Source organism: Martes martes (assembly GCF_963455335.1).
Source record: "Martes martes genome assembly, chromosome: 5".
Lineage (NCBI taxonomy): Eukaryota > Metazoa > Chordata > Mammalia > Carnivora > Mustelidae > Martes > Martes martes.
The window spans coordinates 68,078,861-68,150,949 of record NC_137892.1 but is presented as its reverse complement, the minus strand read 5'-3'; the positions used below and the strand labels follow the sequence as shown (position 1 = coordinate 68,150,949).

At 43.5% G+C, this 72,089-nt stretch overlaps 1 protein-coding gene across 1 annotated transcript; it reads right to left on the bottom strand.

The window, feature by feature from the left end:
- Positions 1–24,674: 24,674 nt before the first annotated feature.
- On the bottom strand, positions 24,675–42,494 carry ZNF366 (zinc finger protein 366). Its single transcript, XM_080803285.1, has 4 exons — positions 41,149–42,494; positions 37,543–37,734; positions 28,614–28,788; positions 24,675–25,561 (listed from the first exon to the last, which is right to left on the bottom strand). The coding sequence occupies exons 1-4, from the start codon at positions 42,478–42,480 to the stop codon at positions 24,999–25,001; spliced, it is 2,262 nt and encodes a 753-aa protein (XP_080659411.1). The 5' UTR covers positions 42,481–42,494; the 3' UTR covers positions 24,675–24,998.
- Positions 42,495–72,089: the final 29,595 nt, after the last annotated feature.

Genomic DNA, 72,089 nt, shown 5'->3' with positions numbered 1-72,089 from the left:
AGTGCAGATGTGACAGGTGACACCGACAGTGGTGGCCTTAGTGGAGTGTAGGGAGGGAACTCAAGAGAAAAGAGAGAGAGTGCTGCAGAAAAAATGGGCAAAGACTCACTATCAATGGAAACAGGAGATGGGACAGAAGCTGGAAGCAATATAGGGCTAAAGGAGTTTTTGTTCATGATGAGAAGTAGAAGTATTCCTTTTTCTTTCATGTAGTGTTCCTTTAATTCTTAATTACACAAGGAAGACATGTTTACTGTAGCCCCATTAGAAAATATAGAAAAGAAAACAGAAAGAATGAATGTATCCTACCATGAAGACCTGCGACTTCTGTAAACATTTTGGTATGTAACCTTCAGGACTTTTTTCCATGCTCTGCAAACTATTTAGTAACCTATTTTTTTAAACTTCATAATATAATCTGAATACCTTTTTATGTCAGTGTACATTTACATCAACTTTATTATCTGCATAACATTACATTTAATTGAATATACCTAGATTTTCTTAGCCAATCTCTTATTAAGTATCTAAATTGTTTTCTTCCTTTAACTACTGAAAATAATTTGTACCTACATCTTTATGTTCCTGTCCAATAATTTCCTGAGAACTGCTAGGTCTACAAGCATCTTTAAGAGATATTTAATATATGGTAGATAATTCTAATGTCCTAACTGTAATGTCCTATATTTTCCAACAGTATAAACAGTAGTGGGATAACATGTTCTCCAAGGCCACTGTAGAATTGAAAATTCAAAACTCCCCAAGTTTTTAAATTCAGAAACTAAAGTGAAACTAAAAGTCACAAAGTTTTAATAGTAGGAACCTTGAGGAAAGGAGAAACTTTGGTGTATTGGCATAAGGCTTTGAGAATTTTTAAAACTTTTATACAAATGAAGGTAAAAGAATATGTTCAGATCAGATATTTGAAGATTCTGAGAAAATAAAACTTTGAGCAAAGTTTTGTTAAAAATTATCAAGTAAACTCTTATTCTGTGTCTTGTCATCATAAAATTCAGTTCTGAATTTATAGGAAACTTCTCTGAGCTGCTAATGGCTGTTGCTTCTGGTTATATAACCTTATTGCTTATTTGTTTATTTTTGCAGGAAATTTTATTGACTTGTGCTTTTATTAAAAGAAATTGGTTTTTAGTTTTTTCAGCTACCTTGTAACTTTTAAGACACTGAGTATGACTTCAGATGATGGACCTTGTTTTAATAAACCCAGTCAGAATAAAACTTGTTCTGATTCTCCTAGAAATAAGAAATCCTTCCCCCTTTTGTATCACATAGAAGATTCTAATGTCTGTCATTTCTTTTGGCTTAGACCTGGACCGTGGCTTCTTATAGATGTGTCTCCAAAGGTGTGTGTGCATGGTGGGGTGGGGGAGACAAGAAAATCATCTGGTTATCATTTTCCACTGGTTACCTTCAACGTCACTGTGGCTTTTCCTGCATACCTCTCTCATGGACTGGCCCCCTGTTTGCTGGGGAGGCCACTTTAGAGGTTTCAGCAGATCTCGGCCCTCACTAGAGATCTGGACAAAAGGTCCCAGCTCTGTTATGAAAACCAACAGAGTCATTTGGCATCTGGCCTCTGCAGGCATCACATAGGTCCTATAGGTCGAACTCTGCCCCATGATAACCCACAGCCTTACTTTTCTCCTAGTATTCTGGAAACTAAGGAACTCAATAAGAAATACTCTCCCCTTTTATCTGTGTAACACAAAAGGCTTTCTCCATGCTGGATGATACTCAGGCCTTTGACAATAAGGCCTCTTTGGGGCTGACTTCCTAGTATCTAGAGATTTCCTTCTTTCTCTCTCTCTGTGTGTGTAGCATCACTGAGACATATAAGACCGGTGTTAACTCCTCTTTGAAAGTAAGAATAAAGACCTAAATGCCTAGCCTTTATTTGTGGGGAGAAGGGGATAAAAATCCCCTTTTGTTTCTTTCCTAAAGTCTAAAGTAAGGAGGAAAAAACAAAAAAAAAAAAGGCAGCAATTAATATAACAATAACTTCTCTTGTTACATATTAATTCATCCCAGATTCAAAATTAGGTCACATCTGGATTCCAAAGCTGAAATAAATATGAACCAAAAGAAAACAGTGGGGGGTGGGGGTGGGAGCATGTATGCTAATAGCAACTACATTCATGGGAGGGGGGAAGCAGGGGCATATTGCATGTCTAAATTCTCAATGGTCTAGACTCCTAGATACTAAAGAGTGGAAGGAATCATTGAGACTCTAACTTCCCTTCGAATTAAGAAATGTGTTTCAGGATATCTCTTGCAAATAATGACCTTGCCTCAGACTACATATGTATGGTAGGAAAGAGCCTGCTTCTTTTGGAGATGGCTCCTTCTATCCCTGGACAATTCTAACAGTTTTTAAACTTCTTCCTTATCTTAAATAAAAAATGTTCTAGGACATCTTGGTGGCTCAGTTGGTTAAGTGTCTGCCTTCGGCTCAGGTCATCATCCCAGAGTCCAGTGATCCAGTCCCACATCAGGCTCCCTGCTCAGTAGGGAGCCTGCTTCTCCTTTTCCCTCTGCTGCTCCCTCTGCTTGTGCTCTCTCTCTGTCAAATAAATAAATAAAATCTTTAAAAAAAAAAACAAGCACTCTATATTTCGTCGTTTAATCATAGGTCTTTTTGTTTCTTTGTGGTTTTTTTGTTTGTTTGTTTTTGTTTTTTGAGGGGTAATATTAAATATTAAATATTTAAATATTTAAATATAATTTAAAGTCAGTTATCATACTCTCCCATCTGGTTCTCTGAGTTCCCCCAGTGTCCACAGCTGGAACTTCTTGCCCCTCATTGCAGGTCAGTCAGGGTGATACACACTCATACACACACTACACAAGCATGTATTCCATTTAATACTGGGAACTACCCTATGGGGTAGGTACTATTTTTATCCCCATTTTATAGATGAGAGAATCGAGATCATGTACATAGCTAGCTACTGGCAGAGCTGGGATTTAAATCGAAGCATTCTGGCTCTGGAGTTCAGTGGTTCCCAAACTCAAGCATGCGTTAGAATCACAGAGGGTCTGTTCAACACAGATTGCTAGATGTTTCTAATTGATTCAATAAGTCTGGACTCATCCCAAGAATTTGCCTTTGTAACTGGTTCCTAGATTATGTTGGGGCTGGTAGTATGAACCACATTTTGAGAACCACTAGTTGGTGCTAATTAAATCCTTCTCTTGATCCCCATTTTTGAGTTCTCTCTTTTGTTGCCTGCCTGGCACCCCAGCTCCTCAGGAACTGGACAACTCTTTCTCAGTCCCAGAGTATGACTAGGCTCGCACTCTGCTCTGATATAACCCTGATACTACTTGTTTTCCTGAATCTCTGCCTATTGTCATCTGCAAGGTGTTCCTGTGCTCTGTCTTTCTTCTTGCACTTTCAGATGCTAGAAATCTCCCCAGTCACAGCCATTTCACAACGGGTTTATCTCATCTGTTTATTCTGCTCTGTCCTGTCTGAGTACTGGCCGGGCTGTAGCTGTGAGCGCTATCATCCCTTAAATCGTCTCTGACCTAAAACAATTAATGGAGGTCACATGTTCACAGGTACCATGTCTTCAAACCTGTCACTGTTCAGCTCACCCTCCTCTGACCTCTCTCTGGGCCGTCTATACTCACTTGGTGTATGCAGCTCAGAACTAGACACAGCGCTCCCTATGGGATCTGACCCCAATTCACTGCAACCATCACTTCCTTTCTTCCAGACTTTTATATCCCGTTAACACTGCCCATGGTTGCATCAGTTTACCCTTTTAGCACATATTGAATTTTGACCTAAGGCTTCCAAATATTTTTCAAATAAACCATTCTCACACCTATCTTTCCTCCATTTTATGCTTCTGTAAAATCGTTTTCATCTTGACAGAGGACTCTACAGTTACTCATGTTAACCTGCACCTAGTATGTTTTTATATTTTTCCAGCCAATGGATTTTTTCTTTTTGAAATAAGTCTCTTTATTATTTTTTTCTTATTATGATGGGAATGCTTCTTCATTACCAAAAAAGTCATAAAATATAGATAAACAAAAAGAAGAACATTAAAAATTTTATTATGCCACCCACCCAAAGTTAATCATTATGAATAGCTTAGTGCATATCTTCCTACAACTTTGATAAACATCCTTCTAAAATGCCCACACATTTCTGTACATAAATGATCCAGGGATTATTCTTAGGCTCATTATAAATCCAATATATTTTATATTCCTTCTAGCTCTGCCGGTCACAAAGTGGCTTCTGTGTTTTGTTAATAAAATATTGTATGGGATGGACAAGGACAGCATCCTGAAGCATAGCCCAAGATCCTGCCCTCCAGAAGGCTACTGACTGATTTATCATTCAACATTCATTGGCTAGCAGCTTTCAACCAGTTAGAAATCCACATTAGTACCTTAGTCCAGTTTTCCATCTTATTCTGATAGATTGCATGAGAGACTTCACCTGTTTAAGTTGTGATGATCACTGTGCTGCAAGTGTGATCCCAGTCTTGGAATTCTGAAGTAACCAGCCTTCACATTAAGTTGACTATTTGTAGTTTCCAAAACCTGGATTATACTACTCTACCTCCTTTCAGAAATACAGTCATTTGTCTGCTTCCAATATTCAGGCATCTTTTCCACTCTTTTCAATTTTCCAAAAATTACTGGCAGCAATTCTATAATTTCTTTGGTTGGGTCTCTCAACACCTTGGGATAGATTTCAGCCAGGTCTGCAGAATGAAGCCTTTAACAGAGGCTTCCTGTTCCCTTACTATCTTGGCTCCTATCTTGGACTTCAGTTATCTCTTAACCATGTTTGTTCCACACTTTCAGCTTTGAAGTCTTTCACTTTCATAGAGAAGATAGAAGCAAGAGTTGTGAGGAACTTCTCCACTCCCCCAACCCCCGGCCACTGTCATCTGTTAGCCTTAGAACATCAGACTCAGTACATTGTTCTGGCCGCTTAGCTCTGGTCATATCCAACAAAAGACCATTTTGATGGCTTTCGATTTTTTTCCATGTGCTTTGATTCATTTTTTTCTCGGCTCAAGCCTTCAAGCTATTAATTTTAGTTCTTTTATACCAAACTTTCTTTTGCCTCTTAGCAATATACTGTTCTCTGACCCTGTGTGTGTATGATCTTTCACAATCTGATTTCATTGAAGTGGCCCATTATGCACTCATTTGCTTCCTTACATTCCTTTCTCTTTTCTTTTACACAAAGATCATTTTTGAAAATCCTATTTTCAGATTTATTTTTGTGTAGAGTCATAAGCCACTTACCCTTAGATAGGCTTTGAGCTGTATCAACATACCCACCTTTTCTTTGAGTTTTTGAGATATCAGATAGATACCTCACTATTCCCCCTGTTCTACTCTGGGTTTTCACAAAGATGATATGGAGTGTCGTATTCAATAAGGAGTATATGAATGTCATATTCAGCACAGTTACTAGGTTAGTGGCAATAGAAACAGAAAATGGCTAAGTTATACAGAAATGGCATTTGTTGAGAGAGTCGAAGCTCAAGACTGATGAGTAGTTTTGGGACCAGGCTTTGAAACAGATACAACCAAGGCAGCTCCAAGGGTTCATTTAGCAGGAATTATTCTCTCCTTGTGTCAAGCTACTTAAGATCAAAATTTCTAAGAGAGGCAGTGCATCTGACTGACCTGTGGGACACCTATCCCTTGGCTAGGGGAGGCAGGGAACACTGCTTAACAGGCCCAATAATATGCCCTCAATGTGGGGATATAATCACTCCATAAGGAACTGGGGTGCAATCGCCTGTACTGGGATGAATGGAACTCTGAAGAACCACAAATGTCCACTAGCTACTGTCGCCAAAGGTTGACCTCACTTCTACTTTACCAGTAAGTTCTACATTTTTTTTTTTTCTTGGAACGAAGCATTGGTCAGTATTGCTTTATTGATACATCTACTTCTGAAAAAAGGTGTTGTTGGCAAGGGGTAGTAGGAATTTATGAGATGTTCTGCTTTTACCAGGAGACTTCCCACAGCTATCTGAATAGTGGAAGTCCCAGGAATACCAGTAATGTCCATGCCAATTTTGACAATACCTCTAAGATTCTATTTCCCTTGTGCTCACAAATCTTTTAGAGAGAAATATTCACAAACAAATCCATTTATCTTCTATTAAGATATTGAATGACTCTAACAATCTGTTTTGAGCTTATCAGACATTGGGAATCATAAATATTGTTCCTGAATCTTTCCCATTATTTCTTCCTGAGAATTATGAGCCATCCCCTCAATAACATTAATAACCAATCGGTGACAGTGTTGACTCTGGACTTCCTGATACTCCATTTCATCTTTCTTATTCATGCTTAGTAAGTACCATTTATAATCTTTGATATTATAGTTTTTCTTAGACTTTTTCTCCCTTCTCATCATTTCAGGAATGTCATTTATCGCTATCCTATTAAATGTATTCCTTCAAGCCTCCATAAGTGGTCCTCAACTTTTGCCAGGAACTTATGCCAGCCATGTAGCTAGCTGATTATTTCTCATGACCATCTTCCTTTAAAGATAGAATCTGCAGGGGCGCCTGGGTGGCTCAGTGGGTTGAAGCCTCTGCCTTCGGCTCAGGTCATGATCCCAGGGTCCTGGGATCGAGCCCCACATCGGGCTCTCTGCTCCGCGGGGAGCCTGCTTTCTCCTCTCTCTCTGCCTGCCTCTCTGCCTACTTGTGATCTGTCAAATAAATAAATAAAATCTTTAAAAAAAAAAAAAAGATAGAATCTGCAACAAGAAGAGATAAAAAATTATTGTGATGTCTAGTTCTTTAACTTCCTATCTAGAATCGGAGAATTGAACATTTCTTCCAATTTTACTATTTGCTCCCCCATTGATTTTGGCTCAGGTCATGATCTCAGGGTCTTGAGACTGAGCCCCACATCAGGCTCCGTGCTGAGTGTGAAGTCTGCTTAAGATTCTCTCTCTCTTTCTTTCTCAGCCCCTCCCCTCCAACTCATGTGTGTGCTCTCTTTCTCTCTCTCTAAAAAAAAAAGAAGTAGTAGTAGTAGTAGTAGTTTACATTGGAACCTGTCATTGGGGTGCCCTCTTAGTTTCAGAGACATACTAATCTGGACATTTGAAACTTGCCCATGACTCTGTTTCCTTGCCTTTCAACTGTCTTTAATGAATTCATGAGATCTGACAATGGCCAAGCAAGCAGCCATGGAGAGTGCTCTGGCTCTGGCACTTACTAGACAAAGTAGTTTCCTGGATTATTTACATGTGAGGGAAGCTGAGGGTAAAATAACGTCTGAGAGAATGCTAAGAGTCAAACAGGGAAGCCAAGTTCATGGCCCACGGATTCAAGAACAACACAAGAAAAGAGGAGAAGAGGCCAGAAGAAGGAAAGACCATTTTGCCCTGAGTGGGGCTGAGAGACTGGAGCCTCTCTTTCATATGACTGACTTTCCAGGGTGTGGGTAGGGCAGCCTGGGCTGAAAGCACTGGACATACTGAATAAGAGCCACTGGTTTTAAAGACACATCCTTCATTCTCTGAACCTAACAGCAAAGGAAAAATCTAGAGACCTCCTTCTAGAATGTTCCCCTCAGTGAGGAGAAGTTGAAATGTGAAAGATATGGTTTGTCTTACAGTGTACCTAAACAAGGAGCCACTCCTGAATGTCTTTGTAGGATGAGGATGATCTTGGGGATGAAAACGTTGTTGGCAGAAGGGGCTAGGAGGAAGCTAGATTCAGTTAGATTGTGCATTTATTTTGGGGCACCTCTAAGGTTGATGGAGATGGGAGCTGGTGGCTACGGAAAGCCCAGAGTCCTCAAACCACTTCTTGGCACCAATTCCTTTCACAATCAAATTAGTTTAGTTCACTGATATTGTGAAAGATGCAGAAAACTGTGAACAAGATGTTTTGAGGAGGCTGTGATGGTATGGAGGACAAGACACACAAAGATACTGCCTGATGCCAACAAGTTATAACCAGTGATGCAAAGGAATAAAGTTCATATTTCCAGGCTGTATTCACATTTTCATCCATGCAAACAGGGAAATAATGAAAAGAAGGGTGAAATAAAAAGATAAAATAAGAATGAGATTATTTAATCTTATCAAGAAAAAGGAAGCAAAAGAATTCATCACTAAGTGTAAAAGGGATACTCGGGTAATAATGATCATATATTCCATGCCCAGGGTAGATATAATAAAAGAAAATAGACTGTAGCAAGAGGGGACATTGATCTGGCTGATAGAATTCCCTCCTCAGGAGTTCTCTGGAACAGAAGAGATGCCCTTGTAGGGTTTAGTGGTTTAGTGGTCTCCCCCAACCCTCAGCACTGTTCTCCCTACCTCAGGTGTGGTAAGCGCAGCCAGTCTGCTCAACCAGAAGCACCCTGCCCCAGACTCTCCCTGACATGTTGACCGCAACTGACATGAGGGCCACAAACCCATGACAGACCATCAGCCAGGACCACCAGATCAGCTTCTCCTGAATTCTTGACCTACAGGATAATCATGCTTACTGTTGTTTTAAGCTGCCAAGTTTTTCAGTGATTCATTACAGTAAATAACCAATTTAACCCCCTGTGGAACAGAAGGGACAGAGCTAGGTTTGGGCAGAGGGAGCAGTTTGAGGTGTGATCATCTCAGCCGACCCTATGAGAGTTTCTGAAGTTCTCATGATCCTTTACAGTCATCCTTTTTTAAAAAAAACTATATCAATTTTATTTTTTCTGCCTATTGGAGATCGTTCCCTATCAGTTCATACATAACTTCCTTATTCTTTTCCGCAAGTACGTAGTATTCCACTGTGTGGAGATAGATATCATAATTTATTGAGACAATCTCTTCTTGGTGGACATTTAGATAGCCTTGCTATTTCAAAACATGCTTAAAAATAACTACGTATACATCCTCTTTGTACACACTCACAGAGGAAAGTACAGAACTAACCCCTGGAGTTGGGACCGTTGATACTCAGGCTTTTCACTCATTGTTCAGCTCTGATCTATAGGAGTTGCCAGACGCTTCATGATTCATCTACCTACCCCTGGTTCTTGCCTAAGCGCTGGAACCTTTCTTTTCTGTGAATTGCCTGGAGATCCTACTGCACTCATCATACAAAGGGCACTTTATGTGAACACAGACAAAATCCTGAAAACCTTATGGGTGAGTTCTATCAAGACATTTACAGAGACCTATCTCAACAAGTCCACCACTGTGTCTTGCACAGAATTTTAGGTTAATGCTAAGTTTTTTTTTTTTTAAGGTTTTATTTATTTATTTGACAGACAGAGATCACAAGTAGGCAGAGAGACAGGCAGAGAGAGAGGAGGAAGCAGGCTCCCCATGGAGCAGAGAGCCCGATGCGGGGCTCGATGTGGGGCTCAATCCCAGGACCCTGAGATCATGACCTGAGCCGAAGGCAGAGGCTCAACCCACTGAGCCACCGAGGCGCCCCGGTTAACGCTAAGTTCTTAAGCCCTTATTGTGACAAGAACCTGTAAGAGAGTCAAAAGAAGTTAAAGACTTGGTCTTTACTCTTCAGAAACTGAAAATTAAGTCTACCCCTTTAGCTGGGACCCAGAGGAGCTGAATCTAATCAGCCAGTCTTTCTTCCTCACTGATACAGGTCCAGTTACCAGGGGAAGGAAATGCCCTGAGGTCACTGAAGGTGAGAAGACACTCAGTACTTGTCTTTCCCTCCCTCCCACCACTGCCCTTCCTCCTTCCTTCCCTTTCTCCCCTCCCCTCCCACCCCACTTTTTGTGATAAAATTATGCCATTATGAATAGAAGGTACTGGCTGAATGACTTGGGTTTCCCATTATCTTCATATAATTCTTTAATCCAGAGTGGGTGTTTTCATTTATTTTATGTAAATGCACATGTGTATTTCTGCATGTCTAGTATTTCAATGGCTTTCAAACTATTTTGACCATGGCCAACAGTAACAAAACCATTTACCTTGCAATCTATCCAATCATCCACCTCTCTGTATATGTCTTTTTTTTTTTTTAAGATTTTATTTATTGGGGTACCTGGGTGGCTTAGTGGGTTAAAGCCTCTGCCTTCGGCTCGGGTCATGATCCCAGGCTCCTGGGATTGAGCCCCGCATCAAGTTCTCTGCTCAGCAGGGAGCCTGCTTCCTCCTCTCTCTCTGCCTGCCTCTCTGCCTATCTCTGTCTGTGAAATAAATAAATAAAATCTTTTTTAAAAAAATATATTTTATTTATTTATTTGACAGACAGAGATCACAAGCAGGCAGAGAGGCAGGCAGAGAGAGAGGAGGAAGCAGGCTCCCCACCCCACTGAGCAGAGAGCCTGATGCAGGGCTTGATCCCAGCACCCTGGGATCATGACCTCAGCCAAAAGCAGAGGCTTTAACCCACTGAGGCACCCAGGCACCCCTGTATATGTCTTTTTAAGATAGTATCACCCGAAGCACATAGCCTTATATGCATAGTACTCTAGAATAGGTATTTTTTATTCTAGTCTATTCTTTTTTGTAAAAATGCTTGTCTTAACCCACTTGATTTCATGAACCATTAATGGGTCGTGACCTGTAGTTTGAAAACCACAGCTGTCTGTGCCACACCACAGGCCTGGGTAAATTTCAGGTGTTTGCCTTGTATAATGAAAACCTTAAAAGCCAGTGCTGTCCACTTGCTAAATTGTTCTTCCTTTAAAAGTTAAAAGTTATCCTCACTAAATGTACTGGAAGCCGCATAAATCTGAGACTTTCTCAGAAGTTGGCATTAATGTGCTGTAATTTGGTGCCAGCGCTGGGAATATCAGTAAGTACACCTGGCTCTGTCATTCTGCTTGATTGTCTGTCACAGTTGGGGAGGTACTTTCCCTCCAGATGCCCTTTGATGCAGCTAGCAGGAAGAGAATGCAAATGCTAGTCTGCTCTGGCCAAGAATCCATCTCCCTATTGCTGATTGGATTACATGGCAGAGAGACATGTGTGTCTGTCACTGGGAAGAGTGATGTGTTGTACGGGGAAACCAAGGGGATCGAGTGCAATGAGGAGACAAGGAAAGGAGTACAGGTATGGGAGAATTCGCCCTAACCTTATGCCATTCTTCCCAAAGTGGTATTAATGATGCCACATTTGTGTTCAAGTCAGTCCAGGAGGATGGGAGAGAGACCAAAAGGGTCGGTAAGTCACCTGTGCATCAAGCCCTTCTCTAGGCACATTTTCACGCGGTCACTGTTTGAAGGAGTTAACGTGTACTTAGGGCTTATTTTACTTGAGGCATTTATATACAGTACCCCATTTAAATCTCACAGTTCTCTGAGGCGGATGCTATGTGGCTCTCAATTTTGCAGAGAAAACTGAAGCTTAGCAGGGGAGAATAATTTCCTCTAGGTTACATTGCCAGGATAAGAGGGAGCCAGGACCTGAGCCCAGATCTGCCTGAGCCCAGAGCTTGCATATGATACCACCGCCCTGCATCATCTCTCCTTGGCAGATAGGAAACTGGCTCAGAAAGGTTGTGTCCAAGGTCACACAGCTAACAAGTAGCAAAGCTGGGATTCACGGAGAGTCCGTACAGACATCCTGTCCTTTCCCTGGAACCTCTCAACACTGCTGTATCCCAAGATGACGGTGACCTGGAATAATTTAAGGGGAAATGTGGTTCTTCCAGGAATGTCAGCTTGAATAGGCTAGGATGAAACAATCCCAGGGCTGCTACTGAGAAACAGGGACTCTGGTGTGATTCCCCACAAGCTTGCTAGGAGTGGAGGGTAAGGAGAGGGATGTCTCAGATAAATCATCCTGCATCTTCAAACAAAAACAGTAACACTGCAAGCTCATGGACATTTCTGAGCTCCCTAAGGATCAGACCTAAAGGTCTGAGGGCTTTGAAAATTGTTTAGCTCAGTAGAAAGACTAGACTCTTAAAATTCCTTCTTAAACATGCATCTTATGAGAGGCCAAGAGAAATGTTATATACTTCATTGCTTAGATAAATAGAAACAAATTCCTGGAGGGCAGGAACCATGATGCATGGTACTAAGAATACTTAGCCCTCAAGTCCTTCTCCCCTGTTACCTACTAAAGCCCCAGAAAAGGAATTTCTAGTGCCAGGGAAGATATTTTAAGTGTTGGAGGAAGGGAAAGGGGCAACCCCTGCTAATACCACTGTAGGCATTTAAGCAATAGTTGTAGTAGGTGTTAATGTTACAGTTAATTAACATAAGTAGAATTCTAGAATCATTCTCTCAACAGGAATGTAATTAGTCTGCTTATAATTTGGACATTTTTTCCTACAACTGATATATTTTTGTTTATTAAGGTACTCATATCAATGGCCATTATATATAATGGACTCACAAGTTGTGTTTTTTTTTTAAGATTTTATTTATTTATTTGAGAGAGAGTACAAGCCAGGGTAGAGGCAGAGGAAGAGGGAAAAGCAGACTCCCCACTGAGCAGGGAGCCCATTCCTGGGCTCCATCCCAGGACCCTAGGCTCATGACCTGAGCCGAAGGCAGACCCTTATCCGACTGAGTCACCAAGGGGGCCCCCCTCACAAGTTTCTTTAGGACAGTGACTGTGTCTGTAATGCTCATTCTGGTCTCCTCAGTGCCTCTCAGCCCACTGCCTGTCACATAGCAGGTGCTCAATAAACATTCATTGGATGAGTGGAGCTGTTGATACCCCCCCCACACTCCTTTTTTAGTTCAAATGGGAAAATAATGGTTGGCAAATACTGCAGACATGTTTTCAGCTTAAGAGTAAGTGTCAAGGTTTTGGAGAATGAATTCTGTTCCATAGTTTTAGAGGCTAAATAGAGGCTTTCATCCCTAAACAACTCATATTAGTATGAAATTAGCCACATTGGTTTGTTCTCTCCACACACACAAATGTTACGTAGAGGTTTTTTCCATTTTGGGAGGCTTGTACAGTTTAAAATTGGCGACCTTGGGCAAGAAGATAGACTGTTCCCGGTGACTTGAGTCCTGGTGAATCCGTGTTCTACTCCTGCCCACCGCCCCCTCCCCCCGCGGCTCCCTGCTGGCGTGTCTCCGCTCTCCCACCCCCAACCCCACTCACGTGGAAGATGCGTTTCTCCAGACTGTTTAGAGACAAGTCCCAGGGAAGACGGCCCTCAATCTTTTCGGTACAAGTGTTACAAGGGCCACCCAAGGGTACAGTCAGCTCGCTTTAGCTGTGAGGGGCACCTGACTATTCAGGGTCAAGGGAAAATAGCATCAGAGGCCCAAAAAGTAAATAGACTGGTAAAACAGAGTAAAATAACTAAAGACTTCTTTTCAAAATTCAAGCAGAGTCCTTGCCTTTTGAAGAATAGGAGGTACAAAACAATGGCAAGACAACAGAAATAAAAGCCACATAAATTACTGAGCTATTCCGTTTCTATTTACAAGGAAAAAACTTCAGTTCGTCCTTTATTTTCTGTTTATATTCATGAGAAAAGCACAAGGAGATGATAAAACTAACTACGGATCTCAGCACTAACAGCTGAACAGATGAAGGAATTTAAATGTGTTAATCTAAAAATTAAGATCACAATGAGATACCACTTCATACCCATTAGAATGGCGGTTACACAAAAAATGGAAAATTTCAAGTTTTGAAGAGGATGCAGAGAAATTGGAACCTTTGTGCATTGCTGGTGGGAATGTAAAATGGTACAGCTACCAGGGAAAACAGCTGGGTGGTTCCTCAGAAAGTTACACAGAGTTACCATATGACCCAGCAAATCCACTTTAAGGTATATGCCCCAAAGAACTAAAAATAAGGACTCAAACAGATCTTTCTCCACTACTATTCCCAGCAGCCTTGTTCACAATAGCCAAAAGGTAGAAACAATACAACTGACTGTTCATGATAGAACAGGTGAATGGATAAATGGAAATGTGCTCTATGCATTCCATGAAATATTATTCAAGCTTAAAAAGGAATGCAATTTTGACATATGCTACAACATGGATGGACCTTGAAAATATTGACACTGAGTAAACTAAGCCAGACACAAAGGAGAGCTATTGTATAATTCCACTTAGATTATTTACAAGGAAAAAACTCCAGTTTCATCTTTTGTTTTCTTTTTATATTCATGAAAAAACACAAGATTATAAAACAAAATATGGATCTCAGCTTTAACAGCCAAGCAGATGAAGGAATGTAGAGTAGTCACATTCATATGCCCAGAAAGGAAAATACAGGTTACCAGGGGCTAGGGGGAGGGAGAGCGGGTCTAGAGTTTCTGTTTGGGAAATGCAACAGCTCTGGAAATGGAGAATGGTGACAGCTATATGACATTATAAATGTATCTAAGGCCACTGCAGGGCACACCTGAAAATGGTTAAAATGGTCATGTTTATGTTATGTATATTTTATCACGATAAAAAAGAATATATTATAAAACCTGTGAATATATTAATTACATTCACAGTGTTGTAAAAACATACCACCAGCTGCCACCACCTCCCTCAGAAGAGGGGTTACTTAGCCCAGGGGCAGGGTGGTCTTGAATAGCCTTCTTCCACCAGGAATGGAAGGAGATGGGAGCTGCCACTGGGTTTCCAAGTCGCCTCAGTAGCTCTTTTTTTTTTTTTTAAGATTTTATTTATTTATTTGACAGACAGAGATCACGAGTAGGCAGAGAGGCAGGCAGGCGGAGAGAGAGGAGGAAGCAGGCTCCCCACGGAGCAGAGAGCCCGATGTGGGGCTCGATCCCAGGACCCTGGGATCATGACCTGAGCCGAAGGCCCAGGCTTTAACCTACTGAGCCACCCAGGCGCCCCTCGCCTCAGTAGCTCTTCCACAACACAGGGAGGTGGGGGAAGGAGTTTCTGCACTCACCAGCTGCCCCACTCAGCTCCTCCTTATGGAGCAGGGGTCTGGGGTGGGGAAACCGGCACCCCAGCCTGGCCCCCCACCCAGAGGTCTGCACAGAGCTAAGGACATGGGACTTGCCATTTGGCTGTCAGCCTCACTGAGCTGATCTCCCACCACACGGATCTGGGTAGATGGGATGGGTGCAGCCACGTCTTTTACTCTCCCTACTGAGTTTCTTTAGGTGTGGTTGAATAAATATTACTTAAATTATTGTAAGCCCTTTCTGGTCCATCTCCGGAGATTTTTGTATGATTGTCTCTGCTACTTTTAATAGTTTAATAGATGTCTCTCTGGGGTTGAGGTTTCAGTGGGATCCTCACAGGACCATTCTGGAAGCTCCTCCTTCTCTGTAGAGTTTAACCTTCATGGAAAGTTGTATATTTCTGAACAGCATCATTTTGTGCGGGTCCCTTTGCAGGATCTTTCTGGTAACCTCATGTATCGATCTCATACCCTTCTTACAGTATCCCAAGAAGAAGCAGAGATAGCAGTCACATCCAATCTCTGGTTGGCCTAAAAACTTGGAGATGATGTGGTGGTGGGCAAGCCCTTTGCTCAGGGAGTTAATAGTCCAAATAAGGCAAAGGATTTGATTAGATAAACCTGAGATCAAAAGTAAAGAGTCCCTGCAGGAAGGTAAGGGGATTAACAGCGTGGAGGCATGCAGAGCTTTCGGAAAGATGAGCCCTTTGAAATCCACAAAATCATCTGTGTCTCAGATAGGGGCTTAGAGTGACTTCTGAGGGGATTAGACCCTGTCGGTGGTGCCTACTTCCTAGAGATGCAGCATTATTCTCAATGATGTTTATGAAAGGTCCCCTGAGAGGCTGGCATTGTAATTATCTCTTTCTAAGTCTCTGCCTAACCTTGCTTTGATTTTTGCTTTTTCTTCCTTTAAAGACTCTGCTATCACTGGGGATTTCATATTCCTTTTATTTTCAGCTGGTTTTTCAAGAGAAGAGGCAGTTGACTCAATGCTCTGGGTCTACAGTCTTGGAAAACCATGGCTGAGGATTTTAAACATTAGCCTGATTTGGAGAAGCAAAGCTATTTTCTTCGCTAGGCTTGCGACAGGTTGGAAGGGAAGCTGTCCTTCAACAAAGGCAAATGACACAGCTATCATTGCAAGTCCATAATGATTAATAGATTTTACCTCATCCATTCCCTCTTCTGACAGAAGTTGGAGAACAGTTTCATTATTACTACTTTCTGGAAGAAGAAACAAAATTATTTGCCAGTTTGCTTGAAATGATGAATTGCTGAAATTAGAGAAGTATCTTTATAATCCTTTTAGATGTCTCTTAATGCATCTCTTCATTTTCCTTCCAAAGAGCATTTGTTTATTAAGATGTACCCAGTGACGTCTTGCAATGCTTATTGCAAACATCAGTTTAAAAGGATTCTTCAGGTGGGATGCCAGAAACTTTAATGACCCCCTTCGCAATGCTTCTCTGTTCTCAGGCTTGTCCTTCCAAGCTCCCTCCTGTCCCCGCTTCCCTGCCCAAGGGCATTCTGAATAACAAAGATTTCTGGCTGGACAATGTTTGGGTCAGGTTCAGAGAGTGTTCTTGTGTTTCTTTCATCATCTAATGAGGATGGGGGGCAGGGTGTGCTGTGGTCAGGAGAAGCACGTCTTAGGGAGGAAGGGCAAACTGAGATCTCTGGATTCAAAGACTGGGGCTCCTTCACTTTCTCTTACATAAAAATTGTATTCATCCCACACTTCCTACTGCAAATCACTCTGGTACGACGTGACAATGCGGCAGATACACAAGGATTTTTCCCACATCGCACTACAAACACAGCCCCCCTCTCTGGGGAGCCTAAGAGAAACTTTTGGGCTTCCACTTCCCTTCCATTTGTTTGAAGGATCAAGAGAACACAGTTCCATTTTCAACAAAAATTAAAAAGGAAAATCATGAAAAGAACCAGCCTCCTCTTTTTTTTTTCTCTCTTAATATATTGTTGCATCCAGGGAAGAGGAAGCAGTGAGCGCCACTGATACTGGGTCCCCTGGGATCCTATAAGGGTCACTCCCCAGCTCTCAGATGAACGTGTCTTCCTCCACTTGCACAGCAAGTTTGTAATGGGCTTGGAAGTGACTTTTGGCTCAGCTCTGCCGTGCAAAACTATGAAATGCTGCAGCGTTTCATGATTCAGGCTGTGTTCACACCTGGGTTTTCACAGGGAAGACAGTTTTCAGTTTGAAGGCTTTGTGGAGATTTGAAAAAACCATTAGCCATGCTCCTGCCAGCCTCCATAGGCCTTGCTAAGAACTGTGCATTCCTTAAGGATAGGAACAAATTCCTTCCACACATTTTTGTATTTTACTTTTTCTTCAGGTGTTGACTGTGGTGCTGTGGGCCAATTCAGTTGGGGACTTAAAATATGACAACATCTCATTTGTCCTGCATTGTTGCCAAAGAATATGTGCACTGGATAAAAATTTCCGGATGACGGTACTGTTGCCCTTTGAAGAGCTTCAAAGGAAAATGTTATTTGGAGGGCATCTAGTTAATAAACAGGCAGGTTCATTGCTATTAACATGCATTATTTTACTGGCTGCATGTCCTCAGGGCCTACAGAGACCAAAAGGGCTCTTTGCAGCCTCACTTACCGTCTTGGAGTTCTAGCGTCTTTCCTTGGTTTTCGGATTTCTGACCGTGTGCTCCTTTGTCCTCACTTCCACCATTCCTTCCCAGGCTCTGTGTCTGAAAAGCTTCATTGATTTCTTTGGTCCTATTTATCTCATCAGAACTGTAACCCAGAACAAACCCCAAGAAACCAGATGGGCTTAATTCTACCTATATTACTTGGTAAGTATGCTCTCTTGCCAACTGAGTAAAGAGCATGGGTTTTAGGATAGCTCCGAGACTCTGATTCATCCTTTCTATCATTATGTGAGGAGATGGACTTTGTATTAAGTGGCATTTTATTTTGTATTTAGAAAAATACACATTTTTGTTATTATGACAATTAGTCTTCAATAGAACAAATCAATTGGACCCCCAAAAGAGCTTTTAAACCATTCACTTATAACTCTTCCTTGCTACCTCCTTAAACAAGGCTGATGTTATCTCTCACAGGCTATTAAAACTGCTTCTTAGTCGTCTCCCAACATCATTCTGGCTTCCTTCCAATCCATCCTCCACACTACAGCCAGAATGAGCTTCAGAACATGTGAATCTCATCATTTCAGCCCCCTTGCTCAGTGCCTTTCCATGCCAGCCTCTCCTTACATCACTCTCTTGTTCCTGCTGTGTGCGACCATACTGTCTTCTCTCCTTGGCCATGTTCCCTATACCACAGCCCTTTGCACATGCTGTCTGGTCTGTCTGGAATGCCCTTCCCCTGGCTTTCCCCATGGCTGGCTCCTTATATTCTTTTTCTTTTTCAAAGATTTTATTTATTTGACAGAGAGACAGAGATCACAAGAAGACAGAGAGGCAGGCGGGGGGGTGGAGGAAGCAGGCTCCCCGCTGAGCAGAGAGCCCCATGTGGGGCTCGATCCCAGGACCCTGAGATCATGACCTGAGCCGTAGGCAGGGGCTTAACCCACTGAGCCTCCCAGGTGCCCCAGCCTCCTTACATTCTAAAGTTCCCAAATTAAATATCACTTTTTCAGAGAGATAATTCCTGACCATTCTAATTAAAGTAAGTATTCACTATTATTTAGGGTGGATGGACATAGGAGAGTGAACAGAAGAATGAAAATCTGTATCACATGTTAACATTCACCAGGTAGCATGCACTATGGAGGAGACATTAAAAAACCAGGCAGACAATGACGTTGCCAGTTGAATTCAGCCCTTATCAACAACCACTCCGGTGCTAAAATAAACCAAAAAAAAACCACATATGAATGAAGTAGCCACAGTGATAGATATGAAGGCTACACATGCACCTATCAACATAAAGTACGTTTACCAAGTCTGATCTAACCCTTATCACTACTGAATATCTAACATGCCAGCCACAAAGACTGATGCTGATCTTCCAATATGGCACCATTGTTCAGGAAGATCAATTAATTGATTAGTGAGACATTGACTGTATTGAGGCCTTACCATCTTGAAGAGTCAGTGGTTTTTTCATCATAGGAACAGACCCATGCTTCAAGGGTAGAGACAGGAATCCGCCCCCTCCCCTCCCCGCCGCTCCAGTCAATACTGATAGTAACACACTATTAGACTTCTCATGCCTGTAACTCTGGGTTCTGCAGGGTTAGAAATTCTCATCCTGAAAAAGGAATACACTTTCACCTGTGGATTTAGCAAGGGTACCTTTGCATTAGAAGCTACAGCTGCCGTCTAGGCATTTTTTGTTCCTTGTTTCTAGGGACCAGCAAACAAGGAATGGAGTCACCATTCTGGCAGAGGTAATCAACCCAATCATCAGGAGGGAGAAGGCTGTGATTACAAAATGGGTCATGGAGGAATACATGTGGAACCCAGGTCACCCTTTCGGGTTTCTTTTGGTACTTCCTTTCCTACTTGTGACTACAAATGAACAAGAACAGCAACCTCATTCTGAAAAGGCCATATGTCTTCATCCAATTGAACTGCTATAACACAATATCACAGACTAGGTAGTTTAAGCAATAAACACTTATTTCTCAGAGTTCTGGGGGTTGGGAATTGTAAGATCAAGGTGTTGGCAGGTTCTGTATCTGGTTAAGGGCCAGCTTTCTGGTTTGCCTTCTTGCTGTGTCCTCACGTGGTAGAGAAAGAGAGAACTCTGGTTTCCTCCTCTTCTTGTAAAGGCCCTAATCCCATCAGGAGCAGCTTCCAAGTTTATGACTTCTTCTAAATCTAATACCTCCCAAAGGCTTACCTCCAAATACCATCACACTAGCGATCAGGGCTTCAACATATAAATTTGGGGTGGGAGGACACAAACTTGTAGTCTATAGCAACCTGGTGGTCAAGGCTCAGACCCCTTGGGAATGAGACTCTGGGTCACACTACTTAAAAAGCCACTGAAACTAGCAGAGGTGGTATCTGATGGTGACAATGATCCAGACAGGTAATGGAGGAAGAAGGAGTATCAGCTGTGTCTCCTAGACTAATGACAACAGTGAGGGCTACAGTTTATCCCACTCATCTTCCTCTTCTAAGTTTTCCTTCAGAAAGAGAGGCCCACTGGTATCCTTGAGATGTTCCATGAATGCACATGGACAAGTGTACTGGAGTAATGCAAGGGGCAGACTGTAGTAGACACAGGGATGAGGCAAGCAGTGTGTCTCCAAGGAAGGGCTTGTATGGAGCTGTCAGTCAGTAGACAGTCTCCAGCCTCTGGCTCCTTCAGGGTCTGTCCCTGCCACAGAGTCACACCGTCTGAGGTTGTGCCCTTTCCAGGGCAGCCCATATCTGGTAACTGAGCAAGGAGGCTGTGCAAAGCCCTGAGCATCTCTACCCAACATGGCACAACTCTGATGGCCAATCATGGCCATGAGCCATCTGCTATGTTAAGTGAGCCTTTGTCAGGCCTGTATCACAGTTCGTCCTCTCTCTTTACTCAGCCTTCTCTCCTCCCCTTTCTTTTCACTGGGGCTAATCCCTGGTAAACATCTTGCACCCAGATTTGTCTCATCATCTATTTCCAAAGAAACCAACCTGGTATATGCTTTGGCAGCAAACGAAGAACTTGCTAACTAGGTTGTTTGGAGCAACTTATTTCACTCTGCTGAACCTCCATTTCTTCATCAGTAAAATGGAAATAACAACATTTGCCTCTCAGGGTTGTGTGAGGTTTGAATAAAATCAAGTGTGTGATCACCTGGCACCATGCGTGGCATAGAACAGTGTATGATGTTTAAAAGTGAAGCCCTCTCAGAATTGGGGACTTTCATTGCCAATACAGCTTTGTGGGCTGAGAAGAAGAGCTGAGTGTTCTGTCTTCTGGCCACTTTGCTGGTGACAGTAACAGTGAATTCTTACACAGCATGCACCATGAGCCAGGCACTTCTCAGGTGTCTTGCACAATTGACTCAGTTAACCTACAAACAACTGGGTGAGGAAGGTTCCTGATCCCATTTTACAGGTGAGGAAACGGAGGCACAGAGAGGTTCACAAATGGTCATAGGTCCCAAAGATTGCAAGTAGAAGAGTTGGGCTTTGAATGCAGGAAGCTGACACCAGAATTGGTGCTCATGTACAGTATGGTACATGGCCTCTTGGTTCAACTTTATCCTACAAAGAACTTGACACAGACGAAGGCCATCTTGCTGCTCACTTCCTACTTCCTCATAACACCCTTCCAGAACTAGTTTTTCTGAACGGGAAAGATAAAGAGGATGAGGAAGGTGTCATCCCTCCTGAGGATTGTCTGAGGCTCATGAATCCTTTCTGAAGCCTTGAGACAGGGAGAATCCAACATCTGTATATCCCTGGGGTTGAAGCTCCAAAGGGAACCACCCTGGCAAAAGGGATAAGGGCAGGAGTGAGACACTGATAATCGTAGCTTCCTTGCAAAATTTCAGGTATGTGGAAATAATTGACTCAGCCTTTTCAACATGTCTTTATTTGCTTAAATTAACCAAATATAGGTTACATGCTATTTTCAGGTAAACTGCTTTTTCACCGAAGCAGAAAGCGATATTCACAACTTGGGGTACTACATACTTGGAGTTTTAGTATTTAAATAGCAAGCCAGAGTTCTGTACAAAATCAACATTTGGTGTAATGTCCAAATATGCGAAGGATTTTTAAATGTTAGCTCTGTTACATTTTGTTCCAGCAAAGCAAAGATCAAGATTCAAAATGCAATGTTAATATTTTATTAAATGCCTTTTGGGCTTAATAAATACAGTATGCACATTGGACTTTCTCATGAAGCTACTCATATACAAATATTCCAGTTACCCTTGTGGGGTTATGAAAGATCAGCCTCAGTCTAATGGCCAATGGGGAATCAAAAACTTTTTTTTTAAAAGAAAGAATGAAAGAGGAATTAGAAGGCAAAAACAGGGAGGTAATCACAGGCCTGAAGAAAAAGGATAAAAGAAAAATATGCCACTTGGCTGGTCAGTTGGCTGTTTCAGAGTGACAGTGGTCAAACTCCTGGAGAGTGTTCGGTAGTGACCTATTTTCAGAGTGTCACAAGAAGGCGAATGTTATGCTGCCCTAGCCCTTAGAGAGCTGATACCCTTGGATGGTTTTACCCTGAATTCCCTCGGGGTGATCCCCATGTGCTGTCCTTCAGGTTTGCATTCTTATTCATTAGCCCAGTAGGCAAGGTTGGCCAACCCTTCCCTTCGCTCTGCACTTGTGCATGGGTGTTCATAGAATTCAGCACCCCAACTGGGATACTTTTGAGAGTCGAGGTGATGCTCTTAGTAATTATCCTGGGGCAGAGTTATAAACCAGGGTCGGTCCAGGCAAATCAGGATGTTGGTCACTCAATATCATATAAAACCAAGATTTAACCTTAATTCTTACAAACTCAGTGTATATTTACCATCAGGCTAGATCTAATTAAGTCTCTCATACCCAGAGTCAAGAACTTAAAAACAGGCTTTATAATATACTTCCTCACACTTTTTAAATTACTTTTCTTAGACATTTTTTTCTCCCTCAAAATGAAATTTTACTTGGAAGGCTAACATGAGAAGCATATGAAATGTGAGCCACTTTGAGTGCAGTGGGTGTGAGGGCTGAGAGTTTCTCCTTCTCCCCTAGCAGCTTTGGAGGGGCCTAAGAGGGACCTCTGGCTCTTCGATCCACAATTTGGAAACCACCATTCTAGACCATACTCTCTCCACCTCAACATAAACTTGATCCTCAAACATTCTCACATGATTCATTTGGTTGGAAGAGACTAGAGTTTGGTAATCTAGATTTCCTGGTTCTGGCAAGGCATACCCAGAACACAATGGAAGTCTGTCTTCAATTACTATAGGCTACTGAGAGAATGAACTTGTGACAGGACCCTGAGAGTTAGAGGCCTCACAGACCATGTTGCCAGCCTCCTGCAAGATTTTACCAGAGGCACTAATGAGCTATATTAATAATGAACAGAAGGCAAGCCATGCCTCTGAGGACTTGGGACATTTTCCCGGCACAGAATTGGGTTTGTACCCGTAGAAACCCACACTATTCCCTTCAGCATCCCCTTTGTGGGAGCCTGACCTCAGGAGATGAGTGAGTAGGAAACCCAAACAGCTTTGGCACTTTGCGGTGGTGGTGAGGTTGAAAGAAAGAGCTTTAGGCAAGGGGGCAGGAGAAATGTGTCAGGGATTGACAAAGCGCACAGTGAGGGCGGGGGGGTGGGGGTGGGGGGGTGGGGGTTATTAGAAGTGGATGAGGCTCAGGGGAAAGCCTTGGCCAAGAGAAAAGCTGGCATCCAACCATCAGAGATGGGCCAGGTCTTCTCAAGAAATGTACTGGAACTTTAGGAGGAGAGAAAGCAACACAAGAAACAGTACCTAGCTCTACCAGTAAGAGTTGAAACTACTAACCAAGAGGCAGTTTTTACATAAACACAGACACAGTACCAGAGGGTTACTGCTTATGGTCAGTCTGTGATGTCCCTTGAGCCTTGCTTTACTTGGCACCCGTGCCTAAGGAAAGCCTACAGCTGGGTTCGACCCACCCATGACAGTCATCACCACCCACTAGAATCATCATTCAAGCATCCAGGGAGAGATAACGAGTCACTGTAGGCTGGCTGTGTATTTTTAAACATATTAGGTGACCATAAACATCACAGGCATCATCTTCTAATACAAAGAGTGTGTGTTTATACTGTGTGTGTGTGTGTGTGTGTGTGTGTGTGTGTGCACGTACATGCATGCACACATACGTGTGTCTGTGTCCTTATGAGGCTCTTCCAGATCAGGTAAGAAGCCCTAAGTGAGCAGTATGATTTCAAGGTCTCCTGCTCTATATTTTAATGAGTCTGACGCCAGAAACACATATTTATGGAGTCCAAAGGAGGGCTCTTGGGAACCACCCTATTACCCAGTCGGTCTTTCTCGATCTTCCTGCACAGAAGAATCATCTGGGGAAGGCTTTTAGAAAAGGGGACCCAGTCTAGGCCAAACTAAATCAGAATCTCAGAGGTTGAGGCCTCAGCATTGATATATATTTGATATTGGTATTGATATTGATATATATATTTTTTAAGTTCCCCTAGATGATTCTAACATGCTGGCAGCATTGAGAACACAATCCAGCATCTCCCTTAGCAGTAATTAGCTGATGGCTATTCTGATAGTCTAAATAAGCAACACTTAGATGGCCAGGCTTCCTCCCCACGCCCCTAGTCCCAGTGCTGAAGAGAAATCCACTGCTTTTAAGGTGACAACTTCTGCAGTTACTTTATGGGGCCTAGGGCCTCAGAGCAAGATCTCCAGGAGGGAGCTCTACTCAGGACACAAGGGGTTAGCCTGCAGGTTTGGGGGCCTCTGAAAATATGCTGACCACTTTGGGGGCCTCTGAAAATATGCTCTAAATGCCACATCTAATGAAGTGAGCTGACGCCAAATGAGGCAGACCCAGGCAGGAATCTAAGTACTGCTGGTTTTTCATTAGCTAAAATTCGTATTTTCTTGAACTTTCTCTCTTATATCTGCACCAACTACTTGAGAATATCCTCTTCGATACCTCACTCTCCTTGTCGTCTCTGGTATGTGGACTTATTTAATAAAGGTGATTTTCATATATACAACTACTAACATTTTCACCTATCTAGAAAAAGATGATTACTTCCACACATTCAACTAAATCATCATTAATAAGGTAACATGTCAAGCACCATATTTTTGCAACTAGAAGGAAATTTGCCATGTATTGCATATTAGTCAAAGGAAAACAGAATTTCTAAAAAGCACCTCAGCGTCAGCTTGCAATTAGGTATCTAGAATATGGACAGTCTATTATAACGGAGATGTGTAAAATAGCACTGAAGAGGACCCTGCATGGGTGTTAGAAACCAAGGGCCCAGGGAAAGACCTGAGAAGCATTTACATGACTGAGGATAAACCCCCAGTCATGTAGTCTTGAGCCATTTGTAAAGATTTGCACCATTCGCAGGTCTCCAGCAAATGACAGCTCATGCAGAAAGTTATATTTGAACTGCCTAGTTCTCATTTTCCAAATGCAATTTTAAAACTGTCCACTTAGATACCTAAAAGCACTGCTTGTTTTTCCATTTTCCTCTCCAGTAATTCTTTTAAACTCTCATCTCGGTGCTTGAAGTACAAGTAATCAGAAAAGGAGGGCCCCCGCCGGGCACTCTGCAGAGCCCTGAGGCGGAGACACTCTCCTCTCAGGGCCAATTCTCTCTCCTGGCTGCCCTCTGCCCCGAGGCTGTCCTTGCTCCTCTCCTGGTGCTCTCCTTTTGGCTTGTCCTCCTCGGCCTTGGCCTCGTCCTCCTCGTCCTCCTCCTCCTCGCAGGTGTCCTCGAGTGCCCTGGGAGCCTGCTTGGGTTGCGTGGGTAGATTGTGGGGTGTGCAGGGCTGCCTGCTCTGAGGGGCCAGGCCCGGGCTGTCTCCCCCCACCTCACAGCCGGTGTCCTCCTCCTCTTCCTCATGGCAGGAGCTGCCCCGGGCGCTCTCCCCATCTGATTGGAACACTGGCCCCTTAGGCCCACGCTTCTGGGAAAGGTCAAAGGGCTCCTCCTGTTCCAGACTCCTGAGCACGCCTGCTGTCTGGGCCAGGGCAATTCTTCCCCTTCCAAAACCTGTGAGAGCAAAAGTAATATTCAGGCCCCAGGAAAAGCTGTGAAAATGGGTCATTGGGTGGTACCCAGTGCCATTTAGTATAGTTTGATTTTACATTTTAAAAACAAATTCCCAGGGGCGCCTGGGAGGCTTAGTCGGTTAAGCGTCCCACTCTTGATTTCAGCTCAGGTCATGATCTCAGGGTCATGAGTTCAAGCCCCACACTGGGCTCCATACTTGGTGTGGAGAGTACTTAAAAAAATTAAACTAGATTAAAATAAAATAAAAATAAATAAAAGTAAATTCCCAGTAAGACTGTGGACAGATGGGCCTTGTTATAGATGTAGTTTACATCAGTATAACTCCTTTAAGGTAAATTGGGCGACACGTGCCAAAAGCTTAAAATAAGCATAGCTTGACTTAGCAATTATACCATTGAGGATTTAAACTTGAAAATAGTCAGACAGGTGCACAAAATGCACAAGGATGTTCATCACCACATTTTTTTTTACAGTGAAACTGAAATGATAGAGGATTATTTAGATAAACAATAACATGAACCATGTGTAGAAGATGTAGAGACCTACTAGTAGTGATAAAAAGGTATTCTATATATTTTAAGTAAAAAACATATTTAACATATATGTATATATTTATAGTGTAGTCCCAATTTTATCTATCTTTATCAAAAAATAGCTGGAAGGATTTATGTCAAAATCTCAAACATTAGGTGATTCTGACATTTTTTTTCTTTTCACTTCTAATACATTTCTCATTATTTTCCATGAGCATATATTTTGCCATGAGAAAAAAATAAAACCATAAGAAAGGTATTTTCATCTTGAAAAAAATATATATACCATTTGGGGCCAAGGAGGCCACTCCATAACCGGGCACCTGAGCAGAAATAGGATAGAGAGGGCACAGAGAGATCCAAAGCCCCCGTGTCCAACCACAAGTATCCCTGCTGTTGGGCACAGCCATGTGAAAGGCTCTCACTTTGAGTTTCATTTTGAGGGCCCTGCAGGGAGGGATTTTTCAGGAGCCAACAAACACATGGTAAGGCTCCGCCTGATTTGATCTTGAATGTCTCTGCTCCTGATAAGCCAGCAGCCAGGCCCTGAGGAGAAGGTGGGGACAATCAGGCTTCCAGGGTGGGGGCACAGAAAGGAGACAGATGTCCAACTCAGCCTGCCTTATGATATTGTCAGGCAATGGAGATGTCTATAGCTTTGATCATATAAGGGGCACAGGAAGGATCTTTTTAATCTGACTCATGATTTTTGAGCCATTTCAAACAGTGAAAAAGTGCTAACACCTTTTGTAGATGAAAACATTAAAACTGTTGAAAGTCTGTTAACTTTCAAAGCATCTCTCTGATATATAGTGATGCTCTTTATTTTTCCAAAAGAATGACAGAGTCGTTAGGTGCCTTTTAGGATTTAAGGCCCCAAGTGGGGTAAGATACAGTGACCAGGTTAGGCTCTCAAATGGAGGACTGTCTCCTCATTGCCTTCTGTCCCCAGCCCCGGTGACTGAACAAACTTCACCTTCTGGAAAAATCCAGGCCTATGTTGGAAATTGGCTCAGACAACTAGAGATGCAAAGAATAATTCAGGAGAAAACCAATTCAGAGAAAGAAAACGGCTTTTGTTTTTTAACCAGAATTTTTTCAGGGCTTTTGCATAAACATCTAGGCTTTGTTTTGCAATGGCCACAGCTCCCTGTCAGTCAGGAACAGTGTAAGCTCAGTGGGTGCCATGAAAACCAGAAAAACTATAATCATTCTGTTTCATGCTGTGGGTATACGTGAATATCATATTTATGAATACGTGTGCCTATTTGACCACCTCTGAGAAGGGGTAGGAGAAGCAGCTAACATGAACGGATCACCCCACGTGTTCACCTAGTGTAGTGAGCACCAGCTTCATTCAGAAATTTGGCAGTTGGAATCCCAGTTCTGCCTTCAGACTTGGTGTTGGACATCAAACGCTTTATAGTGCCTCTTGGTCTTGGTCTCCTCATATAAAACGGGACTAACACAGGCTAGTCTGTGAAATTGTGGGCACAAACAGTCTGTGCTGTAATCACAGCTGTATCAGAAAACAGCAGGTCATAGGATTTTGTAGGTTACATCACTGTGTGTCTGCTCTCCCGCACATGGACCTTCCAGGGAGCAAAGATGGTCTCACTTCCCCAGTCTCTTCGTCAGCACATAGTGTGCTGTTTGGGATAGAGGTGCATTTCTTGCCTGTCTGTTGAAGGACCGCTTGATTAAGGAACTAGAGAACAACCTGCTGAGTTTAGCGGATCGGGAACATAGACTCTTGGCGGCTAAGGCCCTGAGAGTGAGAAAATGAAAGAGGCAGGAATGTTTTATCAGTTCAGTGAGGCCTCAGTGTGAGAGGCGGTGGCCCTTGCTCTGCATACGGGCCAGTTAGCCCCACCAAGCAAGAAAACTGTCCTTGGGTTCCTCTGGTTGTGAACACAGGAGACCTAGCCTGCTACACACACACACTTCTGCCAATGAGGAGCTTACAGACCTGTTTCTTAGAAAAGAAAGAAAAATCACATGTTCTTTAACTGCAGAGCATGAAAAGGACCCACTAAAGGCTTCAGGGTTGGAAAGGTCTGTGTTCAAATGTTGACTCTGCCCCTTTTGAGTGGAGCAGTTTTGGGAAAATCAGTATCTTGAAGCCTCAGTTACTCCCATCTGTAAAATGTGGGTAACAGAAGTTCCTCTCGCCCTGAGTTGTTGAAAGATTGAAGGAGCCAAGATACCTGATGTGGTGTCAGGAGCCAAAACCAATAACGGTACTGACTGGCCTCATTCTGATATTCCAATTTCTCCTCTATAATTCACTTCTACATACTACCTTCAGATAGTGGCATTGTATTTGTTATAGTCATGTTGTAAGCCTCTTCCTTCTCTGCTGTGGTCTTGAAAATTATGATCCCTTTTCAATGATAGGAATAGCCCCCCCAAAGTAAAGCCCCCTAAAAACAAATTCAGCTCCCTTTTGTTATCCACTGGTCTCAGCAGCCTTGGGTGCTTCCTGGAGGAGAGATTACCTTGAGAATGGAGGCCCCGCTCCATGACCCCATGCTTGACTTTCATGTGGCGTGTCAGGTTCCCCTTTAGGGTGAATTTGCTCGGACAGTAAAGACACTTGAAGGGTTTGCTGTCGGAGTGCAGGTGCATGTGACCCATGAGGTTGTGCATCCGGTTGAATTCCTTTCCACACAGCTGTCAGAAACAATGATGAGGCAAAGACAGGTCAGTTGCGGCGGTGGACCCTGCCAGATGATCCCACACCCGGGCCTGAGTAAGGATGGATGCGCTTTGACTTTGTGGGGATCCTGGCATTTGAAGTGACCTCCAAGTGAAAGGTCCCCAGTGACATTAGGGAGGGCCTGGATGGTGCCTACGCTCAGAAGGGAAGCCAGTAGGGATGGACTCCTGAGATTGTGTCCCTATTACATTAAACATAAGGCAAAACTCACAAACCTATTACAGCTTCATTTTAATGTAAGCTATAGAAAAGGAGAAAGGCTGATCTGAAAAGCAAGGGCTCCAAGTATGCTTCACTTTAAGAGTAAGTATATGATAGCTTGTTTAATGCTTATGGAGCATTATAGTATGGAAGATACTGTCCTAAGTCCACTGTGGAGTATCACATCTAATTCCCACATCAGTCCCCTGAGTTGGGTGCTATTATCACTCCCATTTTGTAGACGGACAAACTGAGGGATGAAGGCACTTTGGCCAAGGCACAGAGCTAATGGGTGCTGGAGCTGGGAAAATGAACTAAGGCCACTAGCCACCAGAGGCCATATGGTCAAACACCACACCATCCTGTGTTCCCTCAACATAACTTTTTTGTTAGACTGTATCGTGCAATGTCTTTCTAATTTTTTAATTGGCTTCTTGTGGGGATGGATGTCAAAATTGGAAGAAACAAATAGAGACCTAAAGGAAGGAATGCGTCTCGTCTGTGGGCAGAGATTTGAAGTACTGAAATTATCTCAGCTATACAAAAAGTAAACGTGTTTTGTTTCTTTCTTTTTGTCCTTTTGTCATTCCTTTTTCCAACAAAGTGCAGATGTGTGATGGATTAGAATGGCGGTTCTCCAACTTCTTTTGTAAGAAGGGTTTAGAGAATCCAGCCCTTCCTTGGCTGTGCTGGGAAAAAGAGGAAGAAGGTTTTCTGTCTGTGCTAAGGCCAGAGTTAAGGGAGGAACATTTTCCTTCCCTCTCCAACCTCGGAGGCCCATGTGGTGAGGGCACTGAGATGAGGGGGAGAGATGGCTTGGAGAGAGGTCTTGGGGGACAGTGTCCCCTGAGGCTGACACCAGTTCTCCTTTCTCACAGAGAGATATTTTCAGGGACAGTGTTGTGGATTCTGGATGGAATGTTTATTAATGAAGGCACTGTTTCGTTCAGACGGCCTTGGAAGTAAGAGTTCAGCCGGCCCTGCAAGAATGGGTAGACCTAATAGTGACCTTGGGAGGCCAGCCGAAAAGAATGCTGGGTGGTAAAAGACAGCCAGCTGGGATGACAACTTTGTCACAGACAACCCTCGCATGGATAATGAATAATTGGTTCTGTATTTGTAAATGATTCATATTTCAGGGTTTTAAGTACTTTTTTTTCCCTTTTAACTTCCTTACTGGCAAGAATGAATTTGGCATACTGGCGTCCCACGCTTGGTATTCAGAGCATCTGCACACCACATTCCTGGGGAAAAGGTGACCCAAGAGGGAAAAGGCTGGGAGTGGTCTAATTTTAATGTCCTGGGGAGAAGCCCTACATGGACACTTGCTTTCTTTTATTCTCAATAGAGACAATTTGGTAAGATGAGTCAATCTGTGACTCAGTTTTGCACGTGTGTGGAAGTTCTGGTACAGTACTATTTATTAGCTTAGCTTAGTTTATCCAGTTCTCCCTCCTGGCTAGGGAAGAAAGCAAGCTTTAAGTCTAGAGATTCTATATTAGATATTTCCACTCATGAGTCTTTTTAGAAAAAGTTTATCTCCTTTGGTTTGTGGGATGGTTCCTGATTATTTGGAGTGAGGTTGCAGCAAAAGATCTGAAAACAGCACAAGCCCTGGGTGGTTAAGCACAAGACACATAGGAGGAAAGGAGCAGGAGGCTGCAAGATTAGACTACTACACTAGTCCAAGCTTGAAAGGGTCTCATGGTAGTTTAATCCAGACAAAATTGAAGAGATGGGTGCCTTCCGGACTTGGTTCCTATAAAGGGGAGATTCTGCTTTTAGTTATCATCTCTAGTTGCTAACGTATTAGAAGCTGGACTTGTCTGAAAGGGTTTTTATAAAGGAGATGGAATTTTAGCCTAACCTTGAGGAATGTATAGGGTGCTGTTTGTTTTTGTGTTCATACAGAATAAAATCTCTTCATTATTTTCAGGGACTTTATTCAACCTTAAACTACAGGCAACATAGGGATCACCGTTGTGATAATGACCAACTATTTGTTGTTGCCACAGCTACTGTGACTTGAAGGTCAGAGGAATAGTGCAGTTCACCTGCTCTGAGGTCCCACTTCCCTTTCCCATTCCCCAACCCAACCCACTCCCACCCCAACACACAGAGAGGTGTGCACACACCAGAATGGCTACTGATAAGTAATTTCCACATTCTTCCTTAGCTTTAGACAAGCCACATTTCATGATCCTTTAACATAGCCCAGTGTGTTTTTCTACCGTAATGTTTTTCTGACTCAATTCATTCACTTCTAAACGTCGTGGGACATTTTTAGTGGTACAAGAGTATATCAGGACATTAAAGTGATATTGTCCCCTGAACTCAAAGCATATGGCTTTGGGGAAGGCCCACAGTGGGGGATGGGATGACTGGTCAGCTATATTATCTGAGAATGACTGGTAGGGGAGACTTATTTCTGTGCTGTTGGTAAAGTTAACTGTTTACATATCAGAGCTATCCTTCATGGTTTATGGTAGCCTATCGGGTCCACCAATGGAAAGCTTTTGCAGGGTTGAAGGAAGGTGTGTCAACTTAGAAAGATGTCTGGGGCACTAAAGGAGCCCTAGGTTATTTTCTGAAATGCAAGGGGTACCTTCCTTTTCTTTGTGGTCAGCCTCAGGATCAAGTACAGAGTTATTCACACAGTAACACTTAATAAATACCTAAGTATTTAGTTGCAGGAAGAAGCAAACAAGTCAGGAAAATATCACTACCCCATGCAAAAATTCCAAAAAGCAGCCATCACCGAATCTCTTCCTTTCTCCCACTAAAATGCGTATAAGCCCTATACACACTAGTTCATAAACCGGAATCCCTAGTAGCAGAAGGATAGATAGGGACAATTACTCAGGACCTGAGATACTAGACACTATTCACATCTCTGTGGTAGAAACCCTTAGCTTCTTCCTTTCAACTTCTAACCCTTCCACAAAACCCTTTGGTCCTTGTCCAGAATATCTGGCCTTTTTCTTTCTCAGAAGACCATCCTCACATGACAATAGATGATTGTAGAAGGTACTTTATGTCTGTGAAATTCAGAGTCCCCTCATTCCCTGTTAGTGAAAAGAGGCCAGAGAAAATGAACTGGGTGAATTAAAGATGGCACCCTCGGGTGGGGGTTGAGATGTGAGCTCCAAGAAGAGTCATTACAGTAGAGAAGGGGAAGTAGATGGGAAGAAAGAAGAAGAGTCGGGGAGGATCACCAAAATGCTAGTTTCTTCTCCTGGGAAATGCAGTCAGTCTATGTCTAGGCCCCTTATAATCATGAGATATGCGGCTAAGAGCTTACCCACGTCAAGACTTGCTGAATCATCTCCTGCCAAGGTCTGTGGGGGATTAAATTAGGGCGGCTGTCAATACAGGAAGCTCCTGGAATGGTGAAGTCTCAGATTTCATGGTGCAGGTGGTCATCTCAATGGGTCTGCCCCTCCTGAACACTTGGTTGTTCTAATAAGGGGTATTCATGTGCCTCTGACCTCAAATCTCAGCTTTTCCATCAAAGACCCACTTTTATGCTTACTTTTTAAGTGGAGGGGGACCTCAACATTTAATAGAAAATTGGAACAAATGTTTTGAACCGTCCTTTAAAAGTGGGTTGCATGAATCATTAGGTTTGGAGATAGCAGAGCAGAGAGGTGATGGTGAGACCACAGAAGGAGAGAGAACTTGCTCCATCTTCTCTTCTGTAAAATGTGAATGACCATAATAGTTTCTTATGAAGGTTGTTGTAAGGATCAAATGAGATAATTCATGTAACGGGCTTGCTAAACAGTAAATATTCGCATCATTATCATGTACATAGTAGTCTCTCACATTCTGGAAATCGAGAGATCTTTAGAGAGAAGAGTGTTTTTAAAACCAATTATTTGGAGGAAATATTAACAGGAGGACGAAGTAAGGAGTCCTTTGAGTAAATACTCACCAGGTCACTTGAGGCATACAGAAATGGAAGGAGCTGTGTCTGACCCTGCACTGAGAAATGTGGTTAGAAAGAGAAGGTTCATCCTGAATTGCAGCCTTTGGGAGAGCCCTTTCCGTGGCTCCCCAATCCTCAGCCCTTTTAATAACTGGCCGATGCCCAGTTCACTCGTCCAGATTCTGGCCTCCTCATGCCCCTTCCCTCCCTGTCCATGGCCTGGAGGTACCTCAGGCCACTTCCCGTGAGCTGCAGTGACAGAAAATGTGGACAGCCAGCGACACCAAGAAGCCGGCTGCGTGCAGAGACGAGGTGATGGCAGCAGGCCGCCCTGGGCCAGAGGCCCACAGAGCCGAGAAGAGGCACGCCACTTCGTGCCAACCCGCTACTCTGAGCCTGAGGACTGAGATGCACCAGGAAGCCTGTGTTTTCCTATTCTAAGAGAAAAGGTCAAAGAGCCGAAGCCTGCAGCCGAGGAGAATGGCCTCTGCTCAGCTGCCCTTCCCTTACATTCTTCTCTCTCTCTCTCTCTTTTAATAAGAAGGGTGTTCCTTTCCTCAAAGGGAGAGAGAGGGAGGGAGGGAGAGAGAGACTGTAAACTGTCCAAAAGGACCGTGAGAAAACAGGAAGCTTTGAAAAGTACAAGAGAAAGCAAGATGAAATCTATTTGCAGGCGGGCCCCTGGGGACATGTGAGGCATTGTGAAGCAGGCAGCTCATACAGCTATATCCTTCCTTCTGCTGAGGAGGGCTGTGCTGCCAAAAGGCTGCTATCTGGTCACTGCCTTAACCCTCTCCATGCCAGTCTGAGAGCCCTGCCCCAAAGTTCTGGGCCCCTAAAAGTCCCCCGCTGGCTTGTCCCCCACGGGGCCTCCAAGAGCTGGAACGGGAAGAAGAGCCATGGTGGCAAAGGCAGTGAGGACCCTTTCCAAGGAGACCTCCTCCTCTTCTATCAACTCTGCCCTCCGCCTTCAGGCCTCTGCCTCAGACGAGGCTGCAGATGACCTGGTGACTCATAACTTAGGCAGCTCCCGGCTTCACCCATCTCAGAGGAGAATTTGTCCCGGAAACTCTGGATGGCTGCTTTTCCTGGACAGGTTTCCCAAAGACAGCAGCTGGTTCTTTGCTATTATGGAGTGTGGCTGCTACAAGGATAGCATCCCGATCAACCCCTGCGTGCTTACGCAGAATCTGGGAAGCATATTTGTGAAACATGGCTCAAGTCTACAGGCGCAGGTCTTTGGAGATACTCCAGCTGGCTCCAAGAGGCAGGGAGTCCAGAAGTGAAGCCAATAGCAAAAGAGCCCAGAAGGGCAGTAATTTTTTTTTTAAGGAAAAAAAAAAAGAAATATAGAATGGAAAATCTTTCCTCTCCTCTGATTTTCCATCCCATTGTTTATGCTTAATCTCACAGTGAATGAATGTTCTGCTTGCTGTGGACAGCTGTGTCCACTGAGAATGGGGCCAGAGAGAGCCAGGCCAGGTTACAACAGGGGCCAGACTTCTAGGTTAGCCAGGATATTTAGTGGTGAGAAACCCAAGAGAGTAGAATCTGTTGCTTAAACAATCTCCCCTTTTAACAAGGTTTTGGGTCAAAGAGACAAAGCTAACTCTTGGAGCATGACTGGAGCAAGGTCTGCCTCTTTTTCCAGCCATGCCAATCATGTAAAGGGACTATCTCCTCCTTGTTACTCATGAGAAACCTTGGGTTTCATTTTCTGGGCCTCTTCTCCAAATCACTATGCAGTCAGCCAGCCACTCATCTCTGACTGGCTGTGAATTTTGTAGCGATGAGCATATGGCCCTCCAGCACATGGCAGGACATCATCTCGAGATGGCCCCGTCCTACAGTGGGATCTGGAGCTAGTTTACAAACACACAGAGCCCTGTCACATACTCTGGAAACTCAGACATGTGCTGAAATTCCTTTGAAATGGAGAAAGGTGATGACACAAAGAGGATACCAACCGGGGAGCTCTTGGCAGGAACATGGAGACAGGGAGATGGGGACAGGGAGATGCTTCAGACACCTTCCCGGAGGTAGAAGGCTCTTCAGTAGGTGGCTGACACCTGTTCTTGTTTCAGAGATGTCTAAGAATGGAGAAGGGCCACCTGCTTGCCAAAATACCCTTCAACAACAACTTATTTTTTTCTACAGATAGATACACTCTCCTAGGCAGCCTCCTGACCCATAGTTTGGTCTCCTGGGAAAACCAGGATGGTTTCTGCAGATGACTCATATAATTCCCACAACAGGCCCATCTGCCACTGAAGAATATAAACTGTACATCATCTCAGAGCTGGCATTTCATCCTGCAGGACACTTTTGTGGAAACTGGTGGTGTGAGCATACATCCAGAGCCTAATGCACGCTCAAGGAGAGGTCACAGAGTTTCTAAACCATGGAGTGGAACTTCAGGTGCCCGTTGAGCCCTGTATGGTACACCATCACTGGGGTGGATGGAGGATGAGGGGAGGCATAAAGCACTGAGCAGGACTGGCTCACTGATCATTGGGCCCAGTTTGCACTACCATGTGCAATCTTCTGTACACTGGTACCAGAGAGAACCTTCTAAACCCTCAGATACCACCCGGTTCAAGAAATCTTCCAGGTCCCTCTGAGGCCCTTGAGGTAAGCACACAGAACTGCGTCCCCAGGTCAAACCGAGCCTCCAAGCCCTTTTCCTGTTGCTGCTGTGCTCCCTGACGTATCCCTTGTCTCAGAGGTATTTTCCACCTGGTTTAACCACTACTGCTGGAACTGAATTGATGAGATAGAAGTGGGAGTTGGTTGGACTGAACACGTATGGAAGGGACAGCAAGCATGACTCCCTTCATGTTTTAACAAGGTACATGTTCAGCCACCAGTTGATAAGATAGAAAACCCAGTTCGTGCTTAAAACCCAAGACTCAGTGTAACACATGAGGAGTGACCGACAGTGCCTGTTTGCACGCCCACTGTAGGAGACAGCAAACCCCTAGCAGGCAGGAACAGCTCTGTTAAAAGCAAAGGGCTCAAATGGGAAGTGGGAGGGAAATCAAGGTGTCTAATGAGAGAGCAAAGAGGTGGGTGGAATCCCCAGGCTCGTGCTGCCAGGGCTGGCTCCATGGACATGTGACCAATGCAGTCACACAGGCCCCAACTCAGAAGAGTCCTGAGTTTACCACCTTGAAATTCTTCATAATGTTTGAACAAAGGCCCTCACATTTTCATTTTTGCCCCAGGCACTATGAATCATGTAGCCCCGTCTGCAGGCAGCTTCCTCCCCCTTGAGCTCAGATGACTCAAGATGGACATAAATTGACTTTCAAACCACTGAGAACTTGAAGGAAAAGAGGGGAAACACAAGTGGGTGGCAGGAAAGGGCTGGAGGGAGAAACCTCCCTCCCCCACCTCCAGAGAATGCTCATACAGGTCTGGGGAAGCTCTGGTTCCTGACCCTTCTCACCCTGTCCAGGAGCGGCCAACACAGGAAAGCAGTTAGCTTCGCAGGGGGTTCCTTCAAGTGGGGAGGGGGGGCAGGGCACATGCTATAGAGGGATTAAAGCAGGAACAGACCCTTGGGAGGATGGAGCATATCATGGGGACCCCATCAGACGTACAGTAACCAAGAAGGAAAACTTCCATTTCAAACAGAGAAGCTCTAAGTGAAGTTGTGATTCCCCTCTCTTCAACATGCGGATGACACATGTCTGTGCATTCCTTGAATGAAACTACCCAATCCTCAGCAAGATTCCTTCTCACTCTGGAGGTGGAGAAGGGGAACAATGTGAGGAGGGGATGGAAGGAGTGGGGAAGAGTCTGGAAAACCCAAGCATTTCTAAGTAATACCTGTCATTATCTTGAGTTTTACAAATCTCCAGCTCCCATGTGATCTCCGCTAATAAAATAAAAATCCAACAAGTTAACGTGATACAGACATTTTAATGAAGATGCTCAGTCCTTGCACTCCATGGTACTTAGGAACAAATGGGAAACACTTCAGATGACTGCGCTCACCTTGACCCAAACAAGTATTTCTAAGGTCATCAGAGGCACGAACCTCAGAATCTCATTCATCTTGCCTGGGAGACCTGCCCTCAAATTACATGGCTCAGTCCAAGTGTCAGGAGGGCAAGAGGGGAGCTATGAGAAGGGAGGGGCAGTGCTAGAAGCCTCTATGACTCCTTCCACTCTTCTACTCATTGGCTTGTAAGGAGAAGAGGACTATACCCAACTGTTCCTTTCTGGAATGGGCACTCTCCCCATCACCTTCGTCCTCTAACAACCTCATTCCCCAAATGGGCCTTCCATCCTCAGACCTCCCCTCCTAGCTCCCTCCTCCCCTGCACAGTCTGATCCCACAGTGAGACAAACAGGACAGGCTTCTCGGGGACCAGCTAAGGCCTGGTGTGAGCATAGGTGGTGCAAGGAGGAACAGCAGCAGATGGGCCTGGGGCTGGCCGCAGACCTACTCTGAGCCTGGATGACCCCACGGATGAAGCAAGTAGAAAGTTTCCCAGAGATTCTCCCCCACAGGGCATTAGCACAACCTTCTGAGTCCTCCCCACCCATATCCCTCCTGGGGCCCACTGCCCACCTTGCATTTGAAAGGCTTTACATCAGAGTGGACGATCATGTGTGCCTTGAGGGTCTGTTTCTGCACAAAACTCTTGTAGCAGAGGTGACACTGGTAGGCGCGAATGTTGGTGTGGATCAGCACGTGTCTCTTCATGTTGGCCAACAGAGTGAACTCCCGCCCGCAAATCCCACATTTGTGCTCCTTCACGCCCTGGAGGGAAGCAAGATTCCAAACACGCTGTGGTTAGCAGGTAATACGCTTTCTTTCGTCAGATTTATTGTCTTCATTTTTCTCTTTGCCACACAAGTCCATGAAAAGCTTGGTGACAGATGCTGAGTCCCAAATGGTGTGGCATTAGCCTTGTGAATTGCTGTTTTCTTGAAAAGTGTTGCTTACATACTCTTTTTTTGTTTTCTGAAAACCAGGAACTAAGCCAGAATTTTAGAGGAAAAGAAAGCTACAACTCTTGTTTCTGCTGCTACAGGGGTTAATTCTACAGTAACAGTTCTGGGGATTAATAGGATTTTGGTAAGAGCACTATGGAATGATATGTGAAATGAGTCTATAATCCACCTTTCCTGATAATGGAAAAATAAAACCTCCTCAAGTGATAACGTCATTTCTCATATGAAAACCAATGTTTCCTTGCCTTCTCATTAATGGACTTGAAAATCCCAGAAGAACAATTCATATGCACACTTGAATAAATTACAATTTGATAATCACCTCTTGAAATAGTCTCCTGGGCTCCTACAGGTCACGGTGACCTCTACGTGATTTGGCTATGGAGCCTCAGCTCAGCTAGCTTCTGTCCTATAGAGAAATTTGGCAGAGGACAGCTTTCTGAATTAGAAAACAGGACAGAAGGAGACTTTCTACTTTCCTTGCTATTTATGGAGAAGTGTTTGAATACTTAAGCATCAATGCCCTCAGTTGAAAGCACTCCCAGGGACTCATAGCATTATATTATCTATTCCTGACTCACCAGTGCTTTCCTGATAAGACACTTGCAAGCCATCTTAACACAGGACTTTTCAGAAGGAAAACTTAGAGATGATGGCGTTAAAACTAAGGTTGTTACAGGATTGTAATAAGTTACTTAGCTAATAACTGTACCTTATAAAACACATATTATCTGGTATCCTTAGTGACCTGGGGAGAGATGGGTTCCAAGTTTAGCTTTGAGTCTCTTTGCCTATATGTCCATTTCTTTAATGTGGGCCATGATAAGAAAATATCACTCCTCAGTTCTGGTGAGCCCATGGCATGCCAGGGTGAGTCCTGGTCTCTGCCCAGTCATGTATTGGCTGTGTAACTTCAGACAAGTTTCATGGCCTTTCCTGGTGATGGCTCTCCCTTATCTCAAGATGTGGTGGTGGGTCATGAGAATCAGGAACTCTTTCCAGCTGGAATACTCTTGAGTCTAGATGACTGTAGGTGAGTATGAATCTATTATAAGGATGGGACCTAAACTTTAATGGCCTCCTAAGAAGATGAATTTTAACAATGTGTTGCATATTCAAGCCATGAGTTTAAAATTTTAAAATTAATAAAAATTATGTTCTTAATAGGTTTTAAACATTACTTCAGCATCTTTCTTCCCAAGATTGTCTCTACACTTGTCTGTGATTCTGTTATCCTGCAACCAAGGAGAAGAATCTACTTATCACTGTTTTTGGAATTCTCTAAAGAGAATTTGGTGTCCCAAGTAAAATTCACATGTAGGCTGGCCTACAACTCAAGTGAATGGAAGGCTGGACACAACTTGGGGAACAAAGGAAGTGACTACGTCACTAAGAGGATCAGTGATAGCGCAGAGAGAGAGCCCATGGGAGTTGTCAGAAGTGAGGGAGGGAAATGAGGAGAAGGGGGACACTTGACAGTAGCGTTCAAGAGCTGGAGTCCTGGATTCTGGGTGACTGTCCCATGCCTCAGTGCCTTCATCTGCAAATCTGGAGCAAAGATACCCACAGGTAGGGGCGCCTGGGTGGCTCAGAGGGTTAAAGCCTCTGCCTTCGGCTCAGGTCATGATCCCAGAGTCCTGGGATCGAGCCCCACATTGGGCTCTCTGCTCAGCGGGGAGCCTGCTTCCCCCCACCCTCTGCCTGCCTCTCTGCCTACTTGTGATCCCTGTCTGTCAAATAAATAAAATAAAATCTTAAAAAAAAAAAAAGGATACCCACAGGTAGCTCTTAGAGTTGTTGACGAGGATCAAATGAGAAGTAAAGCACCTGTGACACAGCAAGTGTTAAATAAATACTACCTCTCATTGTTTGCTGACACTGTGGATTAAAATGTTTAGCTTCCTAATTCAAATGAGACATTTCAGATACCAGGCTGTTTTGTCCATTTTTACTTCATTTTCTACTATCTTACAGAATTTTTTTGTGTTCCAAAATGCATCTTTGGCTCCTTTTCCATGCATGTAGGAGCCCCTGAAATCAGTATATGGTCCCCTTTGTGGCTGAATCTCAGCACAGGTTCTTTGTTGATGGCTCCTGCATTAGGCAGGTGCCTCCTGTCTGGATGGTGCCTTTAATAAGGCAGGAGCTCTTGGTACACTACCCACAAGGCAGCCACCCATTTCACCTCTGCTGCTGAGCCAAAACATGCCCATGTTGTGTCCTAGCCTAGCAAATGAAACTCATTATGGCAGAGTAGAGATACTATCTTGGCTGGGCAAAGCCCTCCACTGACCTTTCTGAATTAAAGAGTGCTTTAGAAAAGCTGGCTTACTAGAAGTCTCTTCTGCCAAGAAAACCACTTGAGGTCAAAAGCGTGAGGGTAGAGGTCAGTGGGGCAAAGTTCCTCTCTGGGAAGCTCAAAGCCAACCCAAGTCAGCTTAGCAGGGTAAGATTTCTGGGATACGAATCGGGACTGGACTTAGTTCATCCTGCCTGACTCTAGAGCTCTGCTTGCAGACTAGGCTGAGCTTAGACCCCTGGGCCTGTATTTCCCCCTTAAAGACCTGAGCCCAGGGAAGATAAAACCAAACCAAACAGAAGGATGCTATCTCATGCCTCCCACAAAGACACCACAGGGCACTGCAGGCAACCAGCCCGGTGCACTGCTACGGGAAGCACAGGCCTTGCTGGACCCAGAGCCATGTGCATACAAAGCAGTTCTCACAGCGAAGGGAGAAAACAACCCAAAATGTAGCCACTGCTCCAGCAGCAAAGGACCAAGAGAAGTATTTAGAAGAAGGCTCTGATGAGTATATCCCAGGCACAGAGCTGGTCTTGGGTAAATGAGACCTAAGAACACACTCGTGCTAGTTCCCTGGATGAGGTTTCCAGACACCGAATTTTAGGGTTTGTAGGAGGCTAAGAAGCAACAGCACAAGGGCCTGTTGTTTCTCCTTCGGCCTTCCTCACCCTCCTTTCCACATTATTTATTTTGAGGCCCATCTTAGACTCTAGAAGGCTGGATGGGAAAGGACTTGCTTGCTGGTGTCTCCCCCAAGGGGAGGAAGGAGGTGAGGACTCAGGGAAGCAGCCCCTTGCCCCTCCAGTCCTAAGCGGAGCGCAGCGAAGGGCCCCTGGCCCCCTCCACCCTGCCCCCACCCGGGGCTCTGCGCCTGCTCCCCAAGTGCCCGCCCCCGGGGGCCGGCGGAGCCCAAGGTACCTTGTGGGTGAGGGAGTGCTGCTTGAGGTGGTGAGGCTGCACGAACTCCATGCCGCACTCGGAGCAGATGTAGGGCCGGATGTCCTTGTGCTTCATCATGTGGTTCTGCAGCTGGCTTGGGTACTGGAAGGTCTTGTCGCACTCGGAGCAGCTGTACTGGATGGGGCCGCGGTGCGTGGTGAGGTGCCTCTTGAGCTGGGCCAACGTGGGGAAGTCGAGGCCGCACTCGACGCAAATGTTGTCGCGCCCGCTGGCGTGCTTGGCCTCGTGGGCCTTCAGCTCGCTGGGGTAGGCGAAGCCGCGGCCGCACACACGGCAGTTGTGCGGCTTCACCTCGCTGTGCTGCATCATGTGGCGCTTCAGGTGGCTGGTCTGCGTGAAGGCCTTGTGGCACACCTGGCACTTGTGGGGCCGCGTGCCCTGGTGGGTGAGCATGTGGGTGTGCAGGTGGCTGAGCTGCTTGAAGAGCTTCCCGCAGCGCGTGCACGCGTGCGGCTTGATCCCGCTGTGGCCCAGGATGTGGGTGACCAGGTTGTACTTGGAGGTGTAGGACTTCTCGCAGGTGGGGCACTGCCAGCGCTTCTGCGCCCCGCCCACGTCCACGTAGTAGCTGTCGTCGATGCGCACGTTCACGTCCACCCGCTCCACCTTCTGCTTGGTCTCCTCGCTTTCCGGAGGTTCGGCTTTGCGCGGTAGCAGCGCTTCCGGGGGCTGCTTGGGCAGGAAGGTGTGCCGGCCGAAGGGGAACGGGGAGGCCGAGGGCATGAAGAAGGGGAACATGAGCCCCGGGGGCACCTTGGGGTAGTAGGGATAGGGCGTGGGCAGGAACGGGGCGGGGGCCGGCTGGGGCCACAGGGCGCTGGGCTTCACGGGCTCCTGCTTGACGGGCTTGCCCCCCAAGTGTTCCAGGGTGCGGTAGAATTGGAAGCCCACGTTGCACAGGTCGATCATTTGCGAGTCATACTTGGGGCGCGGGGGTTGCGGAAAGAGCAGAGGGAGGCTCGGAGGGCCTTGGTTTTTGCTCTCCTCAGAGTGGAGGGAGAGAGGGGCCTCTTCCGCGGGGTGGTTGTACGGCATCTTAGTGGGCATGCTCTTCCGTTTCCGGGACCCTCCTCCTTCAAAGACTCCCGGGAATCCATCTAGGTGTCCCGGAGGAGGCTCATACCGAAATTGGGAAAAAGGCCCCCGGAGAGCTTCTGGGAAGGGGTGCCTTTGGGGAGCTTTCCCTCGGGAAACCACTGGCTGCAGGCAGTGGGGAAAGGAGGGGGCTCTCTTCACACCCAAACTGAAATGCACATCCTCATCTTTGATCATCTTCATTTCCTTCTGCATCCTTGGCAATTTTCCTTTAAAGAGAAAGAAACTTACTGTTTAAAAAAAGAGTCCCTTTTTTCCCCTGAAGGGTTCTGGCCATGTATCAGTACTAATTTATGAAGAGTGATGCTTTTTTACTACTGACCCTCACTTATCCTAGGGCTGTTTGAAGTATTATTTTTTTTTCCCCCTTACAGACCCATTTCCTGGAGAGCCCTGGCCCCCTGGATTAGGACCCTAGAGGTTCAGTCTAAATCCATAGCCACAGAATCCTAGCTGGGGTTTGGCGGGGAGGGCATGAGAGTACACTGAACTGGGAAGAAACCTGAGAGTTCAACCAGCCATGGTGCCCACTTAAGATGAAGTTACAAAAAAAAAAAAAAAAAATGAGGGTAGCAAGACCCAGACAGACGAAGTGACATGCTGAAGCCCACAGCTGGTCAGGGCAGGAGTCAGAACTGGGACCCATTCTGATAGCCTGAGATGGAACTGTCATCTGTTAGTGGTGACTTACATTTGTCTTTGGGGTTGTTTGTGTTCTGAAGGAACCAATTTCCCCTGCCCCTCTCTGTCTTGGGGGCCTTGGCTGCTGGAGGGTGGGGAGTACTCAGGTCCACACAGGTGAAGATATTTGTCTGCTTAACCGGGATCTCAGATTTTCTGAGTTACCCACTCCAAGCAAGGTGTGCTGCTGGGGTATATCAAGTGGATGAGGTCAATGGGATCCAGAAAAGGCTATAAGCCAATGTCACAGAGTCATCTTGGCAACTTTTGCATTTTCATCTTCCACCTGGAGCAACCTCAGGTGCAAATTTCCAAGATTGTGGATCTCTAAAACTGTGCTTGCCTCTCCTCTTTCACACAGGTGTCTGGGTAAAGCCTGACTTTCAGTGATTCCTGAGGTGCATGACATTTCCTTGCTGAGCCGGTTACTGACTGCATCCTGGTGACTTCATCAGGTATGTGGGGGAGAGCCTGTGAGCTGGAGTGTAAACCAAGGACTCTGCTTCCTTTCACGTGTCTCCTTGCCATTTTTCTACACTCATGTGGATAGTGGTAGAAAGAACCAAGTGGTTCTGACTCCATGTTTCCATGTCCTCTGAGCTTGAATAGGATACCTAGGGCCCTGGCCCTGTGAGAATGGCTACATGCTGAGCAATGTAGGGTGAGGGTCAGAGGGGTGAGGGAACCAACAGCTTCTACTAATTTTCTTCAGTCCTTGATGGACCAAATGTAGATTCACAAGGAGCTAGATATTCCCAAAATTGCACATATGTCTTCATGGGAGGTTTGAAAACTGAAGCACAATTAAAACAACATGGGTCTTTTTACATTGGATTACCAATTCTATATACAAATGAGCTGAGAGAAAAAAAATGTTTTTATTATATGAATATTTGGGCATTACTTAAAACTGTTACATAAAATCATCAGAAAATGAAAAAATAATGGCTATTAATCTTTGCTTTGTATTTGTGTGGTAGTTTGTCTTCTTTCCATGGGTTTGGAACTTAGTAATTAAGAGCAAGAGTTTGCTTATTTAGCACTGACCAGAATTTATTAGTTTTTTGTGTGTGTATTTTCTTGTTAAGCAGGTATTAGATAATGCATGGCTAATCATGTCTGGTATCTCTATACCATGTGTTATATCTTCTACTAGAAAGCTACTTACATGGAAATGGATGTTACCACTAATTTTGAAATAGAAGGTGTTTTGGTATATACACATTATTATTGCCTTTCTTTAGTATCTTTGTTTTTAGTTGTGATGTAGTCTACTAATTGAGTCACTTTACTGTATTAGAGGTGACATTTTTAATACAATACTAATTTCAAAAGCATACTTATTTTCAGTGTTTGCATTTTATCACCATCAACCTAGTAAGGCAAAGAAACATTGTTGAACAGAGATACTGTGTTTTTAAACATCAGCAGCAGAGTTGTGGCCCCCAAATGCAGAGATTTTCTGTATATGCATTTTAATTTCCTCCTTATTTTAATATGATTAAAATTTTCCCCAGTTTCTGACTTCTGTGTATACATACCCTACCCCTGAAACAGTAGTGTGCCTATTCTGGAATAAAATCATTAATTCAGGAGCTTTAAAAAGGCATTGAGATCCATCCACGGGCGTTTTCCCAGAACTTTAAAATAGCAGTCCCCTCTGCATAAAGATCTTAAGGGATACTACCAGTCCCTACAGAGGTCAAGGAGAACTGGATCTGCTTCCTTTCAGCCCTCTTGAGAGAGAAATCAGCCGTAGCTGCTGCTAGTTATTAATATCCCTGTCTTCTGAGCACAGGGTGCTAAGGAGAAGCCCTAAGGGGTAAAAGAAAGCCACAAAAAGCAAACTCATTGAGGGTGGGGAATGTTGAAGGGAAGAACAGGGAAAGGATGTTTTCCCCAGGAGGTAATTTATCTTGAAATCAGTCAACTTACAACTCTGGCCTCTACAAAAATATTAACAAACTCCTAGAAATCCTCAATGTGGGCCACCCACAGACTCCCCTCTATTTCTAAAAATACATCCACAGGCATCCATGGCAGATAGGGATTACCATTCAGGCAGCAAGAGAGATCTGAGTGACACAGTCATCTTCTTGGTCAAAGGCAGAGGACTGGGGAACGGCAGGCCCTCCCCTGGCCAGTAACCCGTGGCTTCCCCCAGAAAACTGGCATGTCGTAAGACCGCTCCCCACTGGGATGAGCAAGACCATATGTAAAAAAGAAGAACTGAAATTGTAAAATAGCCACCTGTGGGATAGTTTGGAGCTTTGCTTTGGAGGCTGAGGATCTAGATTTGAATTCTTTGTGTCAGCAGCTGTGAGGAACTGAGCAAGTTAACTTTGGGGCTTGGTTTCCTTGGGAGCTGGGATATCCCCACTAGGTTGTTGGAAACTTAAAATAGAGCATGTATGTGAAAGTGTGTTAAACACTAGACAGCATGGTACTCTCGAGGGGTAAGAAAGAGCGGACAGGAGGGGAGGATTGCTGTTGTGATCAGTAGACTGATGCTGACTGGCAGCATCTCTCTTTTCCATGCTGAAGCTCTCGGTCAGCCTCTGGGTCTCTGCTTTGCAGGTCAGAACAGAGACTGGACTCATTGACCCTGAGTTGATCTTGTCACAGCTGTGGATGTAAACCACACTACAGCAGGCCAGTGGGTGAGGTCAGGACATGGGTATTCATTCAGTGTGGGGATCAAACTTCTGGTTTGAGACTACTCCCCCATCCCTTTTCTCTGGCTGTCTTTCTTATTATGGTGATGGCTCTGGGCCTACATTAAGAACAGATTTGACTTACTGTCAAATGATTTGACAATAAGTATTTTGTCAAATACTTATACATGCATACATTGCACATCTCTCTTTTTTTTTTTTAAGATTTCATTTATTTATTTGACAGACAGAGATCACAAGTAGGCAGAGAGGCAGGCAGAGAGAGAGGAAGGGAAGCAGGCTCCCTGCTGAGCAGAGAGCCCGATGCGGGGCTCGATCCCAGGACCCCGAGATCATGACCCGAGCCGAAGGCAGAGGGTTTAACCCACTGAGCCACCCAGGTGCCCCAATTGCACATCTCTTAAGAGAAATGAAGATCTCTTTCATTTGCAGATGTAATCTTGCAGTTTTCTGTAAATTGAACTTTTCTTCAAAATAAAGGTCTTCAGCCAGTCTGTGGGAAGCTGAAGGATTGCCCCTAGTCTAATATCAGAGGTCACCTTCCCAGAGACAGGAGGATCTGTTTGTCAAACCCCAAGTCTCAGGTACTTAGGACAGTGCTGAGCCAATAGTGGCTAACTGACTCTCACAATTCCTGCTAGACTGTGAGGACAGGAACTGGATCTGTTTTGTTCACCCGGCACAGTGCCCGGCGCCAAGGAAGTGCTCAAGAAATTGCTATGGGTTGAGAGAAGGGAGGGAAGCTCTTGTTTTTAGTCTCCATATGGAACTTTTCAGTGTATAATTTTATCTTTATTTAGCCTGAAGATGACTTTTTGAGACATCCCTAATCAGAGCATGAGCACACTCATAAACTCTCAGGTAGTTATTGTGGGAGGAACTTGAAATATACACCTTGTGTGTGCTATTGCTTACCCTCCTCAGTTTCCAAGGGCTGCCTTCCCTGACCTGATCCTCAAATCAGGGTAAGCCCTACATCCTGGCTATTTCCAGGGTGCAAAGTATATGGAAGCTAATGCTGGGGAGCCATCCTCAAAGTGCTTTATAAGGGTCTGCAACCCAGTCTGAATACAGATACCCAAAAGGGCCAACAGGCAAGAGTGACTAGAAAGACAGACCTTTGGGGGCGCCTGGGTGGCTCAGTCAGTCAAGCATCTGCCTCTTAATCTCAGCTCAGGCCTTGATCTCAGGGGTTTGAGTCAAGCCCTGAATGGAGCCTACTTTAAAAGGCGGGGGGAGGCGTGGATCAAGAATGTGAAACCTAGACCAAGACTAAGTAGTCACCCTGTGCTCTTCCACCCAAAGGAGATATTTGGAAGGGTAGTAGCAGTCCACATTTTGTGCTGTGAGGTGAGTGTGGAGGTTTAGAATAATCACAGATTTTCATTGCTACTGTCTGAGAATGTCCCTGACTTTCTTCCTTGTATACTCAATCACCAAGGCAAATAGGCTGTAAATCAGGAAGCAAATAATTTCAGGAGGAAAATACTGGGTTGATCTGTGTTAGAAGAATCTGGGACTTAAGATGTCTTCTTTCATGGGTATTAGCCACGAGAGTTAGGGATGAGGAAATGGGGAATGAAAGGATTTTAAAAACAAAAATAAACTCTCCTTCTGAACCATAAGGACCAATTAGAAATGCAAGGCCTACGATAAAACCACATTTAGTTTGGGAAAAAAAAATTCTTCTAATAATGCCCTTTAATCAGGAATTCACCTACTGCACTAAAATATAAATATTCCCCAGATAAAATTACTGGTATTTTGTGGTTCTCACTTGAATCTAAGGTCATTCCAGTAAATGGTATCAGAAGAGTCATGGTGAGTCAGCATGCCAGAGGCAGATCTGCTTACCTTAACTCCATAACACTGATTTTTGTTCATCTTGAAATTCATGGAAAAATATTCTCTCACATTCTTTACTCCTTGAAGCTTTCCACATTTCATTAGAAAATGTTATATCTTGCTATTGGAGACACTGGCTTCCTTTTTGATTTGAGAGAGTGGCACTTTCTTATGTGGTCTACCTGGAGCGCTGCTCTCAACAAAGATGGAAGCAGGGGGGAGGTGGGCATTGAGGAGACATTTAAGAAAAAGCAACAGTGCTAAGAGAAGCAAAGGGTAGGGAGTTGAGGGGGAAGGAATCAGGAAGGCAGGATGGGAGATCCATGGATTCTATTCATGCAAGAAGGTTTTATAACATTCCTCCAAAGTGAGATGTTCTTGGATCACCTGGTTCTTTGTGATTTTGATAAAAAAAGAACTTTGAATCTTAGAATTAAACATTGTAATGATGGAACATTATTGTCTTAATATATATGTAGTTGCATTGCTGAGTTTTTCATCTGTGTATATTTGGCAAATAAGGATTCAGTCTTGTATTCCTGTGATTGGCAGGAATAGAAGGGTCTCTGTATGCAGCAGGCAAATAAGGCAGTATGTTCCAAAGAAAGGAACTGTCTGCCTTGTCACACCCTGGATTAGTGATATACCTAAGAAGAGGTAACCAGCTACCTGCTCGCAAGATCCCAGGTAGGGCCCTTCTGGATGGCCTTGTGGCCCTTATTTAATTTATAAACCCAAATTCCTACCATTTTGTTATAAAGTAATCTGTCAGCCTACAGCATGGTGGTCAGAAGATACTAACTGGTGATGAGACCTATTTACATGTACAATAGTTAATTGAACTCACATAATTTATTTTCTTAAGTTTCTAGAAATCACCAGGACATTACATAGTTAAAGTCATTTAGTTTTTCATTGTTTAGATTGTTCATGCTGAGTATGCATATATACCATATATATTGACATGTACACTAAAAAGGTCTTATTAAAACAGTGACAAATTCAGCTATTAACATGCATGAATTAAGTAGATGTGGGAAAAAATAAATAAAGAGATGTGGGTTTCATTTAGGAAAGTGTTAATGCCTAGGTCAAGTTTCTGGAAAGCGGGAGTGAATATAATTACTTGAGGCCTGGAACAGCTGCTAGGGTGTTGGGGTTATCTCTGCCCTTGTGAACCATTTAAAGGAAGGAAATGAATTGGAGATGTGACTTAGCAGTTTTCTTTCCCAACCCTCAGAGCTAACATATTTCTTGTGGATGGAGCTGTAACTGGAATGTTAAAATTTTTTCCTACTTTCTTTTGGGGGAATTATCCTTAGAATATATGTAAGGGTTTTTTTGTTTGTTTTTTGGTTTTATGTTCATAGATGAAGTACATTTGATATAGCCCCTTCTAGCTAAGCAAATACACACACGCATATTATAAAGCTTAGTTTTGTCTATCTCTGGGAATGACAGCATTTTCTGTTAGGTAGGCCTTAGAATAGGTAGCGAATGCCAGAAAATATGACCCTCTGGCAAGCAAGGGTGGTAAGAATTAACACATAATAAATGAGGACAGCCATCTGTGGAAGGAACCTATCTTAACAGCATAACTCAAGGCAGTATTTTGGGGAGAGGGGTGTGAAGAACTGTTTTGTATCTTAATTCTGGTGGTGGTTACACAACTCTATTTGTCAAAGCTCCTAGAACTCAAATGAATTTTACAGTATGTAAATTAAAAATAAGTTTAAAAATGCAAAAGAAACATACCCCCAAATGCTACTCTGCACATTAGTATAAAAAAAGTAACTGAGGATATTTGGAAAATACTAGTCAGGGCTAGCAGACTCCACCCTCTAATCAAGTCTTATCTTTGGAACACATCCAATAATATGCATATGGTATATGAAGAGGGGAACTCAGTTACAAGCATTTGATGATCTTAAATATTGATCTTTCCAAAGGGGAGACTTTGAATGTGGCAGATATACCAGCTTTTTTGTTTGTTTGTTTGTTTTGTTTTGTTTTGTGTATTTTCTATTCCATGTGAATATTATGGGGGCAGGGATGGTGCTTTAAATTACACTTCAAAGTCTAATTTTTGGCCCCGATTGCATATTCAGTAAATAATCTTCCATACTTCTCCAACATTTTTGAAATGTTTGTCTACGATCAGTGCACAGGATCATTCTGGTCATTAGGAAAGATATTTCTCCCCCTTGTAAATCGATAGATTGGTATTGACATGCAGGTCCACAGATAACTCTTGTGAATGAATCATTTCCTCTAAGAGTGATTAATGGAGTGATTTTATGAAATGGAACACATGAATGTCCAAACCTGCAGACCCAATCCTGAGTCATGGCAACCCCATCAGACGCTGCTATCCCATAAGGTCTACCTGAGCAGTCACCTGCCATCTGTCTTTTATACCTTACACTGGATATGAGCCAGACTGTCCCAAGATTGTACAGGACAGGAGGCAGAGAGAACCTTACCTTTATGGAGATGGACAGGTGAAACTCTCCTTTCTATCAAAGCTGGAAGAAAATGCATCACTTCTCTGATGTTTATCACATTTGTCTGTCTGATTCATTGACTAGTTCCTGTGTTGCTAGTCACCTTCCCTGTGAGTAGGTATCTTATATTTCTAACAATCTGGTTAGAAAGTCAGAAACTTGCCTAGTGCATTAACTGTTGTTGGGATCCAGTAATTGTGTAGAAATTGATTTAATAAGTCCCACGTTTTAGCTTGTTCTTCTTCCCTGGTCCCTCTTCTTACCTGAAAGAAGGAATAACTGGTTGACCTGCCCTGTGCCAGTTCATCCCAGGCCAGCTTCACATCAGTACACTGCCAAGAACAACTCTGGTGAAGGTGGTTTAGCTAAGGTATAGCAATGGCTAGGGTTTTGCTTTTCAGAAAGCATGACCCTCTTTGCTTCCTGTGGGTGCAGGATCCTTAGCCAGTGTAGGCCGTATTCCTTTGACCTGAAAGGTGGAATTCCAGTCCTGTTACACTGAAATAATTTGAGTGAATGTGGGAAGGCTCTGGAAATGCCCAGTGATCAAATGCCACCAAGCCTGTAAGGGAATGTGTCACCCTAGAGCAGAACATGCCTACGTTCTAGCAAACAATATCCCAACAAGGCAGGCCACCACAGTTTCTCTCAGTCACTCCATAATTGCGAGTTCCCCCATGATCTGCTGGGCAAATGTCCATTAGTTTTGTGGAAATGCCCACCCTAATGGATCTTCAGTCTAACACTCTCCCCGCTGCGCTATCTCAACTGCCTGCCCACCCTAATGGGCAAAGAGATCTGTGACCTCACCCTTTCTTTTTATTTTTATGTAGAGAAAATTCCTGCTCTATTTCTTTCTTCTGACGCATGATCACTTTTTATCCTGGACACCAGTTTTCACCTCACACTTTTTAGTTTAAGGTCTTCTGTTTCGTGTTGATTTTTCTACTGATTCTGCTCACTGAAAGCATTCTTGGAAAATACATAAATGTATTTATTTCCTCATGTACTTGTACCCCTAGCCTGTCTCTGGAAGGAAATACAAGAATCTAGTAAGACTAGTTGCCTCTGAGGAGGTAGACTATATGGCTAGTGAAGGAAGGCTTGGGAGTCCAGCACTCAAGTTACCCATTCAGGATGGACTGTTGCCGTCGTAGTCTATAGACATGGGAAAGTGCCCAGTGGGTGTGGCGTTCCCTGGGTGGAAAGGAAACTTTCAATTGTGTACCCTTTCAACTTATACTTTAGCAGACTGTGACTGACTTAGCTGCTCAAATACTTGCACTAAAAAAGAAAAATTCACATTGGCTTTCAAACAGCAAACATTCAGACAAAATTAGACTTGGGATCCCCTTCCTTTTGAGTGGTTAAGAACTCCCTGGAAGCATTTCTTTGGACTTCTCAAGTTTTCTGCCCAAGGCCTTTTGATGCCCCTGGCAAAGTTAATCCTGGTTTAGATGTTGGGCTTGCAGCTTTGGGACCCAGGGAAGTTAAGTGTAAGCAACCGCAGAGTCAGGCATGGAGAAACCTCCCCAAAGGCATTCACTCAGGAAATTCCTTCAAGTGCTTTCGCTGTGCCTGCACTGTGTGGGAGCCAGAGCATAATGTCTAATTTGCCAAAAGCTAAGTTCAAGGAATTCATGGTCTGGGAGAAGAAACTGACAAACAGATGTGGAGAAAAATATTCTAGGAGCTACAATAGAGAATTCTTGAACTGGCAGGTTGATTTGCTGGATATGAGGGAACAAGAAGCAGAATGGCATTTCTTGGACATAAAATAATTTTTTTCAAGATATTCCTTTATTTCCTTTTTTTAATCATTAAAACTTCCATTAGAATAGCAAAAAACATATGGAAGAGTATCTGTGAATGTGAGAGAAATGAAACTACCCTTTTCCCCAACTAGTGCTCCAGTCTCCACTAGCCATGTATCCTGCAGAACAGAGGAAGACTTTGGTGACTTGAAAATTGGGCTGACCTTTGATGAACTGCATTAAGAAAACCAGGAGTATATAAGACAAAAATACATTCAACCTTGGAAGTTCAGATTAAATGAGTTTGATGTGAAGATTCACAGTAATTACAGAATCACACAAGGCAAATATGACTAATCCAGTTTCTTCAAGCTACCCATCCCTGAGTTTATCCTGGCTCCTTCCCCAGTGCTGAGAAGGAACTTTGGGATCCTAAGGATGAGGCCCTTGGATTATCAGGTCCTCTCCCAGGGCACTAAGGTAATTAGGATGCTTAAAAGCTTCTTTCAGGGCAAAAGTCCAAGCCTGTTTCTGACACTGCACAATCGTAAAATGTCAAAGCACAAGCCTGCTCCAGCCCTCAGACAGAATTAGTCCCTCCTTCATCTCAGCTCCCACAGTCTGTGCCCACACCCGTCACGCTGATTCCTCCCTGAGCACTGCAACAACCTGCTTGCCCACGTCACTGGGATCCCCTTGAGGGCTGGACTGATGCCTAAACTTCTCTGAGTCTTAATGGCATTGTAAAATGACTGGTACTTACTAATAGTTTTAAGTGAGACATTTTCAAATTGCAATGACTTTCTGGTTATAAAATGATCTTGTTCTGGGGACACCTGGGTGGCTCAGTTGGTTAAGCAGCTGCCTTCGGCTCAGGTCATGATCCCAGCATTCTGGGATCGAGTCCCACATCGGGCCCCTTGCTCGGCAGGGAGCCTGCTTCTCCCTCTGCCTCCGTCTGCCAGTGCTCTCTCTCTCTCTCTGACAAATAAATAAATAAAATCTTTAAAAAATAAAATAAAATAAAATGATCTTGTTCTGTTCATTAGCACTAACTGGTAGATAAAACCACAAAAAAAGTCTGTGGAGTTCTTCCCTTGTACTCTTTTCTTTCTACTTCCCTTCTAACAAATAGACAATGCTCTTTTGTTGTTGTTTAGGATTAGTCATCAAAAGGAACATAATTTATTTTCAGATGTGGTTCATCTTGTTTATTAAGTGTTGTATTTAGAGAATGGCCCTGGAAAGCAATGCTCACATTCCCAAGAAGGAGCACATTCATATCGGAATCCATAACTTCGAATTTAACTCGTCTCTTTTCCATACCTCAAGCACTTATGACATTAAATGTAATAATACTCCAAGATTTGTAATCACCTCAACGTGTCTCATTCTAGCATTCTTCTTTGACAATTTCTCCCTTTAATATGTTCTCTCCCATAAATCCCCAATACTAACTTTATGTAAAAGATAAGGAAGGAAGGGAAGGAGGGAGGGAACCAAGAAGTCAGCTTGCCAACACCTTCCACATTGGCCATGCATTGTTGGGTAGTTGCTAGAAAATCTTGTTCACTGTTTCTTAGAAATGGCTGTTAGCCTCTGTCTTTGTTTCCATTCCCAGAGCAAGGACTGTGGTCTGGTTGCCCACTTCACTCCTAGGTTTCTTTCAACAGTTTCCATCCACTCTTCCAGACCTTTTTTCTCCTTTTTTAAAGATTTCTTGAATACCAGAGTCAAATTAATCTCCTAAAACGTTGGCCCTTTTTCTTTTTTTAAAACTCTTAAATACAATTTGTATTTTTTTTTTAATTGTGTTAGTCACCATACAGTACATCCTTAGTTTTTGATGCAGTGGTCCATGATTCATTGTTTGCGTATAACACCCAGTGCTCCATGCAATCTGTGCCCTCCTTGATACCCATCATTGGGTCAACCCATCATCCCCCTCTCCTCTAAAACCCTCAGTTTGTTTCCTGGAGTCTGTAATCTCTCATGGTTCGTCTCCCCGTCTGACTTCCTTCCCTTTGTTTTTCCCTTCCTTCTCCTAATGTCCTCCATGCTGCTGAATACCCAACTTTTGCATCAGCATGGTTGGAACTGGATGAGATTATGCTAAGTGAAATAAGTCAAGCAGAGAAAGTCAGTTATCATACGGTTTCACTTATTTGTTGAACGTAAGGAAGGGCATGGAGGACATCAGGAAAACTCATCTCTTTTTCTAAGACAGCTCTCTATTAAGGAACCAACAACAATAGTGTTTAGATATTGCTATACATAGTTTGTAGAGCTTGCTAATTGCTGCTCCTATATCCATTCCTCCTTCTACCTTTAGGATCTGAACCCAGATTTTGCTTGTGGTGACTATGTGCCCAGCCGAAGTGCTAGCCTTTTCGACATCCCTTCAGGTAGGGGTTGTCTGGTGCTACAGTTCTGGCCAATGAGATGTAAGCAGCTGGGGCTAGGGATTTCTGAGAAAGCTCTTGCATTCCTAACACAGAAGTCACCTGCTTTATCTTTTCCTTTTTTAATTCTTTCTTTCTGGAATGTGGATATGAGGTTGGAAGTGCAGCAGTCGTATCACGGCCATGAAACAAAGTTAATGACAACGCTTCCCACAAAGTATAGTAGAGGGGAAGAGAGCAGTTATCAGTATGAAACTGCAGTGACCCTCTTGGTGCTGGTCTTCTGGTTATTTGACAAAACAAATCCTTTACTTCATTAAGGAAATGTATGCAGAGTTCTGTGACTACAGCTAAACAAAATCCCTACCTGATACACAGGGCAATGTAAACTTTGCTCCCTGACATTCAAAGCAAATGTGAACTCCTCTCCCTGACTTTCAGGTCCTTTAAAACGGATCCAGCTGAGTTCTGTTTCTCACTAAAACCCTCTCAGCACCAATGAGACCAGGCTTTCACTCCTCTTTCTCCACGGAGCAAACTGATTTCTACCTCCCGGTCTTTGTTTAGACTGGTCAGCCGTCCAGGTATATTCTTCCCATTGATCCATCCCGTTGTTCAAGGCTTCCTCCCGGAAACTTTTCCACCTTAACTCTTATGCCCAGTTATCTTTTCCTCCTTTCTTTCTCTCTCTCTCTTTTTTTTTAAGTTTTTAAAATTAATTTGAGAGAGAGTGCCTGTGAGTGGAGGGGTGTGGGGCAAGGAGAGAAGGAGAGAGAGAGAATCTCCAGCAGACTCCAGTGAGCACGGAGCCCACTCAGACTCTATCTCAGGACCCTGGGATCAGAACCTGAGCCGAAAACAAGAATCAGATGCTTAACCGTCTGAGCCACCCAGGTGGCCCTCCCTTCTTTCAAATCTTATTGTATCACCCCACTGAACCCTGGGTTAAATACAGTGTTTGTTTGTTTTTTGGTTTTTGTTTGTTTGTTTCTTTTTTTCTTCACTTCACTCCGGTTCCTTCACACTTAGGTTTTGTTTTCCCATAAGCTCCTTTCAGCCTGGGATTCATACCCTTCTGTCTCGCGTTGTGCCTTGCATGGTACTAATTGCCATGAAGTTACTTGGTAGAGAACTGTTGCCCGGTTAGGATTCTCTTACTATGCACTGCTATAGCTGCTCTTTTGAAATACATTTGTTTGTGGCTTTACAAGGACATGTGAATTTAGGTTGTATTTCCATCTAGGAAGAGATACCTGCATTCCCATGTTTACTGCAGCATTATTCACAGTAGTCAAGAGGTGGAAACAACCCAAGTGTCTGTCAATGGATGAATAAATCAAGAAAAGTGTATGTACTGGTATATTATTCAGCCTTAAAAAGGAAGGAATCCAGGCATTTGTGACAGTATGAATGGAGCTGGAGGGCATTCTACTAAGTGAAATAAACTAGACAGAGAAAGATAAATACTGCATGGCATCCCTTTTATGTGGAATCTAAAAAAAGAAAAAAAAAAGTCAAACCCCTAGAAACAGGATGTTGAGAAGTAGGTGCCAGAGGCTTGGGTGTGGGGGAAATGGAGGCTGGTAAAAGGGTATATAATTTCGGTTATATGATGAAAAATCTGAGGATCAAATGTAAAACATGGTGACTCTAGTTGATAACATCATACTCTATACTTGAAATTTGTTAAAAGGGTAGAACTTAAAAGTCCTCCCCCCCAAAAAAGGGGTAAATATGTGGGGTTGATGCATGTGTTACTTAACTAGTTGGAGGGGGTCCTTTCACAATGTATAGGCGTATCGAGTCATCACATTGTTTAAAGATCTTACAATTTTATTTGCCAATTATACCTCAGAAAAGCTGGGGAAAAATGAGGAAGTCTCTCCAAAGATACATTCTCCAAATACCTTAAAACATCAGCAGTAGTGTGTCTTATTGAATAGCAATCTCTAGTCTAAGAAATTGCAATGACTTTGTTATTTCGTATAGTAATCTTTTTAAAAAAATTAGCGAAACAAACAAAAATGATGGGGAACTTGAAATAATCATCTTTTTTGGGAAAGACCTTGGGGAAAATGCCCATGGGGCCCATTTATAAGTGTCTGTGAGTTGCTTTGGGGCACTCTGAGGAGTCTCAGTGTTGCTTGGTAGAAACTCCACCAGGCAGTCTTGATGGAAAAGGACAGAGTCCAAGCTTATGAGCAGCGACACCCAGGCTCGCAGGACTCAAAGGATACCTTGGAGGCCTCAGGGGCTCAGGAGTGATTGCCAGGTTACCCCCACAAATTGACCTCTGATGTATTTGTTGCCCACCTCAGGCAAGGCCACATGGGGGTGAGGAGAGAAGGGATTCTCCTGCAAAGATGTATATGACATAGTGCCTTTCCTCCGGAAGCTGAGGAAATGAGCTAGAGATTGTAGGATCACAGACTGTCTGAGCTGGGGGGGACCTAAAAGGTCTAAAATGTCAGCCATGTTATAAGTCTCTTAACTGTTCAGGGTCTTGTTTTCCACCTTTATGAACCAGAGCTGATACTGTCTACCTTAGTAGTGAATTGAATGAGATAATATATCTTGTAGAGTGCCAGCACATACAAATGTCATTCAGTCTGTTTTTAGTATTATCATTATTACAAGTCAGCAAATTATGTTCAGTAATGATGCTGGTGATAAGATATCACCCAATTAATAGTGGGTGAAAGGGAAAGAGGGAGGGGGCATGCTGGCATACTGGGGAGAAGACACCCCCTGTGGGGCTGCTTCTGGTTACAGTGATTGATCTGGGCTGGCCAGTGAGGGTCTTGCATGGTGCATCAGTCTATGGAAACTGGGCTCAGGAGACACAGGGACACTAACTGTCACTTCCTGAACAAGAAGCAGGCATCTAACCACAACCCTGTCACTAGCCCCGAGTGCTAACAGAGCTTACCACAAGCAAAGCAGCAGAGTAGGACCCTACAGGGATGATGCCCTGACCATTTTAAAGTTGCATCATCTCCCATCCTCCAACTCTTGCATGGCGCCATGCTTTATTTTCCCAGTGGCAGTCAGAAGAAATCTTTGCCATTGCCATTCATTTATTTGTTCTCTGTCTTACTCTGCTAGACCATAGGCTCCATGAGACCAGGTCTTTGCCTATTCTATTCACAGTCACACCCACCGAGAACAGTACCCTGCACATAGTTGGTTAGTACATGGGAATCCCTTGAGAACTTTTAAATGTACAGAACCCGCCCACCCCCATGCCTGAACACAATGTCATGCCTAGACCCCTCTCCAGATCTAAATTATATCAGGATCTGGGGGTGGGAACCAGACATTAGTGTATTTTAAGAGCTCTATAGGGGATTCTCACAGCTATCCAAGATTAAGAACTACTTCAGGGAGGCGTGCCATAAAGCTGTTATCTATCAATGGCAGAACCTCTATGATAAGGGAAAGGTGATGGGGGCTAGGGTGGTAGAAGAAGGATTCTGATGGAAGAAGCCCTGTGACATGCAGTCATCCTTCCCTTTCTTCCACACAATCAGGCTACTAGGGGTGGAATACAGGGGTCATGAGATTCTTCTCTATGACAAGGCTGAATTGATGAGGCACAGCTCAGGCAATGGCCATTGTGGGGTCCAGGTAATCCACAAAGGGAAGCATCCTGGGCAAGTCATGCTGTACCTGGTGCTGGTGGGGTAACACCCATGCATCATTTGAGGGCATGTGAGTCTCAGACTAGAGAACCTTCCCCACCTTTTTTTCTCCTCCCAAGCCCCAACCTACCCCAAGGCCCTGCCTAGCCACCTGCTGGGAAGCTGGGCTGCAGATCTGGTCCCTCATAGGGATGGCTCATCTTGGCTCTTCTAACCTGCAAAACTTGACAATGCGGAAGAGAGTACAAGAAGGTTTTCTCCCTGCATGACTGATACTTGTGAAAGGTTGCGATGTGGGATTTTTTCTTTCTCACTTCTCTCTTGGAAATCACCTCCATATGCTCATCGGACTGTAGGATAAGACTTCTTCTTTACATTGAGAAAGCATTTCCCATTATATTTAGGAAGCAAAGCGAGTTGCTATTTTTTCAGCTTCCTTAGTGGGTTTTAATGCCATTTGTCAAGCTTGATTGTCTTTGAAAAAAAAAAATCTTTTCATTTTCAAACAGTGAGTGACTAAAGGCAAGGTCTTCCCTGTACATTGGTTGATTGTTCACATCTTTTAGAATATCTTGCTCATGTTTGTAGAAAGAAACAGCTGATACTACTGACATTTAATTCCATCAAGAGGCCTCATCCAGTTCCCCCCTCTCCCAGATAGGATATGCAGACTATCGGGAAATATTCAATGGCACTAATCCAAATGTCTATATTAAGTGTGAAGGAAAGGTAGAGTATGTATTTAATATCCCAGAAGCTGAGCTATTGGAATTGAAATGGCTGCTCTTAAGAAAGCCGTTGTGGCAGGAAGAGGTGACTATTTTAGGTGCTGTTGATATCTGCAGTGGGCCTGGGGGCTTTGCAACTGAGGTTGAGCAAACAGGTTTTTTGTCTCTGGGTCAGGATGTTTTACTCAAGGGCCTTTGCTATAAATCAATGGTATTATTAGTAAAATAATAGGTATCATTAACCAAGGACTCAGCACATGCAAGGCTTTGACATGGATTATCTTTCAATCACTATTATTACTATCCCTATTTTACAGAAGAGGAATTTAAGGCACAATAAGTGTAAATTATTTGTTAAGGTCACATCGCCTGAAAGTAGCAGCTCTTATCCAGGTATTGGTAAACTTTTACTTCGAGGGTCAAAGAGCAAATATCATTGGCTTTCTGAAGCCTACAGTCTCTGTTGCAACTATTCAGCCCTGTCCTTCTAACGAAAGCAGCCATCATAGCCGTGTCAACAAACGGGAGTGGGGCTGTGTGCCAATAAGACTTTGTATACAAAAACAGGTGATGGGCTAGACTTGGCCTGGGGGCAGTTGGCCAACTCCTACTCTTAATCATGACACGGAGCTGTCTCTTGAGGGCCGTTGTTGAACTCTCATTCTAACAACCCTCTTTCAAGTTCCTTTACATTTACATATGGGCTATTGCAAACGCTAATCAAGCCTACTTATACAGTGGCCTACTGGGTGAATAATTGAGCTTTTTGATGAACCATAATCCTCAATGCCAGCAGCACTGTAAGTGTTAGGATAGGGGAGGGCTTTTAGATGAGCGGGGTTATAAACCGCACACGGACTCTTCAGAGGAAAGCCTCCAAGTGCGTCTTAGCTCTCAGGAGACTGGAAGCTGGCACGGTGGAGGTTAGGTTAGATTCTTGCGGCACCCTCTTTCTGCCAGGCACCGTGCAGGGGTTCTTCATGCTCTGCCTTTCCCGAGAGGGTCTTTATATACTACTCCTTCCATGCAAGTTTGAAGGTGGCCCTCAAAACCACACAGCCCCAACAAGACAGAAGACTGAAGGAGATGGAGCATTATGTAACTTTATCCTCATATCAATCCTGCCAGACCATTATTCCGTTCCAGAGATGAGAACTAGAAGCTCGGAGGGAAGCCACTTGCCTGAGGCCAAAGAGCAAATAACTGGCCGAGTTGGCATTTCCTCCTAGATGTGCCCCCTCTCTTTGCCTGTACACCCGTTGGCCACGCTGCCCGTTTATAGCGGTCCACCCACCTCACCTTGCTTCAGAACTCAGTCACACACACTCACGTAAGTTTGGAAAGTCAGTTATATTTGGTATCCTATTTACTTCTAGTCTGTAGAAGAGGAAGAGGAAACCTCAGTGTGCCCTACCTGCTTCACATATTTGTTGCCATAACCCAATAAGGTAGAGCATCTGAAGGATACTTGCAAAGGGCGGAACGCCCATTGGATGTGCAGCAGTGGCATCTGTCAGGGCCCTGGTCACAGCTGTGGTGAGGCAGGTCCCTTCACCTCCTCACCACATTGCTGGCCACTGAAAGTATTCCCCTGCACCCAAGGGACCCTGGCCACGGAATCATTCAGATTGCTCAAGTCTGGGAAGGAATTGGCCCCTAAAAAAATCCCCTGAAATCAACCCAAAGCTCAGGAACTAGGAAAAGGTTACAGAAGTAGTCATCCAGTTTCTGGTCACATAAGTGATTCTTTTGAACACACATGACACATGAGTGTCATTACTGTCTCTCCTCACCCCGCATTCACCCTACTTCTACTCCTTTATTTTCACAATGGCTTTTTTCTCCTCAGGATGAGGGTAAATCCAACCATATCTTCCAGACTGATCCCCTGCCCAGTTGTTTCAAGAACATGGTAGGGAAGGATTGTACCAGCTTCATTCAAAGCCTGAAGCTCCAACTCATGGGGAAGAGGGCTTTCATGTGTCTTTGCATTAAACCTGTAACCTTTTAAAGCCCTTGGTTAAAAAACAAACAAAAAACAAAAAACAACAATAACAAAAAACTAGAAAAGTTTGAATAGTTTGATTATATAAAGGAAAAAAAAATCCAGTATGTCAAAAATCACATAAAATTGGCACACCTGGATGACTCAGGTCATGATCCCAGAATCCTGGGATCAAGCCTTGCATCAGGATTCCTGCTCAGTGGGGAGCCTGCTTCTCCCTCTCCCCACCCCACCACCCGTACTCTCTCTCAAATAAATAAAATCTTATTTAAAAAAATTAAAAAGGCAATGGCGGACTGGAAAAATAATTGCAGCATATGACAGAGAAGCAGTATTATTTGATATCTAAGAGCCTCCACAGATCAGTCGGAAATGTGACTACTTAAAGTAGAAAATTGGGCAAAAGCCATCAAAAGGGAATGCACATGAACAGTTCAAAAGACAGATCTAAAAAAAAAAAAATTTTTTTTTTTTGCTAGTTTCAAGTAACACTAGACCTCCAATTCTCATGGAATCACCAGTAATGGAATTGTTTTGACAAAACATACAGTATCATATCTGCCATTCGTAAGTTGTGTGTGTGTGCACGGGTGTGTAATCTCTGTGTAAGCCACACCTGCCTGAGGCAGTTTAGATGACAGAAGAGAATAGTACCAGAGACAAGGATTGGACTGAGTTTCAGATTTAAAATTTATGAAAACACCATATACAAATACAACTAAGATTTCAAGACTGAGAATTTAGACAAAGGGAGAAAGAAATAGGTGTATATTTAGGGAGGAAGATGGAAGCAGCCTCATAACTCTTGTTTTGCAACGATATCTGGAATGAAGTGTACAAGGCCCTAGGCTCATCTAAGGCTGCAGTCCCACAGGAAGAAAATCCATTCATGAAACTGAATCATCCTAATGTAAATGGCATTTCATGAGGAGAGACAACAACCAAAGTATGAAGGACATTTTCCAAGTCAGCGTAAAATTGTGAAGAAATAGCTGAATCTAAACTGAGCAAGAATTGTGCAACGAATTGATGAGGTGGTGAAGAAAAGCCAGTTAAGATACTGACAGGCTTACTCTGAGAGTCTGAATGCTACAAGACTAAATCTGGAAGATTCTGGCTAAAGACTATTTCCTTGCAAGGGTTAGCCAAAGAAAGAATCCTTTGATGGGCTTTGCCATAGGTTGTTGTCTGGTTTTTTGGAGCTTTCTGACTTTGAGTGGTTAGGAATAACTTTGGTTTTAGTTAATCAGTCTATCTCTGTCTCTTTCCCCCTCTCCCTCACTCTCCATTACCAGCAACAGGCAGGCTGATTCTGTTAAGTTATTAACCTTCTCTGGCTTTCTAATGAAAAGGGTACATTTGATAGGTAGCATCATTTAATGGAGTATTTGGGAAATAATTCCTTCAAGTTTTCATCTCCATTCATGCTGATTGAAGAAATGCCGGAGCTAACTTAACATGGAACTCTTTGGTTGAGTGAATAATGTAGTGATTAATTAACAAAACAACTTTCTGCTTACCATCTGGTAAGAGATAACTCATGTGAATTCCATTTAATAACACAAAAAGAGTGAATTCTATCTAGAGTTTAGGGAATTGCCTATAATTTCTGAAACCTTTGGTTTTTTAGAATAAAAGACTATTTTGTAGGGATTGATGGGAAATTCAACGTGAGTGGAGAATGCTTCTGCCTGAGAATTTTTTTTTTCTTTTTCTTTCTTTTTTTTTTTTTTTAAGAGAGGGAGGGAGAGAGAGAAAATCTCAAGCTGGGGTCCATGCCCAGCACAGAGCCTGACAGGGGCAGTCCATGTCACTACCCTGAGATCATGACGAGCTGAAATCAAGAGCCAGATGCTCAAACAACTGAGCCACCCAGGTACCCCTCTGCCTGGGGATTTTTAGGGAGAATCAAGCAAGCCACACTTCAAGAGTGTTATTTGGTAGGTCCTATTCTAGAAGAAATGAGTCCTGGGCCAGTTCACATCTTGTGAACTTCATGAGAAGAAAGAATATAAGGGATATCACTCTATGTGGACAGTCTCAGTCTGACGGGTGAGTCAGCTCTCTGGGTGCTGTCTCACCTGTGGGCAAATGACAGGCATAATATAAGGCCCACAGAACGTTGTTGTTAGCAGAAGAATAAGAAGAAAGTCATGGGAGCAGTTGAGTTAAGCTCGCTATTGATCAAGATGTATTAAGGGACAAAATGTGTTAACACCACAATTAGATGAAGGTGAGTAACTCTACACAATATATTTTTAACAACCTTTGTATAATATGAATTCATTACCATCATAAAATTTAATACTGACATGCTTAAAGAAGAACAGGAAAATAATGGTACCACCACCAAGAGTAACTGTTACTGTTTTGATTTGTTTCTTGAAAGTCTTTTATATGAATGAATGTTTTCTTTTCCAACACCATTTACTGTACGTCTCTATGCAGTATACAAATAACACTGCAGTAGATAACTTTATACATAAATCTTGTTTGACTACCATTTCCTTAGATTAGTGTCTCTAGAAACAGAATTACCGAGTCAAAGGATATGAATTTTCAGGTCTTAGTACATATTGCTAAATTGATTTCCAGAAAGGTCACTCAAATTTATACAAAAACTACTCATTTCCTTCAATGCATCATTTTACCTGCTGTGGATCCTTTCATTTTCCACCTGAAATTAAATAAAATGCTACAGTAGACCCAACATTTTTGTAATAGAAATGAAAAATAATTCCAGGTTATTCAGAGAATTATTTTGTGATATTGTGGTAGCTTATACCAAGATGATTCTCAAGTTGCAAAAAAACAAAAACAAAAAACAAAAACAACCTTTCATACCCATTATTACATTTAGTTCCCACAAAAACCCCATGAGATGAAGAGAATTCATTGTAGAATGTTTCAAGCATGGGAGAGGATTTCAGGCATCATCTTGTTCAGATTATATTAATGTTTCCATGTGATAGAGGCAAAGGGAGAATATGAGTCTTAAAGTTCTAGAGCCGAAGTGTCTATAATCTCAGTTCATATATGATTTCCTACTGGATGACCTTGACTCTTTACTGGCTCCTGTAAGCCTTTGTCATTCCCAACTTCCTCCCCTCCTGTACTTTTTTGTCAATCCGTTGGGAAGTATACCACTCAGTCTCTCCCTGTATTAGGGATTTGGGAATAACTGGAAATCTAGACTCAGACTCCTAAGCAGAGAGAGAGCAATCTGGAAACGAGCATTTTATCTGTGATGTGTATTATGACTTAGAAAAGAAGCGTATGGATGAAAATGAGCCAGTGGAGTTGAGGTAGTCAGGTCTGAACTTGGAGTGAACTTGATAAACCAAAGTGGTCAAGGGAAGCTTCATAAAAACAAGTCTAGGGCTCCAGGCTCGACATATTTCACCACCAGACTGTTCTGACTGTGAGGACTGCGAAATGCCAGAGTGTGCTCACCCAGGGGGAATCATGTCCATGGATAAGTCCTACCTGCTCATGTGACTTAGGCAGCACAGGGGAATTCTGTCAACAGACAGGACAAATCTTCAGTGAAAACTGTCAAGTCTTCTTTTACCCCAAAGACTTGGATACTCTTTGCAGATTATCATCTGGTTAATGCACTATAGGACTGTAATAAATTGCTTAGAAGTTAAAACACCATTCTGCTGATGTTTGGCTCTCCAGCAGTCTACCATGGCCTCTGGTCAGCTGTTGCCTTATTTTATTTAGAAACATCTCAGTAGTATTTCCATTTTGGGGGGTGTGTAATTTTAATTCAAAGAAACCGTTTCTTAAAATGCTTGACATTTAAGAAAATCTGGCACAGTACTGCCCCACTGAAGCCAAGTATCACATGTGTGGAGAGTAGCATGGCTGAGCGTATTATGTGTGCCAAATTTTCCTTAAAATTAACATTTGTGCCATATGTTGGTACCCTAAACTCAATACTCCTTTGGCTGATGAAAATGCAAAAGGAAAACATTCTCAGACTGAGTCCTGTTCTCTTTCTTTGTATATCCTTTTACGTAGACACTAGCAGTGATATTCCTTTGGGCGTGAAAATGAGCACCTGCTCTGTAGTTCTTGGTGAGAGGTCAAGCACCCAAAGGCTTGGAGGCAGGAAGGCCTGAGCTTAGCAGGCAAGGTGCCTGAAGGCAGCATATCTGCAAGGTAGTCCTATGTTCTCAGTTTATTATTCAGCTCCTCACACTGTCTTGGGCAAGAACTTGGAAGTAGACTCCAGCCTCCTCCTCTCCCATCACGATGTTCAAGAGGGCTGAGTGGACAGGAGGTAGCCAGAAATCTCGCATGGAATTTAGAGAGAGTGTTACGCCAGAACTTTACAAAATGCCTAGGCATTTTTGTGACAGGTGACCTATACTCATACATCCCCTTTTGTGGGTCTTAGGTGTTATGTCTTCTGGCCTCTGAGGCTCCATGTCCTCTGAGTTCCTTCCTCTGCTCCTACCTATCCCTGTCACATGCAGCCTCCATGATGCCAGGAAGAGGTGATAGTCTTGATGCCTATGGGCCAAGCGTCTGTACCATTCTGGGTTTGCCATGTCCTTTGTCTATATGATTTATCACTATGCTTCCTGAGCCCCTGTGTGGCTCAGGCAGAGTCTGGAGCTCTCTTTGACACAGAAGACACAGGCTTTGCTTATCAATGTTGATCCTAAATCTGTACCAAAGGGTAGGATGAAACGGTGAAGTCTTGTTACCACCAAAAATATCAGAGATTTAAACTATGATGGGAATTCAGGGCCCTTAAACATATGGCTTTATTCCATTGCAGTATTAAATAAGAATCTTGTATTCTCGGTGCTTAGGTAAGCTTTTGCATGAGGCATACACAGTATTTAAGGAGAATGTTTGAAAATCCTACCTCAAGTAGGACCTCAGAAAGTCTGGAAATCTTTAGGAACAGAAAAAGTACACTATAAAAGTAGAGAGTATAGTACAATGAATCCCATGTGAATCTCACACCAAATTTTAGTTACGACAAATCTTATTTCATCTAAACCCCACCTTCTCCCCTGCCTCCTAATTAGGATGATTTTGAAGTAGATCCACGACAACATATTATTTCCTCTATAAATATATTTTAGGATGTATCTCTTAAACATAAGGATTTTTTCTTAAAATACAGCCACAGTGCTATATGTAATATCTAAAACATCATAAATTTCCTTAATCATTAAATATCCAGTTAGTATTCAAATTTCCTAAGAAAATCCAACTTTTTTTGCCTTAGAATGAAAACTATTATTGGAGTTTTGTCTGCTTACTATTGAACTAGCTAATTTCCCACCTTCAGCTATCATAGAAGAATTTAGAAGTTTGGAAGGAAAGATTTCTGTGGGAAATGAGATATAAATGAAGAGGAGGAAAAACTATTTGGACTTCCTTCACAGGGAGTCAGTGATTGTTAAGTAAGACCAGAAAGGCTGATGCATGCTATCCAGTCCCACTGTGGTTCCTTTCTGTACACTGAGGCATGAAAAAGAAAACCAGCTTCCTTGAATTCATATAGTTAGTTAATCGCAAATTATTTGATTTTGAAATTGAAGAAGCTCTACTTAAAATATTACTTGCCTTTTTTTTTTTTTTAAAGATTTTATGTATTTATATGACAAACACAAACACATGCGCGCACACACACAGCACCCAAGCAGGGAGAGAGGCAAGCAGAAGGCAGAGGGAGAGTCAGGCTCCTCGCTGAGCAAGGAGCCCAACCTGGGGCTCGATCCCAGGACCCTGGGATTCCGACCTGAGCCTAAGGCAGACGCTTAACCAATTGAGTCACCCAGGTGCCCCTACTTGCCTTTTTAAATTACTATAGAAGGACTTATATTTTCAGTGTTTTGTATGTGGTTTTAAGATCTGTGTGGCCTCTTCGGTGGTTTAGAGCTATGTGGTCCAGTTCAGTATGCACCAGCCATGTGTGATGTGGCTTTTGAGCACATGAAATATGGCTAATCCAAATGCGGAAATGTTATATGTGTAGAAGCACACTGGATTTTAAAAATTTAGTTAAAAAAAAAAAAAGCACCTCACTAGTGATTATTCTGTTGGTTACCTGTCTCAGTATTTTTTTTATTTATTTACTGGGTTAAATAAAATAGGTTATTCAAATTAATTTCATCTGGGTTTTACCTCCTTAAATATAGCTACTCACAAATATAAGATCACATTTAGGGCTTGTATCATATTGTGTTTCTTTTGGACAATGCTGGCTTAGAGACCTTGTTGTTGGTGCAGGACTATATTAATTCATTATACAAGCAGGCCAGGACAGGGCTAGGGACAATCATCTGTCTCATCCTCTCTTTCTGGTAAGCCTAGACACTAAACCATCCTACAGTAAACCCATTTTTTTTTTAATATTTAAAGAAAAATAGATTTTCCAGCTTGCCTTGGGGCTTCGTCTAATATAAGTAGGTGACTTCTACAAATAGGAGAGTCTTACCCCCACTGGTACAAGTATTTGAAACAAAGAACTGGGAACATGCCTCTTGGCCCAACCAAACCCTGGTCTACCTTCTAAATAGCTCTCGGATCTTGATCTTTCTTCTCATCAGGACCTCCCAGCTCTCTCCCAGGTCCACAGGAGCACCAAGCACTGACTCACCTGAGCTGCTGCATTTGTCTCGTACTTGGCCTTCCACATCACTCTCACTCCACTCAGGAAGCATGTAGGACCATCATTCCCCTACTTGAAGGCTTCCAGCTGTTTCCCATTGATTTCAGAATGAGGATCAAAATCTGAACATGGCCCACAAGCCCAGCAGTCTGACCCTGTCCATTTCTCCAGCTGCATTTTGCTCACGTTCCCCAAGCTCTCTGCATTTTACTCACTTTGACCTTCTCTCAGTTCCTCATCCATACTGTGCTCCTCCTCCCTCCAGAACCACTGTGCATGCCATTCCCATGGCCTAGGACACTCTTCCCCTCCCTCTGCCATCTTTGTCTGGTTGGCACATGTCTATTCAGATCCCAGTAAAGTGTTCTTTCTTTAGCACTTCCTGACCAGGGCAGATAAACCAATTTTTTTTTTTTTTTTTACGATGTTATTTATTCCTTTGACAGAGAGAGACAGCGGAAGAGGGAACACAAGCAGGGGGAGTGTGAGAGGGAGAAGCAGGCTCCCTGTGGAGCAGGCAGCCCAATGCAGGGCTTGATCTGAGGACCCCGGGATCACAAGCTGAGCGGAAGGCAGATGCCTAACAACTGAGCCACCCAGATGCCCCCAGATAAACTAATTTTGACACCTAGTGTATATTAGAGTGGTCATTTTACGTTTACGTGTGTGTGTGATTATTCACTTTGTAAACTGTTTGCTCTGTAAGGGCAGTCACCCTGTTCACATTTACTGCTATATTCCAACACAATGTTTAGCACATAAATAGGCCCTCAATTAACGTGAAGGAAAAAGGATCCTGCCTCTTGAACCAACAAGAATCCTGCCTCTTCTTCCTTTACTGGAAGGGAAGAGGGCATACCATTCATAACCATTCCTTCACAGCTCACTGACATAGTCCTGGACAGACCTCCTGAGTGCCCAAGTATATGGATTACCAAATTCTGTGGGTTCTGTTTTCAATGTCCATGCAGATTCCAGCCATTTCTCACCACCTGGACTGCCCCTACCATGGCCCATGCCACAACAGCCGTCTTCCAGGAACTTTGGCTTATTTTTTGGGTAAAGATTTATTTATTTATTTTTAGAGAGAGAGGGCAGGGGAAGGGGCAGAAGGAGAGAGAAATCCCAGGGACCTGGGATTGAGTCCCACATCCAGCTCCCTGCTCAGCAGGGAATCTGCTTCTCTCCCTCCCCTCAGCCTCTCCCCCTTGCTACTGCTCTCCCTCTCTCTCTCAAATAAGTAAATAAAATCTTAAAAAAAAAAAAAAAAGAAAAGAAAAGAAAGAAAGAAGAAGAGGAAGGATGGGGATAAGGGAGAAGAGGACCATGAAACGGTCTCTGGAAACAAAGAAGCCAGCGCAGCCAAGGCAGCAAGTTACAAATATGGCTTTTAAAAAAGCACATAGGGAGAACTGAAAACTAATTTATTAAGTCAGTTGCTAAAGAATAACATTTTTATGGATTATATTTCCTTATCCATTAAAAAAAGCAAAGTGCCTTGTCTGAAGCACCGCTAGCAAGAGTCTAAGCAATTATTTAACCTTGCTGGTTTCTGAGCCATAAAACATGAACTCAAGTGCTGCTCAGCCTAACGGCATATGCAGTTTGCAGAACTCTTTGAAGACAGAGTGCAGTTGAAGTATTACGTATTGTTAAATAAAATGCCTATTTAGGAAGGGAATGCTCCATTAGCATTGTGTGTGCCTTAACTAGTAGTCAACACCTGGTAGAGTTGGAAGTCAAAAGTTTTTTTGACATAAGGGACCCTGGCACTGGTCACTTAAAATAGAAAATAAAAGAACAAAGAAGCAAGCCTAGGTGGTGACAAATGGCAGGCAGCAGTAAGGCATTGGCTTGGTTCAGAGAGAGATTCCTGAGCTAAAGAAGGCCTCATTTACTGGAATGGAAAAATATAGGGCCAGGAAATTGCTCAGAGGTCTTCTGTCTCTTCCTGTGCACATGGAGACGCACCGTGCTACTGTTTTGGATCAGAATCTCAGTTTTGGAAATAGCCTGAGTTGTGTCCTTGGAAAATGAGAGGGTTGTGTGGTGTATTTGTGTGATGAAGGAGGGGGAGGAGCAAAGGATGTTGGGAGGAGACATTTAGATGCTCTCTGGAACCAAACCTTTTCCTTGGGCCTCATAGATAGTTACGAGAATGACGCTGGGAAACTGGGCAGATGATCCTGCCTTAGGGAACCTCCAAGATTCCTGAATCAGCCCCCAAGGTAGGGCCAAGTCAGCCTGCTGACCACAAAGGCCACTGCTGCATGTTCACACTAGATGGCTGATATCAAGGCTGCCTATTTCTCAGCATGGGTGGGTTCTTGGTTTTTCATTTAGCAAACATGTATCAACCGATTCCAGCAGACAGTTTTAGGCACTGGGGATATTTCAGGAAACAAAAGACAAACATCTCTGTGCTTATGGAGCTTGCGTTCTAGTGGATGGAAATGGACGCTGAATAATATCTATAAGTTATGTTAAAAGGTATGGAGAATTACAAAGCAGGAAAAGAGAGTGAACAGGGAGTACGAGGGCTGGGGAGGGGGGGAACAGGGTTAGTGTAGCCTCAATGAAAAGGTGGTACTGCACAAAAACTTGAAGGAAGCAAAAGAGAGATCCATGTAGATATCTGGGGAAGAGCTCTCCAGGCAGAAAGAGAAGCAAGTGCCGAGGTCCGGAGGTGGGAGACTGCTTTCTGTGTGTGGGAAACAACCAGATGTCAGTGGGGCTGGGGTAGAGTAAGCAATGGAGGGTGTGGTAGGGTATGTGGGGAGGGGGATAACTGCATCATGGATAGACTTGGAAGACCCTGGCTTTTGCTCTTCTTCTTTTTTAAAATTTATTTATTTATTTGAAAGAGAGAGAGAGAGAGAGAACCCGGAGGGGAGGGAGAAGAAGAAGCAGATTTTCCACTGAGCAGGGAGCCCGATGTGGGACTCAATCCCAGGACTCTGGGATCCTGACCTGAACCGAAGGCAGACGCTTAATGGACCGAGCTACCCAGGCAACCCCCTCCACTTCCTCTTTGTTTTCACCTTTATCCTCTCCTGGTTTTGGGGGGGTACTCTAGTTGCCAAGGGAAACCCCACATATCCCCAACCTAAGAGTAATCCTTATCCCTATCCCTGAGGGGGGGCCCATTTTCAGGTGATAGGCTATTGTTATTTGTGGATAAGGAAGGCTTGAGTTCAGGTTCCTAGGGAGTGGTGAAAGTCAAGAATAAGTGTATTTTTCTGGCATATCAATTTTATGTAGTGGTGAGTGATTTAAAACATTTTACATGCAGACAAATGTGGATATGTTATGGAGCAGAATGCAAATATACATGCACATACCCAGGACTGGTTAAAATCTGAAACTGCACCTGTGGCAGACCACTTAGGATTTCTTTTCCCTTCCGTTAGGGGTACTTAGATTAGAAAAGTCTGAGAAGAACTAACATAGCATAGCCTTTCCTCTGGACTTCAGGGAGTTTGAAATATTGGGAATGATTTTCTAAGGGCTGGTAGAATTAGTCTTATTATTTTGTTTCTTTGAATAAGATTTTTTTTTTCTAGAGATTATCTTGAAAATAATAGAGGGAATCTGGGACATCCTTTCCCCTGGACCTTGAACATCCACCAGGCAACAGCCTTACCAGACTAAGGGCACAGTGACCCTTTTCTCATTATACAGCAAATAAAAGCAATAAGCAAGGAAACCTGTTGTACTTGAAACTATGATTAAAAACAAAAATCTGGCATGTGTTCAAAGATGAAACTTCTATTACGTAATGATTTCACACCAAGTGTGTTAAAGACCTTTATAGAGAGTAGAAATTGGTACAATAAAGGAAAGGCTGAGTCACATTAACTTTGATTTGACTCTAACCTATTCATACCCAGGTACCTGTGCACACCTCCTTCTTAAGCCCTAAGGACACTTTATTTGGAGAGAAGATATGATGCCACGTATGTGATGACATGCTCATAGAACATACCTGCCATAGGAGAGTAGAGAGCCCAGGAGACCAAGTCACAAGACCTGGCTTGGAGCGCTAACTCCGCTACTCACTCACTTTCGTAAGCATCCATTTTCTCAGCTATAATAACACTTTATCCACCAAATGTTTCTAGCTCTCCTTCTGCACATATAGTTGGATTGCACTCCTCTATTCCCTTTATAGGTAGGCATGGCCTTGAGACTTGCCTTGGCCAACAAAATGTGAGCATATGTGACATGTGTCATTTCCTTGTGGAATCTTTGCAAAGTAGTTCATGATTTTGCATAATCTTCTATCCCCCTGCCATAGCAACCTGAAATATTTCCAATAATAGCTATTCTGTTAGCCTTAAGCCTAAAGTTAAGATGACCTGGAACAAAGCTACAGTTGGAGCCATGTAGTGGAAGCAAGATAAAAATCCTTTTTCTTTCTTTTTTCCTTTTTCTTTCTTTTTTTTTTTTTTTTATAGCCATGGCAATTTGAAAGTTGTTTGTCTTTAAAGTCTAAGCAAGTGTACCCTGACTAATATACTCCTTCGTGGATCTGGAAAAAGATTCGAACGTGATACGTGATAGGTAGCGCGCTTGGCACAGAGCTGGTGCTAAGTAAATGCTAGTTCTTTCCGCCTTCACCACATTTCTCTGCTTTGTGATCCTTCTCAGCCCTTCCTTATCAGTCCTGAGCTATGCTACTCTGTAGAGTGATTTTCCATGAAGAAAACGAAAATGAGCTTAAGACTAAACAATTCCCTAAAGCGAGAGAGCCCAAGTGGATAAGAGTGGGGAATTCCCAGCGTGAGAAGAGAACCTCCTGTCTGAAATGTATAAAGAAGAAAGGAGCTAAGGGTCTTACCAAAGAAATCAGCCAGAAAGTAGAAGCAGTGAACTCTGGAAATACACAACCACAGATATGCTTTGCCCCTGCAGCACTGTGCTGTGATT

What these genes read in the sequence shown, in the direction of transcription:
- ZNF366 (XM_080803285.1), bottom strand. Translation starts at nt 42,480, where the DNA reads ATGCAGAAGGAAATGAAGATGATCAAAGATGAGGATGTGCATTTCAGT. An exon ending in AGCACTCCCTCACCCACAAG is followed by an intron (nt 37,735 to 41,148) that starts GTACCTTGGGCT and finishes GCTTCCCTCCAG; the next exon opens with GGCGTGAAGGAGCACAAATG. An exon ending in TAAAGCCTTTCAAATGCAAG is followed by an intron (nt 28,789 to 37,542) that starts GTGGGCAGTGGG and finishes TGTTTCTGACAG; the next exon opens with CTGTGTGGAAAGGAATTCAA.